This window comes from Phocoena sinus, chromosome 3, assembly GCF_008692025.1.
Source record: "Phocoena sinus isolate mPhoSin1 chromosome 3, mPhoSin1.pri, whole genome shotgun sequence".
Taxonomy (NCBI): Eukaryota; Metazoa; Chordata; class Mammalia; order Artiodactyla; family Phocoenidae; genus Phocoena; species Phocoena sinus.
The window spans coordinates 30669651-30741739 of record NC_045765.1 but is presented as its reverse complement, the minus strand read 5'-3'; positions in this window follow the sequence as shown (position 1 = coordinate 30741739).

Here is a 72089-nt window from a genome sequence, read left to right as displayed (position 1 = left end):
TAAAAGCTTATTATAAATATAAAAACAGTTTAACCAGCCGTTAAATTATATATTCAAACATAAGAAATTTAGAATGGAGTAATTAAAAGTACAGTGTAAGATTCATTTTTATTGCAATTATAACATAGGATCATTATTTCACTAACTAAAATCTACAAGTTTCTGTTTGCACTGCTGTTGATATCAAGAAAAACAATGGATGAGATTGATACGTATGTAGATAGTTAGATATAGGCAGACAGACATCCCCAATATAGGTAAAGTACCTTGAGATTTGCCTGCTCCTTTGTAGATCAAAAAAGAAAGGAACCTAAATACAAAAGCCATGAAGGATATAGATCTTTGCTGTATGTTTTCTTTTTTCTTTTTAACATCTTTATTGGAGTATAATTGCTTTACAATGGTGTGTTAATTTCTGCTTTATAACAAAGTGAATCACTTATACATATACATATGTTCACATATCTCTTCCCTCTTGTGTCTCCCTCCCTCCCACCCTCCCTATCCCATCCCTTTAGGTGGTCACAAAGCACCGAGCTTATCTCCCTGTGCTATGCAGCTGCTTCCCACTAGCTATCTATTTTACGTTTGGTAGTGTATATATGTCCATGCCACTCTCTTACTTCATCCCAGCTTACCCTTCCCCCTCCCCATATCCTCAAGTCCATTCTCTAGTAGGTCTGTGTCTTTATTCCCATCTTGCCCCTAGGTTCTTCATGACGTTTTTTTTTTTTTTTTTTTTTTTTTAGATTCCATATATATGTGTTAGAATACAGTATTTGTTTTTCTCTTTCTGACTTACTTCACTCTGTATGTCAGACTCTAGGTCCATCCACCTCACTACAAATAACTCAATTTTGTTTCTTTTTATGGCTGAGTAATATTCCATTGTATATATGTGCCACATCTTCTTTATCCATTCATCTGCTGATGGACACTTAGGTTGCTTCCATGTCCTGGCTCTTGTAAATAGAGCTGCAATGAACATTTTGGTACATGACTCTTTTTGAATTATGGTTTTCTCAGGGTATATGCCCAGTAGTGGGATTGCTGGGTCATATGGTAGTTCTATTTTTAGTTTTTTAAGGAACCTCCATACTGTTCTCCATAGTGGCTGTACCAATTTACATTCCCACCTGTATGTTTTCTTTAAAAGGCAGCAGAGAGGCTCACATTGCACATCACAAAGAGCCAATACTCACTCTTTCCCTAAATCTTCCCACTCGTTAAAAGAAAAAATAAAAATCCTGCTAAAAGCTTTCCCTTTTCCAAAGAGTAGTCTATCTCTCTATCTCCATCCACATCTTTTTTCTCCCTTGAATCATCTTCATGTAACCATCATCACACAGCTCCATAAGTCTAGTTATTTTCTTGTCCTCATTATAAAAATTAATCCCTTTAAGATTTTGGTGTAGTAAATGCTTAGTTTTGGGTGTGATAGATTGATGTTAAGACAGATTAGTTTGATATTGATGGTCAGATGGATTATTATAAAAAAGTAAGAAGGAAAAGAAAGAAGGAAAGAAGGGATAAAGGAACAGATGAAGGAAAAATAAATGAAACCATAGTCTCTTTCTCTGCTGAAAACCAACAATTGCTTTCCCTCAAATGACAGTGAGATACAGCCTCTTTATTATGGCCCATAATACTGTTTGCAAGATGTGTCTCTGCCCACCTCTCCTACAGAGCCTTCTCTTGCTGCTTCAGCACTAGCCACCCTAGTCTCCATTTGCGAACGTGCCAAGCTCGAGGGCTTTGCATTTAGTATTTCCTCTGTCTAGAGCTGTGTTTTTGAACTGGTGGTGATTTTGCCCACCTTGGCTGTATCTATAGACATTTTCAGTTATCACAACAAGGAAGGTGCTATTAGCATCTAGTGGGTAGAGGTCAGGATTGCTGCTAACCATTGCCTGGAATAGCCCCACACAACAAGGAATTGTCCATTTCCAAACATAAATAGTACTGAGGTTGAGAAATCCTAGTATGTACCGAATCATCCCCCAGATCTCTTCTGCCTCTGTTCTTTTTTTTCCCAGGGCTCTCCTGAACTGGCACCTGCTTAGGGAAGTATTCCCAGATTACCTTATTTAAGATAATAGCTCCCACCACACTGTCTCTACCCCCTTGCATGGTTTTACTTCTTTTTTACGGCACTTATCAACTTAGTATGTTACTGGTGTTAAAATAGATGTAAGAGACAAATAAAATAGTATGCTTACACTAAATGTTCAGTAGTTCTAAGATGAATCCCGCTTCTAATAATGTTTAAATGTGAGAGAAATTTAGGATACAATTTAGGATTGAGGAAATACAAAATTATCCAGATGGAACAGAAAAGAAAACTGAGGCTTCAGGAGGTTAAGGAACTTGCCCAATATCACACAGCTATTAAGTGGTAGAGCTAGACATCTGACTGTTAGATTCCTCTTTGAAGTCTTGAGTGTGTGTTGAGTTGGGGCTGGGAATAGGATGATAGAGAAAGCTGCAGGGGTAGGAAAATAAGAAAAAGAAAAGGAAGGAAATGGAGGGAGAAAGTGTACATTCCAAATAAAATTGTTCTTAACAATTTCCCACACTCTAGGGCATAGTATTTATCTCATCTCTAAGAAGCACAAACGACCAAGATGTTATTATAGCACCACTGTTCAAGATGTAAAGTAGCAAGGTCACTTGTCACTTGACACAGCTATACTAAAGTAATCAGAATACTTTAGCCGTAACACTCTGCTGTAAAACACAGCCAGCATTCGACCACCCAGCTAAGTGTCCTCTCTGGACTAATTATTTTAAAAAGTTAGACAGAAAGCGGTTACAGTTTTAGGCACTCTTGTTGACATAAGCGTGAATAAAGCATGTTTCTGCCAACCAGAGGATGTGAGTTAAGGAGCTTAGCATTCTTTCCTTTTTTTTTTTTTTTTTCCTTAATAATGTTCTCATCATGCTACCAAGCAAGAGCTCTCAGTGCAAAGATATGTAGTGGCACTAAATGGATTATATGTACCATAACGGATGATACTGTAGATATTAAACAATATGTAAATGTCCTCTTATATCAAAAGTCCGCAAAGAAGGGGACAGGTTAAACATTCCCAGACTGAGGCTGAGAAGTAAAATGTGAATCTTAGAAGTAGAAATTGCACTCTTTTATTTATACGACTATAGATATATGTCGTACTAAACAATAGAATTGGCAGAAATTCTGAGAGAATTAGAATTTGAGGGTTACAAGGCTACTAGATAATTTGGGGACGTTAAAATAGTTTTAAAGGAACAAGTACCAGTAGAGTAAGAATAAATAAATCAGTCATGTTGCAGGCTCCATACCGAGGGTCTTAAGCAGTGCTCAGGATTTGGAAGGAGATGACTTCCTTTTGAATTTAGGCTCCACAACTTACAAATTGCAATCTTGGGCTGGTTCCTCAACTTCTTCATGCCTCTGTTTTCTGTAGTAAAGTGGGGTTAGTAGTAATGCTAGCCTCACAGGTTTTGATGAGGATTCAACACATATAAGGCATGTTAGAACAGTGCTGACACTCAATAAACATTCAATAAATGGAAGTGTGATTGATATGGATGGTGTCAGCCTACTCCCTTGCAAGTACCTGAAGTGACAATACAGACCCAAGACTTTTTATAGTCTTTGCCTGTTGATTTTCTTTTCTTTATTTCTTTTTCTAATATTTAAACTTTTATCACTGAGCAAAGCATAAATCATTTAAACTAATATATTTGCACAATTAACCCAGAGTGGCAAACTTGCCCATTTGTTCACAACAGAGCACCTTTCTTCTTTAGACTTTGTTATACAAGTTAAGAATAGGACTCTTTCTTTATAAATTATTATGTTTTTTTTTCGCACCATCACTCCTCTCCCTCCCCTCCCCACATACAAAAGAAAGACCTCAAACATCCAACAGCTCTTTCTTTTCCTCTGTCAGATGTAAGTTTTGAAGACTTCACATTTATTGGTGGTCCGGTGGGAAAACTGAGTTTTCTAAAATGCAAACGTTTCTAAAAAGACCAGTGTCTCCTCTGGCAGCACCGGCTTCAAATGATCTGCCCACTGAGAGCATCTCAGTTTGATACGTTGTTTCATAAAAGCTGATTCAGGCTTTAGACGCCTACAGGGTCTTCATAAAGTGGATATAAAATAATAATAAAAAATAAGGCTATAGCTTAAAAATTTAATCTAAAAAAACATTTCTTTTTGATCTCAACTCTCTCATTTTAGAAGAAACATGTTGATTTTCTTTTTCCAAAATATGTTTTGTTTCCTTCAGTAAAATTTCTTCTGATAGGATCCAGAGAACTGGCTTGTGCTTAATTTGGTATTTATAATTATACGTCTGCTGCAGCAAAGGAAACATTTTAGACTGAACTCTCAGACAAAGGGTCAAGGGTTTTTATTTTGTTTGAACCAACAGATGGCCTTTAGGGCCATCATTCACTCAAAGGCATTCTGATTCTGGTGGCCATAACAATAGTAATGTTCTTGCAATAATGAAGCTATCTTTTTTCATAAAAATGCAAATGGCATCTGTTTATGCCATGTATGTATGAAGCAAGTTAAGTAGAAACTTTTGAAAATGGTCATAATCTGACCTAAAATGCTTTAAATTAGAGAGTTTAAATTTGAATGAATTGAGCAAGTATGCTGGATCTTTCCCAGTTCCTACAGGGGAGGTGTTAAGAATTCAGTGACTCACAAAATTATGCTAATTACAGAAGTTTGCTATAACAGCACATGTCCAAGAAGCCAGAACTTTTGTGGTAGTCCTATGTTGTCTTTACCATAAATATGTTTCTTCTATCCTGTTAGAATTTCAGAATTAGAATTGCAGTTTTAAAGGAAGCAATGTTTTCCCCTAATCTAAAATAAAATACTAATTGCTTCCCTTTGTATTTACATGTAACTTTGTTTTTCAGGATTGTTAATACTGTTTTTCACTCTACACAATTTTCTAATTTTTATATAGTAAAATGTACTCATCTTTCATAGCCTTCCCTGCTCTAGTCTTGTAAGTAAATCTGGACTTACTTTCCTCTGGTGTTTTATGATTTCTTATTTTCATATTTTAATTGCATACCTAAGATGATTTTCATGCAATAAATGAAGTAGGGATCCAGATTGATTATATTCCAAATGTTTAGCATTTGAAGCAATAGCAATTATTTTTTTTAAAAACCACAACATTCTCATCAATTTGAAATGCTATGCTCATTGTTTGCTAAATACTATATATTTAGTTCCAGTATATTTTCTCCTATACTGTGAAATTGATCTCCATTTTTTGTTTTCCCTTCCAATACAAACTTACTGTCTCAAGTATTATAACCACTTAATGCGTTTGATTCTTGGCAGGAATAACTTCCCTTCCTGCTACTTATGTTTCTTTCTATTTTTTTCTTTCATTTTAAAAAATAATATTTCTAGATAATCCTAACTTTTAAAATATAACGTTATTTTTTCATGTTACCACAAATTTGCTTAATATTTTAATTAAGACTTTTATAAGGAAATGTTATTGTCTGCACAATATTAAACCTTTCTATCAAGAAATAAGGTGTATTTTTCCGTTTATCGGTCTTCTATTATGCCCTTCAGTAGAATTTTAGCTCTTTAATGTAAGAAATATATTTTCATATTGTTTTTTGGAAATGTAATTACATGTGATAATTCAGTGGGACTTATTTTTTTTAATCTATAAAAATTTATGAGAATATCTTTTGACCTTGCAATTACACAGCTAGGAATTTACTTTGTAGAAATATTTCCCCAAGTACATCAAGTTATTTGTATAAGTATGTTGACTGAAGCATTGTTCATAATATTAAAAAACTGGAAGCAATTTAAATGTATATCAGTGAGGAGCTATCTAAATACAATGCAGTCAATAATTCCATATAAAAGAATGCTTCCATCTCTGAAAATGATTAAGGTAGATTTCTATGCACTGATATGGAAAGGTTTCCAATATATATCATTAAATGAACAAATATAAAGTACAGAACAATGTGTATAGTAGGTTGACATCTATATAAATTTTGTATAAAATTTAAAAGAATAATTACACTGCAGTATCCATAATCATTTTTCTAGAAGAACATAGAAAAATAATTAACTGGGAGAATTTATAATAATGACATATTTCTTAAGCATTCAGTATAGTTCAGACATTGTTCTAAGTGCTTTTCATGTTTAATCCTCACAATAATCTTATGTGGTAGGTTATATTCCTACCCCTATTTTATAGATGAAAAAAACGGGGAACTGAGAGAATAAAGTGCTCTAGAATATGTATAGGAAATAAGCAAAAGAGCTAAGATTCAAACCCCAAAAGATCAGCTTCATAATGAACATTCTGAACTAATACTTACACTTCCTTTTAGAAGTGCTCATCTTTGGCGGGGGGGAGACCTAAGAAATTGGGGTAGGGATCAATTTATTTTGATTTTGCAACTTTCTGTTCTACTATTTTCCTTGAGATCCTTTTTTAAAAATCTTATATTGTTACCAAGTTTTATCCAAGTAATGGATGTGGGTCTTTCAGTTTTTTTCTTTATAATTTTTGAATTTGTGTAAAACCTAATAAGTGTTATATTGACAAATTTAACAGCAAAAGAATAATGCAGATACTCACATGTGAGGGACACTATCTTAGAGAAAATGCATCTCCCCCTAAGCACGGAGGCAACTGGTAGTAAAAGAGATAAGGAGAGGAAAATCACACCTAAGTGTAGTTGGGAGTAAAAAGGGACAGTCTTTCTAAGTCTGGCCATCACCATGACCTTCTGACTTGAATATATTTTAATCTGCCTTTGAATTGATAAAAGTTATTAGCAACACATGATAAAGATATGCAAAATATTCTAAATCAATCTAAATTAGAGTATTCGACTATTGAATAGGATTACAGTTCATACAGCATGATTCATAGCATTTGTTACTACTTTGGATTCATCATTCCATTCATACAGAAGTGGTGATATAATAATATAGAATTATGTGCAATGTGTGATAGAAATATGACATGATTGATTGGGTCTTTGCATTAAAAGAAATTTTATGAGCTACACAGTGTTTAATAGTTTCCGGCTGGTGTGAAATAATGCTGTAATTGGGACTTATCCAAGCAGGGATGGTATCAGTGGTATGGATTCACTTCCAAAGATTGCTTTCTTCTGCAAGTTATTTATGCATCACCTACTGTTCCAAAAAAAGACTTAAGTTGGATCTCCTGTGTATTCCTTCTAGAGAGTGGTGTTGTGTGTATGTGTCTGTGTGAGAGTGAGTGCGCAGCTGTGTGTATAACGTCAACTGAGAAAAAAAAAAAAACAAAGCACAACGTGAAAGTTTTCCCCAGAGCACAGAGTGCCTCATTCCTGATCTCCACCTTGAACTCTTCAGGGTGTGTTGAAGGTCAGCGACTACAGTGGCCAGTGACTTCTTTCTTGTAGAACCAAATGGCGAGTGACAATTTTTAGTTGGCAATAACTGTGTGGTAATATATGTAACAATATTTGAAATAATAACTAGACTGTTATTGCAAATTGTAGGCTAACCTGGTAAAGTGGAGGAAGAGAAGTAGCTATATCCCCACAGCCTCGCTTTAAGTATAGGTTCTAGATAACTTAGCAGGAATTCCTAAGAAGCGGAGGGGGATATAGCAATATGGGGAAGGGACAGGAAGGTGATTTCTAAAGAATGGAAAATGGAAGAGTGGGAAAGTAGGAAAATAAAAGGACAACTCATCTCCTACTTGTCTCACTTCCTTTCTGTGGTCCCACAAGACACTAGTCAGACTCAAATTAGGGAAAGGAGAATTTGAAATTAAACTTTAAACTGGATTTTTTACTGCCTAAAATTTAGAATGTTTTAGAACTCAAAATGGCTGTAAACTATCAACGGTTGCAAGGAGTAGGAAAGGGGAATGTGATGGTTAATTTGATATGTCAGCTTGGCCGGGCCACGGGTTCCCCAATACGTAGTCAAACATTATTCTAATGTTTCTGTGGGGTTGTTCTTTGGATGAGATTAACATTTAAATCGGGGGACCTTGAGTAAAGTAGATGCCCTCCATAATGTGGGTAGGCCTCACCCAATTAGTTGAAGGCCAGAATAGAACAAAAAGACTGATTTCCCAAGAGCGAGAGTCAGTTCTGCAGCAAATAGCCTTTGGACTTGAACTGCAATATTGGCTTGTCTCTGGGTCTCCAGCCTGCCGGTTTACACTGCAGATTTGGACTCACCAGGCTCCATAGTCATATGAGCTAATTCTATAAGGTAAACTTTTCTTTTTCTCTATATGCACATCCTGTTGGTGTGTTTCTCTGGAGATCCCTGACTAGTACAGGCAGCAAGAGAGCACGTTTGAAGCAGTGGTTTGAGAGAAATCACAGCTGTCTTCTGCTTATGCCTTATGAAGTCTGGCTCATTCAGTAAACTGGTTACAGACTAGACACTCTTTCCTCTTACACTGAAGACTGGAGAGAGACTCACAGAAAATAGCAGAAATAGTGTGAATTTTCTTCTTGTGCTTCTCTCCTGGTTTTGCTCACTCTTCTGTCCTCTCATCCTCCTCCTCTTAGGAAGTCTTGCAACTGATTCGATTGTGTCAAAAGATTGAACCGGTCTCTTTCTGTTATGGAATCTGTGTCCTATCATTATCCAGAAATCTTTTTTTTTTATATCAAATAGAAGTAGCTTTACTGGTATAGAATTATTGACAGATGTGTACCACCTCACAAGTAAGTGAAGCTTCCCCTTTTTTTAACCAAATCTTGCAATTAAATAAATATTTTAAACGGCAAGATTATTGAATCCACTTTAAGGAGAGCTGCAATCCTCCATGGCTCACATTCTGGCACCAATTTACACCCATTTACAATGTCATATAAGCCCTATGAAAATAAATCACCTTGGAATCCAAATACCAAGGTTTCACACCAATGCACCTTATATTTCAATGCCTTTTGTCTAATGACATGAATGCCTTAGACTTGCACATTCACAAGTGTATATACATTTGATGATGCTCTAAAAATAGCTTGGTTCCCTTCCCCCCCCTTTTTTTTTTTTTCTAAATCTTTGTTGCCTGAAGTGAAGCAAAAAAGTATTTAGGTATACTTGAGAGAAATAGATCTCATAGTTTATTTTTTCTTTTAGGCAGTGGTCATTTATATCTATACCCTGCAGAGTGAATCCTAAATCCCTTCCATGATCTGCCTAGAATGTGTTTTTGGTTTCTTCAACTAAATATCTATCCTCTGAATGAATGCACTGTGACCCAGAATGCTGTGCTCATCAGTATCTGAGTTCTACTCTAATCCCCAGCAGACTGACACTCAACACCAGCCAGCCTCTGTGCTGTTGAGTGAAGGAACACATCCGAGTTCAAGCCAAGGGAAGGTGGGTAGAAGTGGTGTGAACTACTTCTGGTCATGACCCCTATAAGTTCTCAGTCAATCATGTATGTAATATTGTATCTGATTATAAGCTAAGCTAGTTGGATGTGGAAAATCCACTGAAAGTTTCCAAGGCTCCTGGGCAATGACAGCTGCGTCACCACATGGAATGTGCCTTGGTCTCTGAAGGCACATGAAGCAGAAATCCTATGGTGACCCACCTTACATTGTGATGTAAAAAAGAAATAAATGTTATTGTGTTCATCCATTTGGATTTTAGGGTTGTTTATTACTGCAACTAACATCACTTACTGTTAATAATATAGTCTAAACTTTAGTCTCAGTAAATTATTTTCACAGTTTTTGCTGTTCCTAATTCTAAAATGCCCTTCCAATCTAATAGCCATCTCTGCCTACCAAATCTTTTTTTCTTTCTTCAAGGAAGGCCCAATTAAAATTCTCCTTTCTCCCTCACACCCATGGTAAAAATTATTATTGCCACAGAATGTATTAATTGTCTTCTATCACTCTATGTCATATTACACTTAGGTTTATGCAGTACCCAATACAGTTTTGTATCTCCTTATGAATTCTTCTGATACCTGGCACATAGAGAGGTGCAGAGCAAATTAGATGTGTCCCATGGGTCCTACTGTTCATATTCCTTCAGAAATCTATTGGTATTTTATAAGCAGTAACTGTATATGAAATAACCATAGTTGTATATCTAGCTGCAAACTATTTTTATTTTAGTATACATTAAATCAAAATAATTAATGGGAAAGTCAATCATTTCAAAAATTGAGGGGTTAAATTTGTTAAAAGAAAAAAAGACATGAGTAACGTCTATTATACAAGTACCCATTGTGACACACTTCGCAGGTGACTCTTTAGTGAGAGGTTATAAATTCCTCACATTTTAGAAACCATTAACATTTTGAAGTTACAAAATCCTGAGGTCAGCAGGAAGCAGACTAGATGGTACCCATGAGGAAGTCAGCACATGTCCCCAAAAGTAAATTTTTTACCCCCTTATCACACAAAGCAGCCCATTAAGTAGTTATGGTGGTAAATTTTAAATCCCCCTGAAGAAAAGTTTGACAAAATTGAATTATGAGGAAGAACAAAGAAGATTAAATTACCAGGAGAAGAGCAAAGTCTTGAGAGTAACTTCATAGCAACCTTCGGGCCCATGAAGTTTTATGAAGTAGAAAGCAGGAAGGGTACAATAAGATAACATTGCTGAATTTGCAAATGTTTGGGCTATCTATGTGTAATGTCTGAAGGGTGTAAACATCGCATGGGAGGATAAAGATAATTTGTGAAAATTTGGTATTAGGGAGTTTTAAGACCAGCATATTTTCATCCTAGAATCATATAGCTTTCAAGCCTATCCCTCTCATTTCTGAGATGAGCAAACAATCTTAGAGATGTTAGTTAAACAGAGTTGGGACATCATTTCAGATTTCAGCAATTTGAAAGTATTTAGTAAGTCCCACACAAACTTGTTATTACAACTCCTCTGATTTTTTAAAATAAAAACCATTTGAACATTCCTGGGATGAACACCATTTTTAAATGACATTTTTCATCAAAACATGGATAATATGTATTGAATAAATTCCATCTTTGCTGCTTATCCTACTTCACATGTAAGGAGATCAGATTGTAGCTGTTTCTGCAAGTTTCTTCCAGTTGAGTTGTAGATGCTTTACAAACATTGGCATTAGTTACTCACTGGCCTTATCCCCAGCCAAGTCTATGCAGCATACCTAAGCAAGGCATAGGATGGCCACTTCTTGTATGTCTCTCCCTCTTTTTCTTGTGTGTGTGTGTGTTTTTTTTTTTTGCAGTACGTGGGCCTCTCACTGCTGTGGCCTCTCCCGTTGTGGAGCACAGGCTCCGGATGCGCAGGCTCAGCGGCCATGGCTCACGGGCCCAGCCGCTCCGCGGCATGTGGGATCTTCCCGGACCAGGGCACGAACCCGTGTCCCCTGCATCGACAGGCGGACTCTCAACCACTGCGCCATCCGGGAAGCCCTGTCTCTCCCTGTTTGATGGGCTCTTTTGCTCAAGATCCTAAAATGTATAAAGTAGACCCAGAGAAGGAAGGTAATCATTATACCCAGAGGCTCATGTCAGTACTTTTCCTTCATACATTATATTTAATTCTGTAAATATTGATTAAACTAGCATGCATATTAAAGTCATCAAAAGGATTGCTATCCTCAAGAACTAACAATTGGACCACTCATTTAGAAATGATTCACAGGCTAACTTTTCCACATTGGGAATTTGGTAGTTCTTGTAGTGAAATATCATTACTGCCATCAGGAAAATGATATATTATAGATTAAAAATATCGTACACATTTTTCATTAACGTGACAGGGGGGAAGAAGGCAATTTTGATATGGTTGATATGGTGATACTCAAACAGTATACTGATTATTTTACATTTATGAGTCCAGTTACTTATGAGTAGACTGAGTCACACCAAGCTGAAAGGGGCCTCATGAAGCTTTGTAGCTTTTATCTCTGAATATAAGAATGAATAAAGCCAATTCACTATATGTATTCATACATACAACAAAAAATGTTGGATAGTATGTGTTGTGGAGAATAATAAAGCAGGGAAAGGAGAAGAATGCCAGACTGTAGGAGGTACAATTTCTCAAAGGACAGAAAAGGAGCGTGACACCTAGAAATCACATTTGAGCAACGAACCAAAGGAGTAGAATGAATGAACCATGCAGGAAATCCAGGGAAGAGTTTTAGCAAAGGAAACTCTGGAAATGCCTTGAACTGAGGAGCAGTAAGGAGGAATTAGTAGAAAATAAAGTCAGAGACATAAAGTAGAAGCAGATCATATAGGACTTTGTGGGTGATTATAAAGATTTCAGTTTTCCACAAAGTTAACTGAGAAGATACTAGAGGGTTTTAAATAAAATAATTGAATGAAATGTCTTCATCTTACAAGGATAGATGTGACTGCTGTCCTGAAACTAGACTATGGAGGAACAGACATAGTAGGGCAAAGGTGGAAGCACAAAGACCAGTGAAAAGACCATTGAATTATCCCAACAAGAGAGGATGGTAGCTTGGAACAGAGTAGTAACAGTGGACAGGCTAAGAAAGCACATATTTTGAAGGTGAAAAACAGTGAGTTTTGCTAAGGGTTAAATGTGAGGTATGAGAAAGATAGGAATCAAGAATGACTCCAAGGCTGTTGACCTGAATAACTAGAAAGTTGGAGTTGTCATTTAATGAGATGGGGAATACTGTGGAAGAAACAAGTTTAGGGGGAAGACCCAGAAGTCGAGTTTTGGATGGTATAATTGAAACGCCGATTACATTTCATAGAATGTATGTCAAGTGGGCAGTTAGGAATGTGATTCTGAAATTCAGAGGAGAGGTTCAGGTTAAAATGATCAGTGTGGAAGACATTATTGCACAGAATACTTTAATCCCTGAGACTGTATGACAAGGGAGTGTGTAGATAGAGAAGAGATGAAGTTCAAGGTCTGAACACTGAGGGTTAGGAAATTTTAGGGGCTGGGGAATAGGAAAGAATGAGAAAATGTACTGGAAAGGAGCCAGTTATGGAATAAATCCAGGAGAAGGTAATGTCCAGGAAGGTAGTATTGTTGTTGGAATTGCTAATACTGTTTTTTTTTCCCTTACTCCACATAGTCTTAAAAATTTAAGCCCAAACTCCCAAATCATTCTCCTCATGCTTTTGTAAAGAATTCCTATTCAAATTAGGACTAGCAAATGTAGTAATGCAAATGACCTGTGAAGTATTTAGTAACATTTCTTTCAATTTAGACTTCAGTAGTAATTTCATTAATTAAATCAGTGAACTTCCCATGTACCTAACAGAGTTATCACTGACTTCTTAAACTTTTACTGGAAAGTTATTCCAGACACAGAAATTCAGGCAAAATCAAAATCACACATGTGGAAGAAACATGAAACTGTAAAAGTTTTAAAAAAGCCAGATCTCATCAGATCTCGCCTAATGAATTAGGGTAATTGAAATATTCGTGTTAATGGTGGGTGTTGAGCCAATTTTAAAAATTGAAAATAAATTACGAGTCCTTGCCTTCACCCCTCTCAGTCACAGTTAATACAAGGTTGTGGAGTGAAGGGTGGCAAGTAGAGGGATGTAACCTCTTCACCCAATCAATCACCCACTTTTACTTAATTCTTCTAGTTCACCCCTAAACCTCTTCTAGGAGATACTACTCTTGTGTAGGTGTCAAAAATCATTTCTCTCCTAGACTTGGAAATAGCTCCCTACTTGCTTTCTCTGACGTTGCTTTCTCTCTATTTTTGTCCATAATAAATATAGCCATTAAAATAATCACATTCAATTATATTGGAGTACTGTTTCTATTTATATTTTTATTCCATTTCATATTTCTCATAGTATTTATTCTTTCTAATTCTCTCTCTTTCTTGCTCAGACACTGTGATAATGTTACTAGTCTTTCAGGAAAATTTTAGTTTTGTTGATCAAGTCTTATTTTCTTTATATTTCAATAAATCATGCTTTCATCTCTGTTGACTCATTTTTCCTCCTAATTTTTCTTTTTTGGTTTTCTTTTTCAACCACTTAAGTCATGAGCCTTAGTTTTCAAATTTTATCAGTTTTATTTTTTTGGTCTGCTTGTTTGTTTCCTAGCATATACATTTTGAGGCCCCAGGTTTATTTTCTGTATGCTGCTTTAGCTGCATCTCATAGTGTACTTTTATTTGTAAGCTTTCCAAAATTTCAGTGATTTTTCTTTTCTGTTGTAATCAGGAGTTAAGTGGATGTTTTCAAGTTGTCAAGTAGATACATTTGTTTTTCACTGTTCAAGGTCATTCTTAATTTCTAATTTTACTGCATTGTCTTCAGATAATGTAGCCTTTCTGATCTCTGCTCTTCGGGATTTTTGAAATGTTTCTTTGTGGTTTAATACATCATCTGCTTGTGTGATTGTTCCATATGCTTAAAACAAAGTAACTTAATGATTTTAAACACAGAGACCTATTTTAGAAAAATCTGGTTGATAAAAGTAACCCAGTCCTCTTTCCAAGAATGAAATATTTATTAGACACCTACAAGGTGCCAAGCACTGTTCAAGGCAATAAAGATATTACAATGAACACAGTAGATAAAATTCCTGTTCTCGTGGAGTCTAGTCAGAAAACAGACGATAAACAAGCAAACAAGCCCATTATGTATCAACACATGATAAATTGAGTGGAGATAATAAAGTAGGGCAAAGTAGATGGAGAGTACGAGGAAGCACAGTCAGCAGACTGTTATTTTATAAGATCAGGCAGGGCTTCCCCGATGAGGTGACGTTTGAGGCAGGACCTAAAAGAAGTGAGGGACTGTGTTCCACAGGAGGAAGGGCAAGTGCAAAGGCTCTAAGGCAAGAACATTCATGGTGTAATCTAGGAATAGCAAGGAGGTCAGAGTGGCTGGAGAACTTTGAGTAAGGGAGAGTATTTGTCATATAAGGATGGTGGGCAGACCATAGATTGAAGAAACATCAGCTTTTACTCTGATAGTGAGAAGGAAAACCTTTGGTGGGCTTTGAACATAGAAGCACTGTGTTCTGACAGATTCCCTCTGTATTGCTGGGTTGAGAATAAGCTTAGATGTAGGGGAGAACTGAGCAAGGACAACTGTGAGGCCAATTAGGGGAGATTTAAAGGTGACTTAGAGCAGGAAGTAACATTTAAAGTTGGGAAAAGTGGTTGAATTCCGGGTGTGTTTTGAAGGTAGAGTCAGAATTTGAAAACAAACTGAGTGTGTGGTATGAAAGGAAGAGAGGACTCAAGAATGATGTCAATGTTTTTTTGGCCTGAGCAATGGAAGGATGGAGTTTCCCACTTACTGAGACAGGAAAACCTGCGGATGGAGCAGGCTTGCATGGAAAAAAATCAGTTTACTGTTAAACATTGTAAATTTGAGTTGGCAATGGCATGTATTAGTGGAGAGGTTAAATAGCAGTTGGATAAAAGAGTCCTTAGATCATGGGACATACCTGGCTCTTTTTTATTTTGAGATTTTTGAAGAATATTAAAAAGCTGTGGGGGGCTTCCCTGGTGGCGCAGTGGTTGAGAGTCCGTCTGCCGATGCAGGGGACACGGGTTCGTGCCCCGGTCCGGGAGGAACCCGCATGCCGCGGAGCGGCTGGGCGCGTGAGCCATGGCCGCTGAGCCTGCGCGTCCGGAGCCTGTGCTCCGCAACGGGAGAGGCCACAACAGTGAGAGGCCCACGTACCGCAAAAAAAAAAAAAAAAAAAAAAAATAGAGGGATCAAGATATTGTGATTTTACGTAAGCCGAGAGTTTCAACAGGCAGGAAGCAATCAGCTCTATCAAATATATTAGGTCAAGGGATATGAAGACTGGAAAGCTCACATTGGATTTAGTAATATGGGGGTCATTGGCACATTGACAAGGGCTAATGTTGTTCATGATGAAAGCCTGATGATGTGGGTTCATGAGAGCCCAGTTCGCAGGGAGCTGCTGTTAACTTGAAATGAGGCAGTATCAAGGATGCGAAAGTTTTGAAAGATAGAATTGCTGGGGTGGTGTCTCTGAGTAAGCCAGAAGGGGTTGGGGTCTGGTCCGCAAGTGGAGAGAGGTATTAAACGAAGACACTGTTATTTGCTTTATGTCTCTGTGTATTTCAGAAGATGCAAGGTACAGATCTTGCAATGGCTGGAGAAGCACACTGCCTGTTTTCAGCCAGCAGTGCACTTTGAGTCCCTATAATTGTTTTGTCTCCTCCCTGTACTGCCACCTCTCACGTGTAGAAGAGGACAGCCCAAAGAGCTTGAAAGTTTGCATCTCCCTTACCTGTTTGGCAAGCCTATTTTGAAGATGTATGCTTGCCACTGAAGTACTATTTTTCTCTTTTTAAAGATTTAAAGCTTCTTAAGTCCCCCTGATTATATCAGTTATACTTAAAACAACATATTTTTGGTATTAATGTTTCCATTTGTATATTGCCATGGTATCTGGAGTAAGAATAATATCCTAATATATCTCTTCAAGTTCAGCGAAGGTAAGACATCAGATGGAGGTTAGAATAATATGTTCCTGCAAAGATATTCTCATCTGGATACCTTTTGTTTTGCCTACCACATATGAGAAGTTTTGCCTTCTCACTTTAATGATTGTACTTCTGTTCCATAGTCAGGTTTGGCTGCTCACAAAGCCAATAATTGAGAGGCAAGTGTCAGTAGAAAAACAAGATTCTTTAATTAGAAAAGCTGGCAATCTGGGGAGAAGGTAAATTCCTATTCCGAGACCAACTCTGAAGATTCTGCTTAGCCATGATAGTTTTTTTTTTTTTTTTTTTTTAAGATGTTACTAGAGCAATGCTGTTTATTTTTTTATTTTCTTTAATTTAAAAAAATATTTTATATATTTTTTTACATCTTTATTGGAGTATAATTGCTTTACAATGGTGTGTTAGTTTCTGCTTTATAACAGAGTGAATCAGTTATACATATGTTCCCATATCTCTTCCCTCTTGCATCTCCCTCCCTCCCACCCTCCCTAACCCACCCCTCTAGGTGGTCACAAAGCACCGAGTTGATCTCCCTGTGCTATGCGGCTTCTTCCCACTAGCTATCTATTTTACGTTTGGTAGTGTACATATGTCCATGCCACTCTCTCGCTTTGTCACAGCTCACCCTTCCCCCTCCCCATATCCTCAAGTCCATTCTCTAGTAGGTCTGTGTCTTTATTCCTGTCTTACCCCTAAGTTCTTCATGATATTTTTTTTTCTTAAATTCCATATTTATGTTTTAGCATACGGTATTAGACTTTCTCTTTCTGACTTACTTCACTCTATATGACAGACTCTAGGTCCATCCACCTCATTACAAATAGCTCAATTTCGTTTCTTTTTATGGCTGAGTAATATTCCATTGTATATATGTGCCACATCTTTTTTTTTTAACATCTTTATTGGAGTATAATTGCTTTACAATGGTGTGTTAGTTTCTGCTTTACAACAAAATGAATCAGTTATATATATACATGTTCCCACATCTCCTCCCTCCTACCCTCCCTATCCCACCCCTCCAGGCGGTCACAAAGCACCAAGCTGATCTCCCTGTGCTTTGCGGCTGCTTCCCACTAGCTATCTACATGATAGTTTTTAAAGGGAAAAAGGTGTTTGTCGGTGGCGGGTGCCGGGGGAGAATCTCAGTGAATTCTCGAGGCAGGAGGTTGGGTTCTGCATCATTCACCATTGCATACAGGCTGGCTGACTCTCTCTTCAGATGTTATCTTGCCTGCATGATCTGCCTGCAGGATTGCTAAGGGGGCTGTTGGGGATAGAGAGCCAGTCATTCTTTAGCTACTTAATTCTTCATTCTTACTTTTTTTTAAAAAATAGATCTTTATATTAATTGCTTCACAATAGTGTGTTAGTTTCTGTTGCACAACAAAGCGAATCAGCCATATGCATACACATGTCCCCACTTAGACAAGGCATGGTGTGCATTCAGGAGAACGTAAGTGAGGAGTTAGTTTAAATTGCCTCATGATCTAATTCCTGTAATTACGTTCTTTCAAGATTAGAGGAGAACAGAAATGGGCAAACAGGAAGGGGGCAAAAGAGCTGATTTCACTTCAAGGGTTTAGAGGAGGGGAGACTTTACTAATTTGTTTTTATTTTCCTCATGAACCCACTGATGAAAGAATAGCTACCCAACCAGGTAAACACCATGAAGATGGAAGCCATATGCTACCTTAAGAGAATTGTTGTTCCATGTTTAGAAAAACTCTCCCCCCCTACCTACATTTACTTACATTTGTGTGTTTATACATGAGGAATACACCACCTGTCTCTGTACAGGGCAAGGCTTAGGTAAAGGGATGCAATAGAACTATTCCTAAGAGTACTGGCCTTGAAGGATTGTCAATATCTTCATTAGATATAAGCCCTGGAAAGTGCATCACTCAGAAAACTGGGCTGCCTCAGAGCACAAAGAAGGTTGAAACCACACACTTACAACTTCATTAATTTTATAGAGTTCATCTAGAAAGGACCAAAAGTTAAAAAAAAAAAAAAAAAAGTATTATGCTACTTTTTGTTGTTATTCTCTTGGTCTACTATAAACAGTTGACAATTCATGAATTTAATTTTTGTTTATGGAAGTATAAACATAGTATATTCAACAATAGGATGCTATATAGCAGTAAAAATAAACTCATATCTATATGTCCTAGCATTATTATATCGAGTGATTGAGCTTTAAAAGGATTATATAGAGCGTGTGCCTTTTTGTAACACTAAAAATGATTAAAAGTAAATAATACACTTTTTAAAGCATACTCTTTATATTAAGGAACTTTGTGTGTGCGCGCACACACACACACACACACACACACACACACACACCACGCCCCCAAGAGAATCATCATTCAGGATAATTGTTATCTCAGGTTGGAGAAACGGGATAGAAGACCAGTGAGTTCACTTAAGTTGTCACAAAGTTCTACTTTTCATAATAAATGCATGTTTACCATGTTATTAAAAATAAACACGTGGCAAATAAGTAAACAGAAGAGAACCATTTGTGTTTTGAAGCAAGCATTGCAGTTAATCTAGGTCTTAGGGAAATAAATATTTTTTTAAATGAAATATAAAAATTTGCAAAAGAACTTGTCATTTGTTTTTTTCCCTATCTCACTGTCCATCAAGAGTCAGTTGAAACACTAAATACATTTCTGCTTCTTCCAATTCCAGGATTCTCTGGCTTTTTACAAATGCCAGCAGTCACACAACTCTAGGAGAATCTTTTGATATTCACATTTATTGTAATATTGAATATAAATGCATTTTGATTCTGCTTCTTGAACTTACAACACCTAGGAAGTGAGGGATCATTATTTTGAATCAACAAACTGAGGTGATTTTATACCAGGAAATATAAGGAGTGTCTGCTGTGAGCAGTGGATGTTGCTGAAGAGAACAGAAGAAAGATGTTAAGGTGGTACGTCAAGGATGGGCCAAAGCAAGGGCAGCTGATTTTATTTAGTTTTTTGTTTTCTTTCTTTCTTTCCACATTCAGGTGCCTTATGTTTAAATGACTGAGTGGTTTAGAAACTCTGCTCTCAGGGACAGAAAAACATATCTTCAAGATTCACCAATACATTTCACTAGTCTTCATACCATTCTGAGTAAATTCCTTTCATTGCAGAAGGATTAGATTGGATGAACAATAGGCTTTCTCTGATTTCATTAATGTTCTTAATAAAAAGAAAAATGCTCATGTTTGAAATCAGACTATAACCTGTTTCAAACCCCCATGACTTACTGCAATGGAAACCTAGCATTACAAAGATTCAGTTGCGTGGGTTACAGCCATTTGCTGCAGACGGCAGGGGTGAGCTACATGTTTTGGCTGAGTTGAAATATTACGTATAAAATTTGGAAATCATTTTAATGTAAAAGGCACATAAACTATTTTGGCTTCCTATAGGAATTGTAAGTATATTAAATATGTTCATTAAGAGTCATTCCTGAGTCTCAATCACCTGGCTGTTTATCATATCCCAGTTGTGCTTTAGCAAAATCCATGACGACATGGAAGCTTGTCAGAATTTAAGTGTCTCTAGGTCTTATGTTTTCAGTTCTAGATAGGTAGAGGAAAGGCATGGAACATAAGGTTTTTGACAGTTTAACTTCATGTTTTATCTTTACTATTTTAAAGTCAGTAAACCAGAGGCAGGCTAGGCCAGCACTGCCTGGCCATCTCAGACTTTCACCTCTGTCACCACTTACAGTTTAGGGGGAAGAACCCATTCAGGCTTTGCACGGCTACATTTCAGGATCTTGTTAGAGTGGGAGGCTTCCCAAACGAGGGTTTCAAGTGACAGATGATTTCGTTGTGCCCCTTCTCCACAGCATTGATATTAACCACACTAAGCACCCTGCAGTCACTGCTTATGAATTGTAAATGTATGACAGTTATGGCCCTTGAGGTACAAAACACATTTTTCATAGTGATTTGTGGGGCCCATTTTTATTGGGAATGAGCTGAAAACTGCTAGATTCATTGAGCTTGAGCTACACTGGTCATATCCTTTGTGTGTTTGTGCATTAGGCTTTCTTAATCAGAGAAAGAAGCTTACATAATTTCTTTTAAATTACAAGTAGTGGGGAAGGAGGCATGCAACATGGGAAGGTTTGTGAGAAAAACTATAAACAGAAATGCCAAGAGTGGATTCACATTGAAAAATGTTTAATGAGCAATAAAATGCTTCTGTAGAGATTCCAAGGGTTGCACAGCATGGTCCGGGGAAGAAGCAGTGCAAGTCAGTAATTCCTCTTAAGAATGGTACAGTTTAGAGCGTCCAATTATTTTCTGCTGCTGCTCAGGTCCCCTTGTCTGATTGTCTACCTTTTTTTTTTTTTTTTCCCTGTTTGGAGTGAACTGATGTTGAGATATTTTCCAGGAAAAATGATTTCAAGGGTTTAGTGTTACCTCATTTCTTCTAAAAAGAACACAAGAAAAATCTCATTGTGTGACAAACTTAAAGATATTTTCCCTATGAATGAAGCACTGTATACATAAAACAGAAAAAACATAAAATATAAGCACTTCCTCAGGACACCCCTCAAGGGTTTTTTTTTTTTTTTCCCTTCCAGAAACTAATAAAGTATATACGTATGTGTATGTTTATATAGATAGACATGTATATATCTTTATATATAATTTATATAATTGTATTTATTACATGTATTATATGTAATATTTGCATATACTTACATACATGAGATCATATTTATGTTAATAACAATGTCACTGGCATTTATTCAATAGATAACCATTGTGCCAAATACTCCGCTAGCTTTGGGGATACAATGATAACAGAATCAGCTCTTCACCTCATGAAACTCACATTCAAATTGGGTTAAGAGAAAGGTGTTTAGTAATGACACATGTTGATACATAATTAATGATTGTTCTATGAAGAGGAGGTACATGTTATTATGGAAGGAATGTTATTATTTGGGACCTTCAATTTCTGTCTGGACTTTTGAACCTGTTAGTGGGTCAGCCTAGTATCTCAGAGGGGCTGAGACACAAGAACAAAACTACATTTTGCTTTATCTTCAGGAGCTCTTAAGACCATCCTATATAGAGAAGAAAACTGAGGCACAGAACAGAGCTATAGATTATTTCAGAGCTCTTGTGGATGGTGTCCTCCAGCTCAGGACTTGTTTGCACCATTCCCATCTTCCCTCCTTCTAATAGTTAATTTCGTGTGTCGACTTGGCTAGGATATGGTGATTAGTTGTTTGGTCAAGCACTAATCTGTGTGTTGCTGCAGTGGTATCTTTTAGATGTGATTGAATATTGACAATCATTTGACTTTAAGCAAAGCAGGTTACATCCCATAATGTGAGTGGGCCTTATACAATCAGGGGAAGGTCTTAAGAGCACAAACTAGGGTTTCTGGAAAAGAAGACATTCTCCCTCATGACTGTAATGTAGAAATCCTGCCTGAGTTTCTAGCCTGTTGGCCTGCCCTATGGATTTCAGACTCAAGACTGCAGCACAAACTCTTACTTGAATTTCTAGCCTGCCAGACTGCTCTGAAAATTGCAGACTTGCCAGGCCTCACAATTGTGGGAGCCAATTCATTTAAAACAAATTCTACTCTCTCTATATTTATATGCACATCCTATTGGTTCTTCTCTGAAGAACTCCATCTGATACACGACTAAGCTACTACAAAATGGGTTAACTAAATTACCTGCAGTTGATTTCCTTAGAAGCAAAAACTGAGATAAAGCTTCGTATATAAATGTTTTAGCAAGGAGATAATTACAGTAAGAAACCAGTAAAGGAGTAGAAGGGGGCAGGACAGTAAAGGGAGGAGTCCTAGCAAGAGTTCAATTTCAGGTAAAGTTCTAGTCTCGTCTAGTTTGCAGCAGCTAGTCATTGGGTAAGGATTATTTGGGCCCTGAAAACTTCCTCTAAGCTGCTGCTGCTACAAGTTGTTGGAAGCAAAGCACACAGACACTACAAAATAGTAAGTTAGTTCTGCAGGTATGTGAGTGAAGCATGGACAGTCACACTATGTAGATGGTTAATAATTTTGGTGAATTTGGCCTATACCATGCCATGTGCCAACCACTTTAATGTACAGTGGCAAATCATACAGTGATAGATTCAACGCAGTGTTTAATATGGTTATATATCTCTTACACAGGAAAGAAATATTTCTCCGTTTCCTGCTGCAAAAGAACAGGAAAAGAATTGTAGGTCACATCCCATCACAGTAAATCAATCAATAGTTGACACACTACTATGTTCCCAGCACTGTACCAGATGCTGAGGAAGAAACCCAGAAGAATAAGACAGGTCTCCTCCTCTCCGGAAGTTGACACATCTAGATGAGAAAATCATATAAGTGAACTTTTGAGCCTCTTTGAGCCTCTTTTCCATTTATGATGTGGGGATGGTAATGGTATCTGTCTTATCTGACTGATATGAGAATTAAATAAATACATGAACAATGGTTAGCACAGAGAAAGCCACATAAATGAAAGTTCTTCCTACTATTTATTCTTTTGCTGAACTGTGAGCCCCATGAAATCATGGATCTTATTTTTCTTACCATTTTTTGCCCAGATCCTAGCATAGTTCCTGACTTGTAGTAGGCATTTCATATATGTTTCAGTGAATAAACAGGAAATGTTAAGTAATATGACACCCAAATTTCCCATTTGCTTTTTTGTCTTGTCTAACATTGTAACTTTTTTTCTTTATTCCTAAAATTCTCAAGGGCAAGGAGTTAATGCTAGTTGTAGGTTATGTATAGCTGGCGCTTAATGTTAAGTAATAATATCTGAGTCAATTATGGATATATATATATCGTTCTTCAGGGATGTACCCATTGTTTATTAGCCTTTAGGGGGAAATATCTTAAGTGTGAGGGAAAATACAAGGCATATGGGTTGCAGGTAGTTGCTGAGCTGTTCAGTGAACCTTGTTGCTAAAATGTTGCCAAACTCTAAAGTTCTATTCAGAATTCTTAATCAGTCGGCGTATTCTTGTCTCATCTGCAAAGTTACTGCTACATACTATCATTTATGTCTTCTTATTGCTCTAATTATAGTCAATTAAATAGCCTTCTTCTACCTGAAATGTGTTCTTTTCTTGACAAACTAAGGCCACACTCCAGAAAAAGGGGCTGCTGCATGTTCATTCATTCATTCACTTATTCAAGGGCTATTCACTTATTCAAGGGCACATTGTGCTGGCCATCATTTTATATTTTGGGAATAAAAAGATTAATTTAAAAAAATCTCTCCTCTCAAGTAAGTAGGGGGACTTATTTATTGTTTTAATTTTGCTCTTATGGCATACAAAAAATAACAATGCATTTGGTGAACAAATCTTAAATTTACTACTTGAACGTTTGCCTATGTATGTATCTAGGTAATCACTACATATATATATTTTTATATATACACACATACACATACATATATGTGTGTGTATGTGTGTGTCTATGTATGTATGTATGTGTATATATATATGTTATTTCAGAAAACCCCTTCATGCCCCTTCCCAGTCAGTAATTCCCTGTCAAGAGAGAACAATTACTCTGACTTCTAGTACCCTGGGTTATATTTACTTTCAAAGAGACATTGAAACTGATCATTTTTATACTCTTTGAAAATACTATACAAAGATGTGTCTAAGGAGTTGTTAGATCATAATGGAGCAAAAAGGAACCTAAGAAGTATAAGACAGTAAACCTTTATAGAGGTGGTGACTTTTCAGTTATATTTAGAAGAAGGGGTGTAAGTCAATGAAAAATTGGAGAAAGAGGAAGTTCCATGCAGAAAAAATAAATAAATAAAAGCATGCACAATGACCATTCTGTCTAGTAGATGGTGAGTAGATAATTTTGCTAGACAGTATGTTTGCTGGTAAGAAACACATGGGGAATAAGCTAGAAAAGTAAATTTGCTTCAGATATAAGATTTTTATAACATGTTAGGAGTTTAAATATTGTATCATGAGTAACAGGAGACCAGGAATGATCTAACTTGGGGATGGAGAAAGGATTTGGAAAGGAGTAACGTGAGGATAACTGACACAGCACATCTTTTACTGAATAAGAAAGTACTCTCAGAACCATGAAGCCCAAATGACAACTCTACTATTTCTTTCTGAGTAGTATTTTCCAAGGTCTTCTTTAAAACTCTAATTACACTTGTGTTATGGGAGGTGCTAGCAACTTTATGGGGGAGAATGCTCACATGTTTAAATGATTTGGGAAGTACAGGGTTAAAGATAGGAGGTTTGTTTCATAAAAAACTTAAGAATGTCTTTCATGTGCGCACAAGGAATATTGGGAGGAGGGAATATATTTTATTTTACGTTTATATTTGGTTTAAAAACCTTTTTTAAAACCTTTTAGTTCATCTTGTAGTATGGATAATATTCTGTAGTACATAGTTAGGGAAATGTTGTTACAAGGTAGAATCATTAAAAATGGTCTATTGGAGAGTTGACTTCTACCATGCAGATTCCTAAACTGAGCAGGTTAAGCTGTATCCATGCCATTCTAAAATGTATGATTATTGCCATAAATTTAATCAAATCATCTGTTAACTCAGAGGTTTCCATCTTGGGACCTGAATTCCCAGAAATCTTCAAAGGCAGTAACTGAGGATGCTTAGTGGTAGAAGACAGGGAACCCCTGGCCCAATGAAAATATTTGGGGGTGTGTGAATAACATGCTTCTTCAAATCTGAAGTGCTGCTTCTGAAAGTAAGATGTCGAAAGGAGACAGGGCTCTGTGAAGGAGAACCCCTCTTGTATAACAAGAAAGGCTCAGATGCTAACTCTGGAACAAGACTGAGAGCTTAGCAGCACTGAGGTTGAAACAATGAGCATTCTATGCTGTGAGGATGGATTTGCGGCAAGTTTTTCCTCTGATTGGGTGGGTTCACAGCCACAACTCTGGGATTGGATTCAAGGGTGAACTGTGTTTGAGTCTGACTGGCTGTATGTATTGACTAAAGCAAATGACGAGCTCTCCACATGAAAAACAATGAAGTGAATATCTGTAAAGGCTCTTCCTTCTGCAGGCCCTTTAGAAATCGCTATAAATTAAGATTTTAAGAAAGAGTATCCATACTGTGCCTAGTTCAGTTTTATTTTTCTATTCTTAATTGAGCATTTGCCTCCTTATGTTCAAAGATGATAGATACCCAGAAGAAGGGAGAATATGTATTTAGTACATACTTAGAATTTTGAGATATAAAATGTCCAATTTCTTATATCTTGATCACAGCAATAGTTCAGGAAGAATGTATGGCCCATTGTTGCCTATAATTCTTAGTATGTGAGTACTAAAATGCAGAAAGAAAATATTCTCAACAGCAGTACACAAAGCATTGATTCTGTTGTGCATTTAAGGTAACAATAACAGATCATAGTAAATTTTCAATGTTTCCACACTTCACTACAGCCATAGTTTAGAAATAAAATTACAAAATTTTTGCTAAAGTTACACTTTAGCTAAAGTGTAATTTACTAAAATTACAATACTCTTTTTAAAATTTATTTTGTAGTATTACTATTTTGCCTACAAGATTTATAGAATCAGCTTGCTTCCAACAGTAGAACTCCCAAATCATACTATTTCTAAGAATCTATCTTTATGGCAAAGGAAAACGTCTTGCCACAAATTTTTAATTTATGTCATACTGAAAATAAAAGTAACTCAAAATTAGGAGAATCAGACTAACTGCATTTCTCCTACATAGTTCTCTTTTAAATAAAATGAGGTTTTAAAAATCTGTTATCAGCTTAATATTGCTATGGCCATTTATTAATAATCAACTTAATTGGTAATGATTGGTTTACTATCATTTATAGAGCCTTATAAATGAAAAAGTACATTCACATTCCTTAATTCACATGCTCTCCACAACACACCCATGTGAGTAGTAGGCACCAGTATATTCCTTTTACAGGAAAAGAAATAAAAAATCAGAAAAGATGTCCTGTTCAATGTCATTTAATAATCAGAATTCTCACCTGATATCATGAAGAAACTTTATATAGAATCTAATCATTTAGAGAAATAATTAAATGTGTATATTTAATACTAGAAGTGAGTCCAAATATCATGTGCTCTGATCAGATGTTAATGTGACAGTAAAAGCTCAGAGACGTCTAGTCATTTGCTAAGTGTCACCTGCCCCCATCCCCACCATCTTAACTCCTTAGGGGCAAAATGAACACTCTAGTTCCAGATTTTTGACACTTGGTTTCTGAGCTCTTTTTACTCTCTTACGAGGATTTACCTCCTTTATTTTTGAAATTTTATTTATTTTTTCTTGTTTACCAGTCATTTTAATTTCATAGAGTCTTACATTATTTAGAACAGTAAAGAATGATACTGGCCAGCAAATTCAATCCAACCTCTTCAGTTTCTGGATGAGAGAATAAAACCCATTGTGGTTCTATAATTTTCCCAGTACAGCCCAGCCATATCCTAAGAGGCATGGCAAATTCTCTTTGTGATGACATAGTTGCCTAATTTATTTGTAAATCTGAACTGAAACTTTATGATTGACAATTCAAGCAGCTCTCTTGCTACATTCCAATTGTACTGGGATGATCACTAGTAAATACTGTTTGTGGTAGGTATTCTCAGAAGCCGAAGAGATACAAATGTTAGGGAATGATAAAATTAAGATTCATTATTGTAATAGATCATGAAACTGTTGACTATGACTGATATGACTGACTATGACTGCACAAAATAGTAGTTTCCTTATAAATATTTACCACGGTCCCTTGGAAGAGGTAGAATAGAAAATGGATTTCATCATGAACACCAGTCCTATAATAAATATTTCCATGTTAAATATATTGAACATTTTTATGTACCATGTAATACATGCAAAATGGAATCTGTGAAAATGTACAGTTTCATGTATATAGTTACACACACGTATATCGGGTATGTGTGTGGCATTTAATTCCTATCTGTATACAATAGCATGGTTCAAAAGTACTTTTTCTGTTAAAACTACTGAAGCTTGATTCCCAACACCTTGCTATCTTATCTTCCTTCCCTTCAATCTCTCAGTTAATAGGATTTCTATAAACCAGCACGACAGTGGGCTTGGTAGCTCAGCAGATTAGTCTGTGGGCTTTCATCCTTGGAACCTGGTTCAAATTCAGTCTTGACCAAGATGTTCAATAATCCTCTATGGGCAGATTGCACTCAAAAGGGCATGAAGCCTAGTTTATCTTTGAGCTTGATTTGGAGCTGTTTTTGCAGGCTTCTTAAAACTTGAGGCTTCATTCATGCAACTGAGAAAAAGTATGATATATAGGCATTTGGTTTTTGGCCAGGGGCTAGTTTCCCTTCTAAAGAACACTTAATAAGATGTCTTAAGAAGAAAAAAAAAAAAAGGACTTTTCTTATTTTTCTCCTTAATCACCAATATATTAGAAATAGTAAAAAGTAAAGCACTATTACTTTTTTTATTTTTGAACATCTTTACCACCCCTTTATTACAAGGGTCTGATAGTAGTTTTCATTGTCTCCTAATACCATATTGTATCAATTTTATTGCACCTGGGCAGACTAAGTATAGAGTGATTTTATCATGTGACTCTTTTAATTAAAAGCCTGTGATGATGCTTCTTCCTTTGTTCTGCATCACATCCAAACATGCCTGAATTGAAAGTTCCAACCTAACAAACTTTTCTACTTTCTTGTCTGCGGTCAACAACTTTTTAGTTAGGTAGGAAAACAGCATCTCTATACACTACGCTTCTTTCATCTCTGAGCATTTAATTGTTACCTCTCGCAATCCTACCCCTTGTCACCTGCTGGGATGCCTTCAGTCCTCTTCTTTTTAAGTCCCACCTATCCTTTATGGACCAACAGACTTCCTCTCCTCTCAAGCTTTGCTTCTGCTGTATCTCTCCATAAAATCTCCAACTCGTATAAGCTAGATCAGAAAAAGCACTAATTTAGGAGTTAGGTAACCAGCTCTCTATTGATTTCTATTTCAGTAATTATCTGGTGATCTAGAACAAGACATTGATGAGGATGAGGATGATGGCAGTAAAAGAATAAAAACAGTTATAGTCATTTTTGGTCACCTGCTAGATCCTAGGCCCTGTGCTGGGTGATTTTTTCTAAAATTTATTTCAACATGTTACCATGAATATATAAGCCTAGTATTCAACCCTAAAAATGACCTATATGTTAGAGACACTAACACCTTTTATAGATAAGGGCACGGAGAACTTTAAGCAACTTGCCAGGTAGTAATAAAGCCCAAAATTCAACCCAGTTCTGTTTGATTGCTTTGCTGGATTTCTAACGTTGACCCTACCAATTCTCTCTTCTTAATCTCTCTGAGTTTCACCTGTCAAATAAGGGGATCTCGACAGATGATCATGAAGTCTTTCCAACTTAAGAACTGCAATGGTTTTACAAATTCTTGTTTATACTGCACAGTATAATATTTTTCTTTGAATGTTTGTTGCAGGTTAGTTCTCTCCTCTTTAATAGAATATATGTATCTACATAGAGAGATATAGATATAGATATAGTGCATATTTATAATGCAGTCAATGCTGGGTATTCAGTTGAGATTTTTTTGGTAGGCAAAACAAAAATTTAAAAAATACATAGACTATAGTATTTTACTTGCACTAAAAGCAGAAATAAAACACTCCAGAATCCACTCAATTGAAAGATTTACTTTACAAGGTTTCGAATCCTCTCAACTTTGAAGAAAGTTTTATTTTAAGGAACTAGGACACCGTAGTGAGCAAAATTTCTATAAACTAAAACTTAAGAGGTATTTGAATATTCTTAATGTCTTTGTTATGCACAATCCCAATACTATGAACTTTCAAACCTTTTAAAATAGGAAAGTATTGAGTGACATATAATTTTGAAAGACACTATTGTCTATTATTACTAATTATAAGCAGATGTATTCAGAATGAATAATATTTGGAAAATGGTCATGACCTTTTATTCCTCAAAATTGTGGAGGAGCTAGAATGGCTAGCAAATTCTCCATTAGCAGTTAATGAAGTCTGAAAATCTACTCTCACAAATATTTATAAAAATAAGAACTAAATGGTGAGAAAACAATTAATGTTCAAATAAATCTTTTTCCTCTCAAGGCTTTTGTGCAGGTACCCTACGTTAATAGGTATTAAGTTGGAATGATTATAATATCCATTTTCACTGAAAGATTCTAATAATGAAATTTGTCCTTCCATATTGCTCTTTACTTGATCCACTCATTACTTGCATAATTGAGAGCAGTAGTTAAATTTTTAGAAATTGCCCAGTTACTTATGCTTACACTTTATTGGTGCCAAATCAGTTGATTGATCTGCTGGAGTTGTGATTAGTGTACCAGATAAGAAAACATTTGGTAATTGGTCAGTCCACCTAGAAAGAGTCTTTTAAGTCCCCACTTTAGCATCAAGAAAAGTAGGACATTTTCTTGCTTACAAAAAATACTTCTCTGGTTCAAGATCATCATATTCAGTATTTATTTAATCAAAAATTTAAATGAAACCCTATGAAATAATAATCATTTTGGAATAACTTAGATTCAAATCTTGGCTTCGCTGTTTACTGGACATTGGAATAATCCCTTTATATCTATAAATCTCCATTTCCTTATTTTGAAACGTAAGCAGTAAAATGTCCTTTCTGTGGGGTTTCTGTAAGGGTTAAATGAGAGACTGCATGTGAATTTATCAGAGTGCCTCACACATAACACATATTTAATATATGTATATGTTCAATTAATGAATGGAAAATTAGGCATAGTCATGTGATCCCAGTGGCATGGTTGAGGAAAATTTCAAGAAGAAATAATTAGTTGGATGGGGGAAAATAAACCATGTAAGAGCATTTTAGTCTCACACATTCTTCCTGCATGTGCTTCAGTAATCTATATTAAAAGATTTAGTCTGGGACTGAATATACTCTAGGATTAAGAGTATTTTATCCTATTTTTTCTATCCTATTCTATACAGTTCACACATTTATCCACCTATATTTCATGCTAAAAGGATTATAGGTGAATATAAAGATGCATCTAGACACAAAACCCACCCATAGCCTGGGGGCCTGGGATCTGGGATTAGGAGATACTCTAAACAGCTTCCATACTTCAAACACCATGATCTTGCAGTGATTGTTCTTAGCATACTTCATTTATCCATTCATTCTTTTCAGCAAGCTTTGATTACCGTGTGCCTGGCACTCTGATTAGTGAAAGGTATATCGTCATAAATAAAAAAAATGCTGCTTACCTCTGTGGATCTGATAATCTAGAGCAGTCGTGGGCAGACTATAGCCCACAGGCCAAATCTGTCTAACCCATTACTTGTTTTTGTAGATAAAGTTGTTTTGGACACAGACACACTAATTCATTTACATATTGTGACAGCTTTCACACTAGATCGAGAGAGTTCAATAGTTACCACAGAGACCTTAGGCCCACAAAATCTAAAATATTTATTATCTGTCACTCTGCCAAAACTATTTGCTAACCTCTGGTCTAGAGGAGAAAGCAGACATTTAATAAGAAAATGCATACATATTTAATTTTAACAAAATTGTTGGCAGGTGCTATAAGAAAAAATAATATGGCTCATCTAACTGGTATGCTCTGCTCAGACCACAGTAACGACATAGCTAGTAACCTCAAATCTCAGTGGCCTAACAACACAAGAAAAGTTTATTTTTTGTCCACACAAAACTAGCTGTGATACAGCCAACCCCCTAAGACAACTGTTCTTGTGATGTCTTGGTGATCTACCTAGGTCCTCGGGCTCCACCATCTCAACAGTTCACTGTTAAAAGGGAAGACAGTCTGAAGAATCATGCTGAAGGTTTTCACTGCCCCAGCCTGGAAGTGACACTTGCCATTTCTGTTCACATGTCATTGGCCAGAGCTAGTCACATGACCCTGCCTAACTGCACAAAGGCTGGGGAGGAAGGAACTGAAGTCCAGGCATTGCTGAGCACTAACAGGGAAGTCTTCTTGAGAAAGTTACATTTAATCTGAAACCTGAATACAGAGAATGAGTAAGACAGGTAAAGAGTGAGCCATACTATAGTTGAACAGAGGAAACAGGATTTGAGGAGATGGAAAAACAAACAAATAAAAGTGAGGTCTTGGTGTGTTCTAAGAACCAAAGAGACCAATGAACTGTAGGGAAAGTGGACTAAGATGCTATTGGGGCAGAATTCAGAAAAAAAGATCAAGCGGGGCCTTGTAATTCTGTGTAAGTTTGGATATTATTCTCTGGGCAGTCAGTGAAAGCTTTAAACACAGGCTGAACATCAACTCATTTATATTATAAAAGAGCCACGCTACCTTCTGAGCAGAAAATGGATTGGAGAATTTGTCTATGTCATGCAAACCCAGATGAATTTTTTTCTTTTATTGTGAATTCCTTTTGTTGAGCATCTCAGTCTATTAAAGAAATTAAATTAGTTTTTTTGCCACTGAAGGTCATAAAACAGTTATAAGAATTAATTTAGAAATATTCTATTACAGAGATTAAGACATACATAGATACCAAAAAATTATTTCCTTGAGAAATTCAACCTCATACATGCCAGAAATCCCCCTAACCCACCCCTGTTCATATAGATCATGTGCCAGCAAGGAGACAGACATTAATGGTGGAGAACCATATCAGGAGCCTCTTGTTTTCCTTGCTATAAAATGTAGCTTGTGGAACTACTCCATCCTGAAAAAAAAAAACCATGTTTATCCTCTCATTTCATTTCCTTTCTCTCTTCAGGTGCCAAACAGTCTTTATATGTTAAAGAGATGGATTTTTATGAAACAGAAACATAGCATTTTTTGGTTGATTCTTAGGTATAAAGTTTATAAATACTAGATAATAAATTATGGAGCATCAAATAATATATGTGCTATTATAAATTTAATTTTGATGTTTTCACGACTAGCTCAACAACATAACTGATCCACAGCGTAATCACACCTTTTATAACAATCCTTCTATATCAGGTTAATTACAGTCTACGTGTCTGACAAGAGTTTTATGACAGCTGAAAACAGTTTTCATTTCTCTTTTTAAGTGGGTGATATCTTTTCTTCTTTGGGGCTCGTTTTATCAGTTGTATTCAACATGAACTAAGAAAGAATGCTCTAAATTCCACAGTTCACATTTTTGGAAATTACTAAGATTCTAAATGCAGTTCTGCGGGTTCTTTTCCCATTCTAAGTAAACCCTGAATTTTACACCACGTATCATCTTCTTCCAAACACTTTCTGAAAGGAGCCAAGTAAGAACCAGCTTCTTTTATGACTATTGACTCTAAGACAATCTGCCAGGAATGAGAAATAGTTTGCATCTTCTCTCTTCATGATAGATTCTTCTAAGCACTCATGACTCTGACATGCCCTAAAATTGAAGGAGTAAACCTCCTTTGGAGGAATGGTGATTTTCAAAACAGTAAAGTGCTCTGAATTTAGAAATATCTTTATGTATCAGAGAACTATTGGACAGATTCTCAAGAAATGATATTTACCTTCTAAATATTATTTAGAGATAGGAAATGGAATGAACACAAGTCCATATTTTAAAAATATAAGCTATGGTTCTACTTATTCTGTGGCAGCATGAAAATCACATATATAATCAAGAAGGGAAATAAAACATAAACTATGTCTTTCCATGTAGAATACTGTCACATCAAAGTTATTCGTTTGCCAATTGCCCCCCCATTATTGTTTTTCATGCTCTATTTATGAGAATTAGAATAGTTTTATTTTGATAACATAAAAAATGTTATATGGTGAATTAAGGCAGATGATACCAAAGAAGTTGATGAAGTTAAAAAATAATTTACAGCTTATAACAGTTAATTTTGGATGTTTAATATGTGTCAGGCACTGTACTAAACACTTTTCAGGTATTCTCTGTTTTAATCTTTATGAAAACTGTGAGGTGGAGATGGTATTATTCCCTTTTTACAGGATACAAAATTAAATCTTAAGCATTTGCTTGATGTTGTAGGGGAAAATGCATAGCAGATCAGAAATATAAATCTAGTCATTTTCTTCAACCCGATTTTAAATCTTAATTTCACCTAACTTGCACTATTCCTTTCATAAACAAGAAAATTAAAGAGATATTTCCATATTCCAAAAAGACACCGGGTCTTGAAAGCAGTTTGTCATAGGGATTAAGTAGATTAATAATAGTTCAGTGATCATAAGCACAGGACAGTCCTTTATGTTATACTGCTAGTCTCTGAGTCAGTGGACAGTTTTTTTTAAGTGATGTAGTTAAGTGTTTACCTAGCTGTTTACAAAAAAAAAAAAAGTATCTATGTGTAGATGATTATGAGGAGATAACAAAACACCAAGGATGACCAATGACACAGTGTTAAAACAGTAACCACTCTCTAGCTGATTGTATTTTATTTAAAAGAAGTTTTAAATTTGGGTCAAGAAAGAATTATAATAATAGTTAGCTGTTCAAAATAAAATAAGAAATGCTCTCGTTGAGTATGATGGCACTGTGGTAGGTACTTGGCCTAAATTAAGTAATTTGAGCTCTGTAACCGATCATTATCCACTTCTCTTAAAACAGATGAGGCTTTAAAAAGTTAAGTAACTCATCAGGGTCACAGAGCTAGTAAACAGAGAAGGGATTCAAGAATAGATCTTTTTGTCAGTATACAAATATGTGTGTGTTTACCTTTGAAACATTGCTTTCTATCAGATACATTGTAAATAATATGTGAAAAAACAGGTTTTTGTTTAAAAACTCAATTAGCAAGAGTTAACAAATTGACATAGCTAAAAACCAAATGCAGTTTTCCCTTGTATTAATTAAAATATGGTTTCCAGAGTAAGGAAGGGGCTAGTCTAGCTGTCCTTACTCTGAAGGGTTCATACCACACCTGGAAACCTGGCTTCCAGCTGGAGCCACAGACTTGAAAAACATTGACAAATGGCAGAAAGCAATAGACACCAGATTGAGTGACCATCTCTCCCAAGGAATAGTTAAAAGAACAGAAGATGTTTAAAGTTGGAGAATTTTTTTTTTAAAAAGTGTAACAGTTGGGTTGAACAAGATAATTGTTTTTATATTTTTAAAGGATTTCTTTGTATGAAAAAGTTAAATATTTTAGTGTGACTATAAAAGACAGAAGGACAAATGATAAATTCTAGTACAAAGCAGTTTTAAACTCAGTATTAAGGTAATTAATATATAACTCTAAAATCCAATATGAGTTAACTTGAGGAGAATTTTCTTTGGGACTAGAGCTTTACAGCTTTAAATACGTATGCCTGCTGTATCTGTGACTTTCCAATTTGTACTGAGAGTCTAGATAATTCTACTGATTGTTTTCAGGCTTGACAACATATTTTATTTAAAAACTTCTATTAAAAAATATTTTCTCGGGCTTCCCTGGTGGTGCAGTGGTTGGGAGTCCGCCTGCCGATGCAGGGGATGCGGGTTTGTGCCCCGGTCCGGGAAGATCCCACATGCTGCGGAGCGGCTGGGCCCATGAGCCATGGCCGCTGAGCCTGCGCGTCCGGAGCCTGTGCTCCGCAACGGGAGAGGCCGCAACAGTGAGAGGCCCGTATACCGCAAAAAAAAAAAAAAAAAAAAAAAATATATATATATATATATATGTATATATATATATTTTTTTTTTTTCTCTATTATTTGTATGTATTTGGAGATGATGGGAGGGTTGGGAATGATTTTACATTGGATAGCCATTTCAAAGGAAAGTTCCAAAACTTCTTCATTTTGATTGTTATTCGATGATTTTGAAAAGGTTGGGCAGCAACTTGGCAACTGTCCTAAGACTAGAAATCTGGTCTTATGGTGGTCTCACTATTTTTAACCATTAGACCACATTGTTCTGAGTTTATAAATAGTTTCATCTTCCCCATGATCTGGACTATTCTTAAATTGTCCACAAAGACACCCACAGTGAAAATACAAAGCTTGAAAGAAAAGCTTCCATAATCTCTCAGCATTCCCTTTCATGGACCCTGACCCTTATTCAGCAAGTTATGTTTGGGATCCAACCTAAATTTCTTCTAGCTGTGGTCTCAACTTATTGCCTCTGCCCTTTTGCATTGCAGTTAAAAAGAATTCTGTCTGAAACAGAATTCTTTTCTGTAGTTCAGGTCTTTGTATTTGCCCATACAATTGGGTCCTTGTTTTAGTAGATACTGCAAATTAAGACTGTTTACAGGTGGTTTATTTGTGTTATGGGTTTTTATTAAAAACTAGCCAAATGAAATTCTTTCAAATTATTTTATTGATTATCTGGCTTATACATTATGTATTTTAATGTATATATGTACATATGTATAAATATATATGTATATTATATACATATATATATATGTATATATAATTTAAACCTATGAACATGTACATGGTAGGACCAAGTTGTGTGCTTATATGTGAGAAGGTTTTTTGTGTGTGCTTTGTCTTTTACAAATTGATTTCTGCAGTGCCCGTTTAAGCCCTATTTCTCTCTGTTCTAAGAGAGACTTAAACATTTTCTAGTTCAAAATCCTGTTGTTCCTAAAACTTTGTAGCTTGCTAATTCTGGCAGTTATTTCTAATAATTTATTACTCTAAATTAAAGCTATTAAATTAATGCCATACAGTTCAACTTTGTGAGGTTTATTAATATTTTCTCTCCACAGTTCTCTGGTAGATGAGGGCATAGACTAGGAGTCATGGGGTTTTTAAGTTGCCATATGATTAATAGTGTGGCACCTGGAATTTGACATCTGGCAAGTATATGATAATCCCCTACCTATAAAAGATAAATGAAGCACTCCTAAGGCTGTATATTTTATTAAATTTTTTTTAAAAAAAACAGGCTCTCTGGGCTTCCCTGGTGGCGCAGTGGTTGAGCGTCCGCCTGCCAATGCAGGGGACACGGGTTCGTGCCCCGGTCTGGGAGGATCCCACATGCCGTGGAGCGGCTGGGCCTGTGAGCCATGGCCGCTGAGCCTGTGCGTCCGGAGCCTGTGCAACGGGAGAGGCCCCAGCAGTGAGAGGCCCGCGTACCACAAAAAAAAAAAAAAACAGGCTCTGGATAAATTCTAATCTAAATAAGTATAGCGACTGGTGTTTTGTTTGAAGTCAGTTAGTGCATCTATCTTTATTTAAGCAAATATTTATCAAAATGCTTTAGTATGTATTGGGCCCTTGTCCTAAGTGATGTGGATGTGGATACTGTAGTGAACAAAACAGAAACATATTCCTTCTTTCATAACATTTACCTTCTGGAGGGGGAGAGATAAAAAGTAAAGAGAGTAAATAGGTAAAAATATGTCGTGTGATAGATAGCACTACATGCCATAGAGTAAAGGAGGAAGGGTGACAACTGCCTGAAGGGATGAAGGGAGGGTTTCGTTTTTAAACAAGGTGGCCAGGGAGGCCACACTGAGGAAGAGTGCATTTGAGTAAATACCCAGGTAGCTGAGGGAGCCAGCCCTGCCCTTATGCAGAGAAAGAATGTGCCAAGAGAACTAGCTGACAAGGCCCTGAAGCGGGAGATTACCTGAGATGTGCCAAGCACAGAAAAGAGCCTGTGTAATGGCCACCTCTCCTCAAAACCAGCCAAGGACATCCAATCTCATACAGGATGAAAACCAAAGTGTTTGCAGTGGATTCTATGGAAGGCCCTGCAAGATTTGCGTTAGACTGAGAATAGATTCAAGTGGAAACAGGGTGAAAAGAAAAGGGTAAGCATTTAGAGAGCTATTATAATTACCAGAGGACCAATGACAGTTGGTTGGACCAGGATGAAAACAGTGGAAGTTGCCATGTGTTCAAATTGCACATGTATTCTGAAGGTAGCAGCAACAGAATTTGTTAATGAATCTCGTGCGGGTGTGAGAGAGAGAAGCAAGCGTAATGCAAGTTTTTGACTTGAGTAAATGAAAAAATAAATTTGGTATCTACAGTTCAACTCCAAAGGAGGAAAACATGATGAGGAAAAGAAAAAGGAACGATTTTTGCTTTCCAGATGCTAGATACTTAACTTGCGCCATGATGAGTTATATTAAGTAATGAAAGCACAGAAGGAGTCTGTGAAACACCTATACTAAGACTTTCTCCTTAAAACCACCTTACCTGCCAAAGACACGTCAGTCGTTTTCTCAATAACTTACTTGAAAACTTCCCAATTTGACAACAGGGAACGTAGACTTTGGAGTCAGAAAAAACCTGCATATATATCAGATCTGTGCCACTCATTGTTATGGTTAATTTTCTGATCTCCACAAAGTATTTTTTGCTTTAAATTAAGTAATTAATAACACACAAATAAATTGGTTTCTAGCACACAGTAGCTGCTTAATAAATGGAAGCTGCTCTCATTGTTGCTACTCTAACTATTATAAACCTTGTCACTTGGCTAAGATTAAAGACTGTACCTATTGCTTATCTGTCAAGCCCTTTTAAAGAATATTAGAATAGCACAGTCTGATGAGTTTATATAATTAATATGTGGCTGGTGATGACTTCATCAGCTTACTTGTTTTTTAAATGAAGAGAAAACTAGAAGAAATAAGCAATCACAAGATAATTTTCCTGGCCTTATGGGTGAAATCTAACCCAACTGGGAACAATCTTGTTTATCATGAAGGCCTGGATATTATACATGAGTCATAAACACTGCATCCCTCTCTCAGCAGTAATTATATAAATCAGTAGATGCTTTAGAGCATGCATCTTATCAACCAAATCCAGACAAACTATGCTATCATTAAGTAATTTTATGAAACTAATTGCCTGTGTTAAAAATCTATCTTCTGTTTTTTCTTCAATTGAAGACTTTGTCTTTTACTAGGGATGTGGGAGTGTTTTCCTGTCATCCAAGGAAAGCTAGCCCAAAGGCTTGGAAAAATGGCCTGACAAGGTCTCCTGATGCAAATCAATAGCTAAGCAATATTCATAATAAAATATATGATTTTTTAGTATTATTAAAATTATTATTATTATTCATAGTATTCATATATACTCATATATCACCTTTTCTTAGCCCCACCACCTGTTTTATATTTGTCCTTGACTCTAGGAAAAGAGAACATAATTTATCAACTCTTTCAACGGTTATCCATTCAACCTTTTTATATTCATTCCCTACACTGGGCTGGGTGTGAATTATAAGGCAAGAAATAAAAAAAAATAGTCCCCTGCCTTCAAGAAGAATACTCTCTAGAGCAGTGCTTTCTAAACTGAAGTCAAGAGGATATTGTTTTGGAAGATGAAAATTAGTGTGCTGAGGAAATAAAGTGGATTGTTGAAGCGTTAACAATGCTTCCTTGCTGTAAGATGTTTTGGTGGCTTTATAAGCTACAGAATATTTGGACTTTGCAAAGGATTGCTTAGTATAAAGCATTTTTAAGCTTATTTAATCAAGAAACATTTCTTCAGTTAAGACCTTTAGAATATTATTTGTCACTAAGAAATGCCAGTCTGATGCTATTCAAACATATACCCAGTAATTTACAACTTCAGTATCATGCTGACAATCATTTAGCCAATGAACAAGTTAATGTAATGAAATTTTTTGAATTACAGTGTTGGTACTTGAAGGTCACTTGAAGATCATTTAATCACTATGCCCTTCTCCCAGCCTTTGTTTCTACTTGATACACACAACTTATGAGCCAATTGAAAAAGCTAAGTCTTCACAGTTGACTCCAATCCAAGTTGGGCTACTAGTTCTACGCGTGGTCATTGGATCTGAAGCTATGCTATAGTGGGTATTTTACCATCCATCAGAATCTCCTGAGATTTTATTTATATATATATATATATATATATATATATATATATATATATATATAATTTCAACCACTTGTATTATGAAGGCAAGGGCTATGTCTCTGCTTTCTTTGTATGCAATGTTGAATTAATTAAGAGGCTCCCAAGAACTGAGCATATCCATGCTCCATGTGCTTTCAGACAACATACATTTACTGTGCTCATCTTTTTTTTTTTTTTTTTTTTTTTTTTGGGGTACGCGGGCCTCCCACTGTTTTGGCCTTTCCTGTCGCGGAGTACAGGCTCCGGACGCGCAGGCTCAGCGGCTGTGGCTCATGGGCCCAGCCACACCGCGGCATGCGGGATCTTCCCGGACCGGGGCACGAACCCGTGTCCCCTGTATCGGCAGGCGGACTCTCAACCACTGCGCCACCAGGGAAGCCCCGTACTGTGCTCATCTTAAGAGCAAAGCACTGTTCTAGGCACTGGGGCTATAGCAATGAATAAAACAGACAAAGCATCTACTATCATGGAACTTAGATTACAGTAGTCATGTCAGACAATAAGGAAATCAGTAAATAAATATACAGTATAATGGCAGAGAATGATAACTCTATAAAGAAAAATAAGGCAGAATAAAAAAAAATGATTAAGGTATTTTAGGAAGGCCTCTCTAAGACTTAAGAATATTCTATTGAAGGAAACAGTGAGTATAGAGGCTCTGACATGAGAGAATGCATAGTGGGCTCAAAGAGCAGCAAAGAATTAAGTCCAAGAAAAGGGATTAAGATGAAGAGTGCCATGAAAAAAATCAGAAAAAAAATTGATAGGAACCATTTGTTAAATAAGATTTGAAAACAAAGAATTACACATAATTAGAAGCATGATAAAGTTAAAATAATCTCTTTAGTGTTTTGTTTTTAATTTTTAATATTCTTGTCATACAATACAGAAGTTGGTTGAAGGTACTTTCCTCTCAGTGTCAGTTGTGGAGCTGAACAATCAGGTGAAACGGAAGCAATTATTTTTTTTCCTTTCTTTTTAAAATGTTGAGGTAAAATTCATATAACATAAATTTTACCATTATAAATGAATAATTCATGGTCATTTTGGACATTTACAATGCTGTACAACTGCCACCTCTGTCTAGTTCCAAGATATTCTCTTACACAAAAGGAAGCCCCATATCCATTAAGAAGTTGCTATTCCCCCTACCCACCAACCCCTGGAGGCCACCCATCTGCTTTCTGTCTCAACCAATTTTTTTTAAAGCTTTGATGGCAGATACTTGACTAATAAAATTTTAAGAGATTTAAAGTGTGCAATGTGATGATTTGATCTACAGGCATACCTCAGAGATATTGCAGGTTATGTTCCAGGCCACTGCAAGAAAGCAAATATGGCAATGAAGTGAGTCACACAAATTTTTTTGGTTTTCCAATGCATATAAAAATGTAAACAGTATAGTGTAAACAGTTATGTTTACACTATACTGTAGTCTATTGAGTGTCTGTAGTGTTATATCTAAAAAAACAGTGTACATACCTTAATTTAAAAATACCTTATTGCTCAAAAATGCTAACCGTCATCATCTGATTGTTTAGTGAGTCATGATCTTTTTTCTAGTGGAAGGTCTTGCCTCCATGTTGATGGCTGCTGGCTGATCAGGGTTGTGGTTGCTAAAGGTTGGAGCAGCTGTGGCAGTTTCTTACATAAGACAACAATGAAGTTAGCCACTTGGATTGACTCTTCCTTTCACAAATGATTTCCCAGTAGCATGCAGTGCTGTTTGATAGCATTTTACCCACAGAACTTCTTTCAAAATTGGAGTCAATCTTCTCAAACCTGCCAGGGCTTTATCAACTAAGTTGATGTAATATTCCAAATCCTTTGTTGTCATTTCAGCAGTCTTCAGAGCCTTTTCACCAGGAGTAGATTGAATCTAAAGAAACCGCTTTATTTTCCTCATGCACATGAAGCCACTCCTCATTTGTTAAAGTTTTATCACAAGATTATAGCAAACCAGTCACATCTTCAGGCTCCACTTATAATTCTAGTTCTCTTGGTATTTCCACCACATCTACCATTACTTCCTCCACTGAAGTCTTGAACCCCTAAAAGTTTTCCATGAGAGTTGGTGTCTAATGCTTCCAAAGTACTCTAATGTTGAGATTTTGACTCTTCTCATGAATCAAAAATACTTTAATGGAATCTAGAATGGTGAATGATTTCCAGGAGGTTTCAATTTACTTTGCCCAGATCCATCAGAGGAATCACTAACTATGGCAACTACAGCCTTATGAAATTTATTTCTTAAAGAATGACTTGAAAGTCAAAATTACACCTTGATCCATGGTCTGCAGAATGAATGCTGTGTTAGCAGGCATGAATACAACATTAATCTTCGTTGTACATCTCCATCAGAGCTCTTAGGTGACCAGGAGTATTGTCCATGAGCAGTAATACTTCGAAAGGAATCTTTTTTTTTCTGAGCAGTAAAGCAGTGGGCTTAAAAATATTCAGTAAGTTATGCTATAAACAGAGGTGCTGTCATTCAGGCTTTTTTCTTCCATTTATAGAGCACAGGCAGAGTAGATTTAGCACAATTCTTAAGGGCCCTAGGATTTTTGGAATTGTCAATGAACACTGGCTTTGACTTGCAATCACCAGCTACATTAGCCCCTAAAAAGAGAGTCAGCCTGTCCTTTGAAGTCAGGCATTGACTTCTCTTCTCTAGCTATGAAAGTCCTATACATCTTTTTCCAACGTAAGTCTGTTTTGTCTACATTAAAAATTAGTTGTTTAATGTAGCCACCTTCATGAATTACCTTTGTTAGATCTTCTGGACAACTTGCTGCAGCTTCTACATCAGCACTTGATGCTTCACCTTGCATTTTTAATTTTCTTTTTGACTGAGGTATAGTTGATTTACAATATTATATAAGTTTTCAAGTATTTCACCTTGCATTTTTATGTTATGGAGATGGCTTCTTTCCTTAAGCCTTATGAACCAACCTCTGCTAGCTTCTGACCTTTATTCTGCAGCTTCCTCACCTCTCTTAGCCTTTATTGACTTAAAGAGAGTTAGGGTCTTGCTCTGAATTAGGTTTGGCTTAAAGAAAAGTTGTGGCTGGTTTGATCTTCTACCCAGACCACTAAATCTTTCTCTCTATCAGCAATAAGGCTGTTTCACTTTCTTATCATTCATGTGCTTATCAGAGTAGCACTTTTAATTTCCTTCAAGAAATTTTCTTTGCATTCACGGGTTGACTAACTTGTGCAAGAGGCCTAGCTTTTGGCCTGTCTCAGCTTTCAACATGCTTTCTCACTAAGCTTAATCATTTCTAGCTTTTGATTTAAAGTGAGAGACATGAGTCTCTTCCTTTCACTTGAACACTAAGAGGTCATTGTAGGGTTATTAACTGGCCTAATTTCAACATTGTATCTCAGGGAATAGGGAGGCCTGAGGAGAGGGAGAGAGATGGAGGAATGGATGGTCAGTGGAGCATTCAGAAGATGCACAATATTTATTGATTAAGCTCATTGTCTTATATGGGTGTGGTTCACGGAGCTCCAAAACAATTACGATCATAACATCAAAGATCACTGGTCAGAGATCTCCATAACAAATATAATAGTACTGAAAATTTTGATATATTGTGAGAATTACCAAAATGACAAAGATAAAGAAACTGAGCAGCTACTGCTAGAAAAATGGTGCCAACAGACTTGCTCAAGGTGGAGTTGCCACAACCTTCTATTTGTAAAAAATACAATATCTGTGAAGCACGATAAGGCAAGGCGCAATAAAACGAGGTATGACTGCACATATACATTGTGAAAAGCTTCTCTCTTACTTGTTTCTACTTATAGAATTCTAGACAAATTCATTGAGATCTATTGATTCTAATCTGTATTGTGCCCATACTTCACCAGAACTCTAAGTGCATAACCTCTCTCTCCTCCAAACACCTGACCAAAGTAACTTCTCAATATAGTTTGCTTAAATGTTCTCTTAATTTATATTCCCCTCCACACACACACACACCTTAGTTTTATGGAGAAGGACTTTAGGAAATTAGTGGTTAAATAATTCACTCAAGATTACATAGCTGTTTATCACAAATCTAGGACCAATACTTAGGTCTTATAGTAAATCTCAGTTTTTGTAGTTTATGTAGGACCTCAGTAGAATTCAGTAGAATTTGGCAATGAATTTGGAGAAAGTTTGTGGCTTCTTTATGTCACCTCATAGCACCTAGTAAAGCACCTTTCCATGCATCCTGGAAGTATTTGATGAGTATGTTGAAAGAACATAAATCTTCGCTGGAATATCAGCCTACATACACAGAACTATTCTAAAGATCTGTATTAAGACTGATCTTACTAACAATTAAGTGTCTGAGAAAGCAATGAGAAGTATTAAGAGAAAAAGAATAGCTGGAGATGAATGCAAATGCATGTGTTGCTTTCCTCTAGGGATCTAAATCAAATCCTCATTGTATAATTTGATTTGGTTACTCATTGTTTCTAATTAGAAATAATCACATTTACATGATTTCCCCCTCCTTTTTAGTTTTTCACCAAAATTGCTTTGCTCAATTATGCCACTTTATGGTTTCATATAATTTATATCTCTTGACTCAACAGTTCCCCACATCATTTGGAATGTGTTTTATTTTTTTTTAAGAAATTAAAGTTTGAGAGCTATTTTCAAACTTAGCCTGAGACTTAAGTAGCTCCAGTAAGTGCAGAAGCATACTAAAAGCAAACTGAGGAATACTTGAAAGTTCAAAACTAGGATGATGCTTATTACTAACTATATGTGAAATTAATTAAAGATTTAATTATTTGAGAAGAAATAAATAGGCAGTTTCTACTTTTTGAGTCATTAAATATGTGTCTGTTGCTCTAAGGGCTTTGAGGACATGTGCAAAAAATAGACTATATGTGCTTTGATGTTGCAAGATTTTTTTAACACAATTTCAACTTAAATATATGCTACAGTCTTAGCTTTTTATCCCAAATATGCCAACCTATTTTCTTTTTTAAAAAAGTATATGTGTGTGTGTGTGTGTGTGTGTGTGTGTGTGTGTGTGTGTATTCACCAAGGTGCTTAAATGCTATGAGATGATTTTCGCTTTTTTAAAAAAAATACCATTTTTATAAAATGGCATGTAGAATTATAGAGGACTTTCAGGCTCATTTATAAATACACTGCAACTGGTGAGTATGTTACAGCTAAACATAGAACATAGCTAAACACAGAACTAGTAAGGACATGGAAGCTCCATACAATAGTGCTCCTATGGCTTGCTGTCTACTATGTGATTCAGTAGATAGCAGTAATGGGGGGACAAGAGGGAAGTGATAGAAATGGACATATTAAAAATTTCTTTTCTTTTATCCTATATATTTGTGTGTGTAATTATAACTTAATTGTGATATATCAGAACACTTTTTTCCTTCTGTCCCAGTTTTCTTTTTAGTAGTCCATGCTTTCGTCATTAAAACCTTAAAAATACATCAATGCAACAAAAACCCACTATACATCTATTTTTACATCTATTCCAAGTCCTAGGGCTACAGTGAAGTACAAGATAAAACATTTACATCTTTAGTGGAAAATAAGAATATTAAACAAGTAGGGATATAAACAATATAAGTTTGTGGATGAGTGATGAAGAAACTAGATCAATGAGTGGGGTCATTTGGTGGTTTTTAAGTTGATAGGGTGTTCAGGGTGCTATCTCTGAAGAAATAACCTTTTTTGTGGAAATCTGCCTGAAGAGATCAGGAACCAACCATCGGAAGACTTTGGAGACCAATGTTTCAAGAAGAAAATGTAGCAAATATATGCTAACGCTTTGAGATGAGAATGAACTTGCTGTTCTGAGGTCCTTATGGCTCCATATGGTTCAGTACAGCTAGAATGAAGGTGTGAAAAGGGTTCCAAGATAAAGGCATAGCAGCAGGGAGTGAGATAATGTAGGGCCCTGAAGGCCACGAAAATGCATCTGGACATTGCACATAAGTTTAAAAGCCGTTGGCCTTAATTTTATTTGTTTATATACACCATAGAATTCAAAGTTAATTGTCCACAATTCAGTCATGTCACCCCCAACCAAGAGATCATTTGTTTTAGGGGGGGAAAGATGTAGAGGCACTATTCCCCATAAAAATACACTGAAAGTATTGTTAGTTAGTAGAGATCCATGTCTAAGATCCAGTTAACTACATTTGCTTCCTTTCAAATTTAAAATAATATTGCAAGTAAGGTACAGTAAATTATCCTTATGCATTCTAACAAAGTGAAGACTGAGAGTTTTCTCCTTGTTTTTTTGCAATAATTTTATTTTCAAAATTTATTTTTTATTTTCATTTAGAGAATGAACATCCATAGACAATGCAAACTTCTAAAAATGGAGATAATTAGGATGAACAGTTCTGCAAAATGATAATCTATATTATATGAACACCAATAATGGAATTTTCCATGGAACAATTTGAGTTATTTCTTACCTATACTTTTTAGAATAATTTGGTTTCTCCTGAACCATGGGTAAAATGTGATCTGTGCGTAAAAAGAAAAGATTAGTAGCAGTAACATAATGTTATCTTACTTTTGGTATTTCCAAATTTTAAATTAATTCAGATACTATAAGTGTAAAATATGACAGCTAACTGATTTTTTTAAATATCTTTATTGGAGTATAATTGCTTTACAATGGTGTGTTAGTTTCTGCTTTATAACAAAGTGAATCAGTTATACATATACATATGTTCCCATATCTCTTCCCTCTTGCATCTCCCTCCCTCCCACCCTCTCTATCCCACCCCTCTAGGTGGTCACAAAGCACCGAGCTGATCTCCCTGTGCTATGTGGCTGCTTCCCACTAGCTATCTATTTTACTTTTGGTAGTGTATATATGTCCATGCCACTCTCTCACTTTGTCACAGCTTACCCTTCCCCCTCTCCATATCCTCAAGTCCATTCTCTAGTAGGTCTGTGTCTTTATTCCCATCTTGCCCCTAGGTTCTTCATGACCTTTTTTTTTTTTTTTTCTTAGATTCCATGTATATGTGTTAGCATACAGTATTTGTTTTTCTCTTTCTGACTTACTTCACTCTGTATGTCAGACTCTAGGTCCATCCACCTCACTACAAATAACTCAATTTTGTTTCTTTTTATGGCTGAGTAATATTCCATTGTATATATGTGCCACATCTTCTTTATCCATTCATCTGTTGATGGACACTTAGGTTGCTTCCATATCCTGGCTATTGTAAATAGATGACAGCTAACTGATTTTAATTGAAATTTTATATCCACTTGTATACAGCATTGTTATTTCCTTTGAACCCCTTTCAATTCATCAATCTGCTTGACTGCCTTGTGAGTTACAGGATAAGTATAAATGTTTATGTGGTGCGGTGCATAGGAGAGCAAAGTAATTAAGGGTGCTTTTAATACCTTGAATGAAGGGAAAACAATAATAAACTTAGGACCAAATAGTAATTTAAATACTCCTCAGCCAAATTAGATCTGGCTATTCCAATTTTGAAATCAAACAGCCTTGATTTGAATCTCAGCTCCAGTCCCATTGACCTCAGATAAGTTCCTTAGCATCTTGAGACCATGTTTTCTCAGTTGCCAAATGGGGCTAATAATGCCCACCTCACATGGTTACTGTGAAGTTTAGATGATATAAAGTTCTTGGTAGAGTAACTGGGATATAATATTTGTATTATACACTCATCCTGTATAACATCAAAATACCACTGTATCATTCATTTCCACATTCGGGATGGAAAACTGTATCAGGACATGTGCATCTGGTTTTCCTTTGAACATTTTTTTTTTAGTTGCTGTCCAGTGATCTTCTTTACCTGCTGCACACAAGCACCAGGTATCTGTCACTTGACAGTTGAGATGTTTAGAGGATTAGTGCATTGAATGGCAGTTTGACTTAACATTACAGTTCTGCTCCCGTGTATCTTGCCTTCATGTTCTTAAAACACAATATATCACAAACAAGATTGATGATGACAAAAAGGAAGAAAACAGTTCTCTTACTGTCAAGCTGAACACACTAACATAACTTCAAAATAAAATTTGGACCGGGATCTCAATTCCTTTGTCTTTTCAAAGAGAGAGATGTTTTCTTTCTGGACTGAAAAAAGCAAAAGCACATTAATCTCCCCAAAGAGGAAAAAATATGAAGTACTTTTAATAATGCTGTGTTCTAGCCAGTTCATATTTATCTACACCTGAGGTAGCCAAATCTCAGTTGGCTGTTAACTCTTCAAATTAGTATTTGGTTCTAGGTTTTGTATTGTTTTTCCTACATTCAAGATGTTAAAAGCATCATCTAATTCTTTGATTAGAGAAAGTGAGCTCTATAGGGAAACTGAGTACTAGATGAGAGGTGGGGAAAAAATAGCATTTGAGCTTTTTTCTTTGTTTTCATTCAGTGCTTGAATAAAATTACATTCATATTATTGAAAAAAAATGGAATAATTATAAAATGATATATAATGAGAAAACTAAAATGTTTTCTTCCCATTCTCAGCTCCCCTACATCCATTTTTCTCAGTCCATTGAGAGGCACTATTTTTTATTTATATCCTTCCTGAGCAATTTTATGCCACACAAGAAAATATGAATATAGATTCTTCATTTAGCCTTCTTTTCTATTCCAAAGATAGGAGATCATACACGTTTTACTTCACCTTGTCTTTTTTACACAGATCATTTGACACACCTGCAAGTGTATCTGCAGGATACGTTCATAACAGTGGAATTGCTAGGTCAAAAGTTACATATGTTTATAGTATTAGTAACTATTGCTCAATTGCCTTATACAGATAATTGAATTAACATTCTACTTTCTGACCAGGTGTATATGAAAATCCCTGTTTCCCCTATAGCATTTCCAACAGAATATGTTATTCCGCTTGTACTTTTCACTAATATAATAGGTAAAAAATAATTCAGTGTAGTGGTAATTTTTGTTTTATTAATATTATGAAGGTTGAGCATCTTATGTTTAAAACTGTTTTTACATTCTTTCTGTGAATTGAGTGTGCACATTTCTCACTCAGTTTTTTGTTTGGTTATTGATGCTTAGCTTTTCATTTTTCTAGTTATATACTTATATATATTAGAGATATTATTCCTTTTTATTATGCCCACACCATTAATTAATACTCTATCTTTTCCTCACTGATTGAGTTACCCCTTTATCCTGCACTAATTTCTAGAATGTATTTTTTCATATTTTTGGATCCTCTCATAATTTATCTATTAATGATCTAATAATACAGTAACTTAATTATTGATGCTTTAAAATTCAGTGTCTATTTCCTCTCACTGCAATTATTTTTTACTCTTTATGATTTAAAATTTTTCTGGCTGTAGTTACTAATTCATTTGTTCACACATACTTAGATTAAGATCATCTTGTTTAGTTTTATGAAATATTTTGATGTCTTTATTGAGATCAAGCTAAACTAATGAAGTAAGAAATGGAGAATTAGCAAGTTGATGAGTTGTACTTTGCTATCTAACTCAGCATCTCTTTTTATTTGTTCAAGTTTTCCCTGTAACTTTTAGTAGTGGTTTATAATATACTTCAAATAAGCCTTGCATATTTATTTCCATTTATTCTTATGCACTTGTCTTTGGACATTATTGTAAATGATTTGTTTCTTCATTTCTACATTCTATTTTATGGTTGTATTTATTATTTTATATCATCTGTCTTGAGGTTTACTTATAAAAATATGTCTTTTTTTACATATAAAATGGATATGGTATTTCCTTGTTTGTAGCTTTTTCAGTTACTTTGAGGGATTTTTAGGTATACAATTATATTATCTATAAATATTGAATGTTTTACCTCATCCTTTCTCTTTCTATGCTTCTATTTTTTATCTTGTATAATCATCTAGCATCTGTAGGACAATATTATGTTTTGAAGTCTCATCTTAATAGCTTTGAGTTCCTCATTAAACATGGCTCTGGCTTTGATTTGAATTAGATGACTTTTTTTGTATTGTGGAAGTACAGATAAATCTTACTTTATTAAATATTTTTAAAATTGGTTTTGAATACTGTCAGTTGCCTTTCAGTATATATGGACATAATCAAATGCTTTTTTCCTCCTAAGACATATTAATATGAAGACATATTAATGTATTTAATCCCTTGGAACATTATACTCAGTAGAAAGAGTTTGAAAGATGTCAATTTCTTAATTCTCTAAAAATGTTATAATTTTGTAATTACTTACTATTTAATCATTGGGTAGAATTCCCTCAGAAAACTGATGGGTCTGATGCTTTTCTTAGGGAGGTATATTTTAACAAAGGTCTCTTCATCAGTGGAAATTGTTCTGTTTACTTTTTTTTTTTCTTCCTCTGAGCTCTAGTCTGGTTACTTACATTTCATAGAGAATATACAGATTCTTCTTAAAGTTAAACACAGTGATTTCTTGTGATTCTTATAGCATGCTCTCTTTCTGTTTACTTCTCCTTAATCATTTATTAATATATTTAATGTATTTTATGTTCTTTCGCCTTTTAAATTTTCTTGTTTTCTCCTTTTTTATCTTTTATGATATTCTTTGATCCTTTATATTATTATTAATAACATTATATTATTTCTTATAATATAAACTTTGCTATTTTGTATATTCCCCTCTTGAACAAGCTTTTGAATTTGTATATTTTTCCCTCTTTTGTTGTTTTTAACTCACTTTTTGCTTTATATTATTATTTTTTAAAGTTTCAATCTGATATATAGTTGATTTATTTTCATCTTTTTTATGTTTCTATTGCTATAAAATCAGAGCATTTTCCTCATAGCACTTCATTAGATAAATAGTGTTTACCTTATCATTATTTTCTAGAAATTGTGAAGTATTACTGAGTTTCCTTTTTGATACAGGAATGTTTTAAAAGGGAGTCTTTTTCATTTACAAGGAGAGTGATCTTTTGTTTCTATTTTTGTCTTTAAACTATTAGTTTATTATATTGAGATCAGACAAAATTTTCTGCACTCTTTCTGTGTTTCGGAAGTAATTTAAAATTTGTTTTGTAACATACAGACTTTTTTAGGTGAATGTTCTATGAGCACTACTGTAGAAATTCATTAGTGGGTTCTGTATTATCGTTATTTTCTCCCATTACTAGTATTTCTCCTTATATTGTCTATATTTATGACTTATAAATGTTAGGGCTGGTATAAGTCATATGCTTTATCATATGAAACATCACTGTTTGTTTTACATAATATTCCGTTCATTTGTTTTCATTTTACTGATATTAAGACTATATTCCATATTTTCTCATTTTGTTTTCCTGATATGATTTTGCCTATTTATTTTTAAATTCCCTGAATAGCTTCGTTTAGGTTTGTCTATTGTACACAGTATAGAGTTGGGTTTTGCTTAGTGATCCAATATGAAAATCTTTTTCCTTACAATTGATGATTTAGACTCTGAAGTTTTTTTATTTCTATATATATTCATAGTCTCCTGTAATTAAGCACAATATTTCTGAGTCAGGACAGACTATTATTACTTAACAGCAATAAAAACACAAGTTCCCCTTGCAACAATCTTTCTCCCTATTTAAAATTTCCATTTTCTTTTTCTCGTTTACTCTCAATGTTTTTTGTTAGTCATATAGTTTCTTCCTTGTCAGGGCATATCATTTAAATTCTGTTCCATCACGTCAATTCGTACATCTATTTTCATTTTAATTCTGCACTTAAAAGTATTCAGTACTTACCAATCCTCTTTGCTGTGATTTCCCCAAAAATCTCTTATTTGGCTAAAGTCCATATACTAGTTTTCTTTATTTTTCTATATAAGGTCTCAGAGGAAAATATATTTTCTATATATTTTCTATATATATATTTTTTTTCTATATATTTTCTATATATTCTATATTAAAAAACATGTATAATATATTAAAATGCTATATAAATATTTGCTTGTTGACTTTTTAACATAGGGGACAGCATGGTTAAATTAAAAATTCCTTAGATCATATATTTTTTTTTTTTTTTAAGTTCTAATAGACATTACTCTGCTTTCCATTTCATTTCATCTTTTCTGTGGTCCTCTGTTTTTGAATTTTACTATGTATAATTTAATGTCAATCTGAATATTTAGTGAAGGATTTGGTCTTTTTATGGCTCTGTTCAAAGGATTTGATCTTTATCATTAAAATCTACAACTTCAGTAGACTATAGCCCAGGTTGACTTTGGGTCAACTTTTTCTGTCATATGGTGTATCCTTTAACTATGTAGATTCATATGTTAATTTATTCAGGAATATGTCATTGAATTGTATCTTCATTTTTTCTATTCCGGTATTGGGTTTATTTCTGTGGTGGAATCCATTAAGAATATTCTATATCTCTTTTGCCTTATATGTGCAACTATATGATTTTTGTCTCTAAATGTTTTTACCTCTTTCTTTTTATTCATTGTCTGCTCTTTGATGTTTCTTCCACTTTTTTTTTTTTTTGCTGTTGTTGTTGGTAAAGGTTGTGTTTTTCTTTTCTTCCCCCCCCCCTTAATTTATTCCTTAGCTTCTGCCAGTTCAATTTTTATTTTCTTCTACTTTTTTTTTTTTTTTTCCCCGTGTATATCTGTTGTGTGGTTTTCTTTGATAGAGGAAATTTCCTCATACATATTCTTCTAATTCTCAGAGAAATGTTTGGTCAGAATTTTCATCTGTTATGTGGGAGTCTTTTTCATACCAAAACTTTAACAAGTTTTCTTGATTTTCCCACCTTTTTATTTGTATAATATTTTTGTGTTTATGCTGTGCTAGCTTTCTATTGCTTCATGGAATTAGTTGAATTTTCCCAGCCCAGCTCCTTACAGAATCTTCCACCCCTGAAAGTATTTTTAGATCTGTTCTCTAAGCACCTTTTTTGGTGTTGCCCATATGACTTCTATTCCATGGATTACGCAATCAGTCAATCCAAATCTCACAGCTTTTGTTTGATGCAAGAGATATAGGATTATATAATTTCAGGATGAGCCTATGACATCTAGAAAGTACATTTTGGCTTGCATTTTTGGAAATCTACTGATACTGAGTTGCCTCGTTTTCACTTCCCTCACTATAGTTGCTGCTATATTTCATTCTACATGATGTCTATGCAGATTTTAACTGATTTTGTAGTTCTTATTTATTTTTAATTCACATTTTTGGTTTTGTATCTGTCCAATTACATAACTAACTATACTGCCAAAATATCAGTGCCTTAATAAAAGTTTATTTTTTCTCAAATAATCCAATGCTGGCATTTCTGTTTGGGAGGCCCTACTGGGCCACCTTCCTCCAATCAGGGACTTGGGAACACAGGCTTTTTCCATATTATGGCTCCATTCTCTTAAATGTGACTCCCAGTGTCACTTTGTGGGTAAGTCCCCATTCCAGCCAGCTGAAAAGTAAACAGATGAAAAGATCTTAAAGGATAAGGCATAGGAAGCATGTATACAAGTCTCACATTTTATTGACTAGAATAGATTCATGTAGTTTTACTCTCATGCAAAGGAGACTGGCATATTGTCCAGCCATATGCCCAGTACGACGAGAACATAAGTTTGATGATCAAATAATTCCCTCTACCAGAGTAGGATACTGGGAGAGAAGTCACTGGGTGTCCCATGCTACCATTCACATATTAAAAATTGTTTCTGAGGCTCTTCCTTACTTTGATATTCCAATACCGAACCTAAGAAATAGTGGGTGTTTAATAAATCTTTGATGAATGAGTGACTGGCTGAAAGACTGAATAGAGAGATAGGTGGTTGTTTCTCTTATTGCAGGAGCAAAGAATGAAAAGTTTAAGTGAATGGATCAGAAATGACAGGTAGTGAAGGTAAGCAAGTTGTCAGAAGTATTCTTTTATGCCATAGCTTATTCTTTTCTTAGTTTTTTCTTTCTTGTTGTCTAGTTCTAAAGGATGAATGTGAGACTTCAGGTATAGAGAAATACAAAAAAGAAAAGTTAAACTCCATGGATTCTATTCCAACTTTAGTTTCACTATTGCTCTTATTTTTTTTTTCTTCTTTTTCCTATTATATTTACATTTGTTTCTTACTCTGATTGAGACAGATTTCCACATACAATATGATAAAGTTAATAGAAAACAGCTTCCAAATGCACTATTTGGTTGGATTTAGGCATAGAATCGTCAAAGTATCATCATGAAATTGTCCATAAAATTGGTGTTGAAATTGTAAAAGTTGATAAAAAGTTCAAAGTGTTTATTCTGCTTTTATCTGGCTTGTAATGAGGAAATAAATAGGAATGTGAACCAGAAGCAACTTGAGGAAGGTTCCTAAAATGCTCCAAAGTTAAACATCCATCCAGACTTTTGATAGATATGCTTCAAAGTTTGTGCAGTTTGTACTAAGGTTTTTGAGTATTACTCAGTGTGGTAGGCAGAATAATGGCCTTTCATGTCCTAATTGCCAGAATCCTGTGTATGTTACCTGACATGACAAAGTAAAATTAAGGTTGCAGACAATATTAAGGTTTCTGATCAGCTCAGCTTAATTTAAAATGGAGATTTTATCCTGGCTTATCCAAATGGACCTGATGTAATCAAAAGGGTCCTTAAGTGTGAAGGGGGAGGAAGGAATGTCAGTGCCAGTGATATGATGAGAGAAAGACTCAACTGGTCATTGTTGGCTTTGAATATGGAGAAGAGAAGTTATGAGCCAAGGAAAATGTATAACCTCTAGAAGCTGGAAAGGACAAGAAAACAGACTCTTCCTTAAAACCTCCAGGAAGGAATGCAGCCATGCAGACACTTTGACTTTAGCCCATAAGACCCATTTTGAACTTTTGACCTCCATGACTGTAGGATAATAATTTTGTGTTTTTTTTCAGGCTATTGAGTTTGCAGTAATTTGTTGCAGCAGCAATAGGTAACCATGACACTAAGTAAACCAACATGCTTCTAGGCTATGAACTCCACATTTTTCCCAACTCATACAGAAGAGTATAGTTGATCAACATGAGGCTGGTAGTTTGGAAGTCTAAAAATATATAGTTGGGTTATGTGATCTGATTTGTTGTTCTATTTGGCTTGTTGCTCCTGACCAAATTATATTACATTTCTGCCATAACTGGCAGCAGGTATTTTATGGAACTCTTGAAAAAATCAGTTCATGTGAGATGTCAAGATAAATATTGGCTAATAGCAAACCTGAGAGGTCACATTGATTAGGTAAAAGAGAACTTATGTTTTGAGATTCATTTTACCTCCCATCTTTTAAAAATAATTTGGTATTTGTGTAAAATTCAAATTCACATGTATTAGTTTGTTTTCCTCTCAATTTTTAAAAAAACTCATTCTCTTCCCTGAACACATACATTGCATTTTTATTAGGATAAGAAAGGCAAATAAACTTGACTAGTAGAAAATAAAAAAGTAGGTAGGGAAAATTTTATTTGTGAATATTTTCAACAAATGTATGCAAAGAAAATACTCAGAATAAAGTTATCTTCTGCACCAGGCATACATTAAAATGACTGAGTTTTAGGTATCTCTTTAAAGAAGTGAACTATTTTGCTCGGTAACTTAATGATGATCTAGATTTTCATACCTGAGTAGCCAACTGGGGGTCTGTTGGTTGGAAATATAAAGTGAGCTGAAACATCACAATGATATGAAGTATCGTTTTGATAATTTTGCTAATTAAATTGTTACAGAAAAGTTGCATAGCAGTGTATGCCCCTTGGGAAGGTTTACTGCTTTTCTGAAGTATTGCAACAAGAAACCAAAATGAGCACTTAGGAAACAACATAATGTGTAAGGCCCAAATTTAGATTAGCCGAATTGTTTTGAAGAGGCATCAAATAATTGATCAGGAAGTAAAACTGTGATTATAGAATAAAATCACAGTTGAATTGTAGCAAATAATTGCAAAAGTAATTAAAGTCACAAATCTTTCCAGTAACAGTGTGAAACAATTCTCTTTAGTGCCCCACAGGGATGGAACTTGCTAGCTTTGATTGGGATTAAACCTGGAGGTAAAAGAAAAGGAAAAGTGTGATCTGGAAACAGTCATATTGAGAACATATCATCCATAAGAAAAAAAAAGTTCCTGAAAAGTGAATTTGTAAGTTATGTGATTTCCATTTCAAAGGATGCAATTTACTGTAGTTCCTTTAATGATTTTTAAAAGAGTCAGTGTAAGCTTGAGCTTTCATATATAGATAGATTTTCAGTTCTCAGTTTATTTCTTTTTCTGCTTTGGTAAAATAGAGCCAACTTATTTCACATCTCTCACTGAAAGAAGAGGAACTTAATTAAGGGGCAAATTTTGCATCCAGAAGAATTATGGTTATAATTCTTGTAAGCAAATGTTGACTCTGGAGGAGTAAAATAACTGTTCTTTTGCTTTTAGTGTTTATATCTCTCACATATAATGCATTGTAATATTTGCCACTGCTAGCATGACACGCTAGCAGTAGAATGAATGATTTCTGAAACTGTGTCTTCTATCCTTTAAGAAAAATCTAGTAATAATGCAACCTGGAACACACCAACAGTTTGCTTATATTCCGGTTGGCCTTCATGGTAGCTACTCAGTCTTTCTTTTGATGTATATGTTATGATCCAAGTGTAAATATCTACCCAGTCTGTGATCTTTTAGTTTTCTTTGAGACTTACTAAATAGGATTGCCCAAGCTAAAGATACACCATAAAGAAAGCCTTCAAAGGAAAGATTGTGATATAAAACCCACTCTTGAATTTAAAGCACCTAGTTATAAACAACAAGTTCAATCTCAATTTTTAAAAGCTCCAATATTTTAAATCATATTATTTTATTAATTCTGAATTGTTTACTGAGCCTGACTATATCTTTTACACTGTGGGGATATTGAATAACTTAAGCGATTTGTAATTATATAGTAAGAACAAAGCCTCCACACGATAACACACTGGAATAATAAGATGAGTTGGTATATAGTTACAGAAATTAATGCAACAGATAAATTACTGGATTTAGTGGGTTTTTAAGCTCCATATGAATACTACCTTTTCAACTGAGTACACTATTCTAATACATAGTCATTTCATGTTGTGGCTAGACAATCATGATCTCTCTGTATTTAATAAATAAATACCAATTCAGCATACAGTTTGTTCAAACAGTGTGTCATGAGATCAGACTAAACTGATGAACAAGTGGGGAAAAAAAAAGACATAATTTTAGCTCTTTCAGAGCTTATGCAGTGGTGGGAGATACACAGAAGAAAATAGGTAATTGTAATACAGTGTGATAAATAATGTGAAGGAGTAAATCAGTGGCCACAAAATGCTGAGAAGGAAGCCAGTAACTCCAGCTTGGATGGTCAGGACTGAAAGATGAATAGGAATTCACCAGATAAAGAGGGGAGGCTAGGAATGTTCTGGTAGAGAAAGTAACATACAACAAATGTCCAACGGTGGAGAAATAGAGAGGAAGGGAAAGAGGAGGGGAGGAGAGGGGAAAATTATCAGTGGCTTATTAAATAAATGAAAGAAATCAATGATGGTTATGATGGAGTCAGAGAAGAAGTGTAAAAAGAAATGAGAGTGAAAGAAAAGGCAAGAAATATACCAAGCAACACACACACACACACACACACACAATGTTTAATCAGTACAAAAGCATTTCCAAATGGCTGACAACCTATCTGATATTTATGTTCACCAAAACCAACAGAGCATCCTATGCTTTTTTTTTTTTTTTTTTTGAGTCAGTCTATTCTTTAGAAGAATGCTGTAGGGACAGTGAAGGGGCATAAAGGCAATGGGAATTCCTTCTGGTCACATCTACTCAAAAATAAGAGCCCTCTGTGGGGTAGTCTACAGAATGGCTGCATCATACCTTCCCCACACCTTACTTTTGTTTCTACAACATGAGTTACAAACCTGACACTATGAACTACTCAGTTCATATGTTGCTAATAGATGCGTTTTGTTTTAACCACACAGTGATTTCTATTTTTCTTTTCCAGTGAGCATTTAAAAGTTTTGAAATTGTCATGAAAAAAAAATCCATATTCCCAGTGTCTTGTAAGAAACCTGAAGCTCTGGCAACACTGGGCTTTCATTTCTTGGTGACAGAAATTGCCTGGAGCCATATAAAAGCATCCCCTGTAGGTAGGACAGGCAAGCATTAATTTTTACCTAGCCTCTGTACATCTTTGAAATGTTAACCCAGAGTGTAACTTTCATGGCTATTAACCTTTCTACTGGCTTCCTTTGGGCCTTACTATGTCTCCTGGGATGCTAGCTTAGTATCCTTTTTCACTCTGCTTGGAACCACATTTTACTTTTTGGCTATGTTTCTATCAGTCTTTTTTGGATTTGAATCCGTAGGCCTTCTTTTCCCATATATTGCCCCAGTGGACAGGTCCTCACATAGTCTGTTACCATTTGTAGAATGTCAAATAATAAAACTCTTCTCCAAAATCTCCAAGAACTGGCCATTTCACTGAGAATGAAAGCCAAATCCCCCACTGTCCCACAAGGATCGACGGTAACATTTCTGAACAGATCACCAAACTGTGGCCCCTCACCTAACTGTGCTCCAGCCCATTCAGTGGTTTAACAAATGTCAAAATTACAGTATCTAGATTGAAACAAAGGGAGTGAGGCAACAAATAATAGAAAAAAAGGGAAAGACTGTTTTTGGAAATTGAACATGTATCACTTCATCTAGAGCACCTCTTCCAAGCCGACCCCATGGAATGCCAGTCCACTTTACATCAAACATTCTCATTCCGTACTTACATATCTCAGTGGAAAAAAAGCGAACGAGAGATTGTCATCTACCCCAGATTCTTGGCATTTGCATGACTTCCTACAACTAGCAGTGAGCTAGAATTGCTGTTCCCTCCACTCAGTTGCATAGTTATGTGCTAAAACAAAAAGAGGAAAGCAAAAAAAAAAAAAATGCAATTTGGGCAGTAGTAGTCCTCCAACCCAGCATTTTAGCCTATATTTCCCAAATGATATTCAAACAATCACAGTCATTTAACATGTTACGTTCTTGATTCTGGTGGGCAGAGAGTGATTATGAAAGAAAATAAGTTTTGTTGTGCTGTTGGATATTGCATTTCAGCAAAGAAGCACCACCAACTGACAGTAGTCAGGCAGGGGAGAGCAATTAGGCAGAAATTGCCCAGAATGGGCCTGAGCTTAATGAAGGTAGAAAGGTGAAAATCACTTGTGGTTTGATCAGCACAATGGAAGTTCAGAGTACAGAATGTACAGTTTAGAAAGTAGAAAGTGTTGGTGAGCCTTGCATATTAAATGATCACTTTTAAATCTAAAGAGAGATTGCTTGCGACATGGGAGAGGAGGAGACCAGTTCAAGTACTGGGGACTCTCTTCTGTGGCAAACCACACACACTGAGTGGATTGAGTGACATACAGTGAAGAAACAGGTTATGATCTGTAAGATGATGGCTTCCTTCTTAGGAAATCGTATAGAACAGGTTTAGAAGAATATGATTACTCTATATAAAGTGAAATAACTCAGGAAGCAAGGCCAGGGAATGGGAACATGTCTTGAGTGAGAAAGTGACTCCATAAGATGGAAGTTTTTTTTATAAAAGGTTAAAACTGTACAAGAAAATAAGGGCTAGAAAGGTAGGTGACAACAGTAGTACCTCACTTTGTATGGCACTCTGCTGCTTGAGCAGGACTTACGGATAATGAATAAACCATCTCAGTTGTTTAATGAGGTTACATGGTGGATTGGAAGGAGAATTTGAACTCATCGGCATAGATTTTCATTAGACTTGACACTTACTAACGATGACACTTCAGTCCTACTGTTTAAAATCTCTGGCTCTTGGTTTTCTTATCTTTACGATGGGGATAATACACCAAACATATGGCTCATTGAAGTGAGAAATAAATGAGATGATGTTTGAACCATGTAAACTACCTAAGGCTGTGCCTAGTATATAGTAAGTCGTCATTAAGTATTGGCTCTCTTCTTTGCTCTCTTGGCTCATAAAATAATAAATGGTCTGCTGCTAACAGATTAATTCATTTCAAGTCGAGGGAATAAACGTCAAACTGGAGGAAATAGAGATGTTGTAAAGACATAAAGCAAAAACTTATAATATTCTGACTGTTTATTATAGAGCATTTAACTTTTTAACGTCTTCAAATAACTTCCACTTAATTTTCACATTTTTTTATTTATAAAAAGTTTTTGTTAATATTTATTTTTATTTATTTATTTGGTTGCATGGGGTCTTAGTTGCAGCACGTGGCCTCCTTAGTTGCGGCATGCAAACTCTTAGTTGTGGCATGCACGTGGGGTCCAGTTCCCTAACCAGGGATCAAACCCAGGCCCCCTGCATTGGGAGCACGGAGTCTTAACCATTGTGCCACCAGGGAAGTCCCTAAAAAAGTATTTTTAGAGTTAAGTATTTTACACACTATACATTTTAAAGACTGTCCAGTAATAAAATAAAATCACATTGCTTCAATTAGCATTTAAATTAATTTCTTATAAACCCATTGTATTCAAATCATTTTTTCCTTACCTCTTGTTTTTTCTTACCTATTCCATTTTCTTCCTTTCTATAGTACATTTAATTATTCTGTGATATTGTGATTTTATAATAAGAAATAAATATTTGGTCTTTGTCACATTGGTTGCATAGAGCTCCTAAAACCCTTGGAATTTCCTAAGAGATAAAGGTGTCTTCATATTCATAATAAACCCCTTTTAACCACACCTGAGTTTTTGTTAATTAGATCACTTTTGGAAAGACCCTAAGGATGAAGGCTGGTTGTCATGGAACCAAACATATGATTGAGGGTTAGAACTTTCAATCCCACCTCTGTGACCTCTGGGGAGGGGAGAGGGGCTGGAGGTCGAATCAGTTGCTAATGGCCAATGATTTAAGTAATCATGCCTGTGTCATGAAGCTTCCATAAAAACCCAGAAGGACAGGGTTTGGTAGAGGTTCAGGGAGAGAGGCAAGTGGAGAGAATGGGAGATCTAGGGCCCTTCCCCATACCTTGTCCTATGCACTTCTTCCATCTGGCTTTTCCTGAGTTATATCCTTTTATAATAAATCAGTATCTAGTAAGCAACATGTTTCTCTGAGTTCTGTGAGTTGTTCTAGCAAATTAACTGAACCCAAGGAGAGGGTCATTGGAACCTCTAATCTGTAGCCAGTGGGTCAGCAGCACAGGTGACCACCTGGACTTGTGATGGATGTCTGTAGTGGGGGGTGGAAGGGGCCTTGTGGGACTGAGCCCTTAACCAGTAGGGTCTGATGCCATCTCCAGTTAAATAATGTCAGAATCGAGTCAATTGTAGGATACCCAGATAGTATCACAGAATCACTTGGAGTGGGGGAAATACCTTCACATAGGAACTGGTCAGAATCAGACCTTCTCATCCTCTTTTCCCTTTACTCTTATATCATTATTGGTTTCTAAATTAGCTGTAGCATTTTTATTCACATTATCTCAGTAATTTTAATGTATTATTTCTATTTTCCTTAGTATGGCGAATATGACAATAGAAATTAAGACATATTAACTCCTATTATTGTCATCATGTTTTTGCTTTTATTTTTCAATACCTCTCTGTATTAGTTAGTAATCTACTGCTGTACAACAAATTACCCTAGTTTGGCTTGAAACACCAATCATGTATTAGATTACAGTTTCTGTGGGTAAAGAATCCTGGCATGTCATAGCTTGATGCCTCTGGCTCAAGGTTTCTCATCAGGTTGCAATTACTCTGCCATGTCAGCTTGGACTTTGGTCTCATCTGAAGGTTCAACTAGGGGTAGGAGAACCTGAGTCTAATCTCACTTTTGTGACTATTGGTAGATCATGTTCCTTTCTCACATGGGCCTCTCCCCAGGACTGGCTCACAGCATGGCAGTTGCCTTCTCTCAGGGCAAGAGTCCAAGAGAGAGCCAGAGAGGGCACACAAGACAGAATTTATCCTCCTTCCATAATCTAATCTTGAAAGTGTTATCCAGTCACATCTGCCATATTTTATGTATAGAAAGAAGCCAATAAATTCAGCCTACACTTAAGGGGACAGGATTACACAAGGCCATGGATATCCAAAGGCAGTGGTCACTGGGAGCCATCTTAGAGATTGACTCTTATTTAAAATTTCCTTTTGATATTTACAGACTGCCTTAATTCAGGTCCTCAGTGTCATTGTAAACTCACCACTCATTAGGACTGCACTCTAATTTTCTTTGAGCCACCTTCTTCACTGCAAAAAATATATATTTTAAAAGTTAAGTCTGTTTGAGTATTTCTAAATTGGGGGAGGGAGGGGTTTCTATTATCTTCAGAATCAGATCATCGTAGAGCGCTGGGGCAGAATTCAAGTTCTTTGAAAATCCATCCCGGTCTTCCTTTCCAGCTTCATGTCACTGTCAATGTCTCTACTCCCTGCCTCAGAAACTGTCCCGGGGAGCTAGATGAGCTCAGGAAGTGATGCTGGCTCATAAAATTGCTTTATATATTCCTGTGCTCAAATTGGACCATTGGAAATGTATAGTATAAAAATCCTGATATTCTTCAGATGATAGTTTACTAGACGATCCCTCAAATCTTGGCAAGTGAGTTTACTTCAAACATGTAGGGAAGTCAGTAACCCGGGCATAGCTGTTATTTTACATACAAACTTGTCAAAACTTCAAAACAATGCATGCTGCTTTCAAATGTCCTCAGTATTTTCCCAAATTTCCTCCATATCTTCTTTTACACAAAATAGTCTCTCTTTAATGTAACACTGGAACATTTATCATACAGTTATTTCCTAGTATCACTGCTTTTGACTGATTATAAAATGAAACATTGAGAGACTGGCCTCACATCACACAAGTGAGTGAAAGACACAGAACCGCAAAGCAAATGATCTCTTCATATCTCAAATCCTTTCCACCACATAGCACTCTCTTATGTTGCTATAAGCTGCACCTTCTATAAAACATGCTAGGATTTGGATAAATGTTTGATTTTCCTCCAACAGTTGTTTTTTTTTTTTTTTTAATAAATCAGAGTACAAACACCCAAGATCATAAGTATTCCATTCGTTTCTATAAAGATAATAAGATGTCCCAGTTGTGAAATATGCTAAAGTAAAGAGGGATGTTCGAAATTATAAGGCTGAAATTAACTATCAATTTAACTTAGAGCATACTAAATTTAACTATTAATTTAGCATATAATACATTTTTAATAAGAACAAAAACAGTTTTTAAGAGGCAAAATTCTGATTATGTACATACATGGAAAAAAAGCAGCTCAGATAATGAATATATTTATACTATATATTTTAAAATCTCTGGTGATTAATCCCTGTAAAATAATTTATCTCTTGTGAAATAGTGACACAGTATCACAGATGTTTTCAGTGGATGAAGGTGTGCTGGAAGGTTGTCTACTTTTTTTTTTTTTCAATTTGTTATTATTTTCATTCTCCATAGGTATTTTTGGATAATTCTATTGGAAAGAAATGTTATTTGCTTGGGCCAACTTATAACTACCTTGCCAAATAGAACTAGATAATTTTTTTTAAATTATCTATACTGGTCCTTCCTGTTGCAAATTTTGTCCTTTTGACAGTTTTTAGTAATGTGTAGGTGTGCTTGTGAGCTTTCATCTGAATGAATAGAAGCAAAACTGTAGGTAAGTCAGCATGTGCAAATGCTGTTTTAACAAAAGGACACATTTTATTTTTCTACTGGATAGGCCAGAGAAGAACTGCTATCAACATAAAGATGGTAAAAATGTAATGACATGCAGAGTTATCTCAGAGGGAGTACATACAGTTTTATCTCTCTGTCTCCAGGGGAGTATATGTAAACTAAGCATAAATATTTTTATGTGTGACAGATTTTTAAAGCTAATTGTTAGTAACCCATGGCTCCACAAAAAACCTCTAAGGGGCAATAAACTGCTCCAGTATTAAGAGCATTGTAAAATAAAATTTGGCTACTGTATGTAATGGATTCAAAGGGACTTGATGGGAAGTGTAGCACCAATAGCATGTAATATTTGGTTTGGCATGAAAATATTTTAAATATTCATTAGAGGACTAAAAACTTGGAACAAAAGATGTTCAACTAAAAATAAGAGTTGTGGGCTTCCCTGGTAGTGCAGTGGTTGAGAGTCTGCCTGCCGATGCAGGGGACACGGGTTCGTGCCCCGGTCCGGGAGGATCCCACATGCTGCGGAGAAGCTGGGCCCGTGAGCCATGGCCACTGAGCCTGCGCGTCCGGAGCCTGTGCTCCGCAATGGGAGAGGCCACAATAGTGAGAGGCCCGCGTACCGCAAAAAAAAAAAAAAAAAAAAAAAAAAAGTTGTATGGTGGTCATCTTTATTAGAGGGAAAAATGAAGCGTTCCTTCATTTTGCCAGTTGATAACATATAAATATATGTGCATGCTTTTAGGGATAATGAGGACAAGATCTCAATTAGCTGAACTGGATTAAGATTAATTTTAAATGTATTGGGAAAAGAGTTTTAAAATACCCAGATAACATAATGGCCCGCCTCATAAATCACCAAAAAGAATAAACCTACATTTTCTTGGACTGTGAGTCTTTTGGCTGGTAAATAGCTACTCTGAAAGAGAAAATATAAGTGTAAACCACATTTCAATTATTTTTTATTAAAAATTTTGAAAATTAAGCATTGTTAAATGTCACATAAAGAAAAATGTATTGTAACCACAGCATTTATTGGATGATACACAGAGGCCTCAATGATGTATTTTCAAAATTATTGGACAATATAGTTCATTACATAGAGCACATCATAGATTCATGGGAAATCATGTCAGTCATTACTATTAAAATTTCCTGAATTTAGATAGCAAGGACATTCCCATTTTTGCCTCCCTGTTTTTTATAAATTTGAATTCTATGCAATATTCTGTACTTCTAAAATATAGGCAATTCATTGTCATTTGAAGACTCTAATTGAATTTTTATCTGCGCATAAAACAAAAAAGCCTCCCGCAGTTGAGGACTGAAGTTCAAGTGACTAGTATTTGTAATAGTTACAATTAATATTTTATTTAAATAGATGTTGTCAAGTTTACAGTTAGAAAGAAAGTAAACGGAGTGACTACAACAAAAAAAATTCTAGTTGTTTTGTAGAAAGTTCTTTGCTACAGGGTTCAGGGGTGGAATATGAAATTTAATGAGTGTAAATGTCAAGTCATGTGTGTGCAGGGAAAGCACAGAGCTAAGTTCAGTTTAAATGGCAGTGAATTAGTTAACGGGGGTGAAGAGATAAGGATAAATAACTAGATCCGACGTTTGAATTCTCAGTGCATTATACAGGAACCAAGAAAGCTAATAAGAGGCTGACTTTTACCAAGACCAATATATTATCCCAAGGATATTGTACTCTCTTGTTTCATGGGAATTAGACCAAATCTGGGATGTATAGTGAAGCTTTACTGCTTCATTTTTTTAAGAAATATATAGTGGAGTTAAAAAGTTTTGTGTAGGCACATCAGCTAATTGGGTTTTACATATAACAAAATAATCATTTCTCAGAAATATGCAAATAATTGATTTGGTAAGTATTTAAGTTGTTTTTGAAACTGAGCTAGGATAAAAAATATACTGTAAATACATTTTATTAAAAGAGAGATTTCTAAAAACATGAAGCTATATATCCTGGTGATAACAGTTGAGATGTGCTTAATTTCGGTTTCATACAAGCTGTTTTGGAATGTTGCATGCCTAACTTTTGGCCAAATAAAAGCTGGCCTCTTTGAATGTGCCTGTAATATTGATAATTCATTTGAAATCACCCTTCATATGTACTATGCTAATTAACATAGTACCAAAATTTGAAAATTTTTTTTGGTGATTGTCTTCCTTATTTTGTGTCTTCTCTAATATGACATATGCTACAAAATGTCAGAATCTTGTTTTTATCTTATTCACTGCTCTTTCTCAGACTTCTAGAACAGTACCTGGTGCCAAGCAGCTGTACAGTAACTGTTTGTTGAATGAATGAGTGAATGATTGAATAAATGAATAGAGTCCTGCTTCCATATTGCCCAAGTGTTGATCAATGGTCTAGATTTTCTTTCTCTTTTTAAATTTTAACAGGACAGGTTTAATATAAAAATATTAATGATTTATAGGAAATTAACAAAGATAGGGTATAAGAAAACACTGAACAAAATGCTAGGGTTGAGGGAGAGTAGTCAAGGAAAGGACAACCTTTGGGAGAGTGAATCCTAAAAGTTAGGATTCAGACTCATTGGAGACAACGTGGTTGCAGCCCATTGTTTGGTGAAGAATTTGACTGGGTTGTCCCACATCGGAGCTGGTCCACAGTCCCTGCGTAGATGTTGGCTGGGGTGCTGGAGAAATGCTCTGGGAAGTGTCTGCTGAGGGAACTGCTGAGCTAACTGGGAAGCAGTAAACTAGAGGTCACCAAGGAGCAAGCTAGGGAGCCACAGGATGTAGATTTTCCTGGTGACAAATTTCCACTGGTAGCACCGTGTGCAGTTATACAAAGCACGCGAGAAAGCGTGTTGCAGTCACTGTGTCCATCTAGGGAATTAGAAATTAAACTTGGGTTGCAATTTAGGTACCAGCATTTAGATAACCTCAGTTATCTAATCTCAGTTTTCTTGTCTGTACATAGAGCTCTTTTGAGGATTAAATGAAATAACATATACAATGCCTAGTATAATATCTGACCATATAGTGGGCCCTCAACTTGATTATTTCTCCCTAGTCCCCTTACATGACCTATTCACAGTTTCAACCAGTAATCAGGAAGTTAATTCATGCCCCCATACCATGCTATCTATACCCAATAGCAAAAAAATCAAAGCAACCATTCTAATTCTAAAATAATCCCATTCCTTCTCCATCATCTATGGGAAACACTAGTTTCTTTGACTAAGCAGACAGCAAGAAGCTGCCTGGGGTTACTATTGGGGTTACACCTACTGCTGTTTGCCACCTCTTAATTTTCCAAAACAATCACCTCTAGCTCTGGTCTAATTTGATCTGCAAATCCATCCTTACAGGAATCAAGTAATAAGCTATATTTCTTGTTCTCATTCAGAACATGAAGAAACTGACCCCCAGAACAGTGAATGTTGGATCAAAAAAAGTAACAATGGAGAAAAAGTCAGTGTCATCTGAGGGCTGGCTCCATCACTTTGCAAAAAGAATCACCATATACTGGAATGATTTTTCAACTAGATTTTAAATTTTTCTGTTTTTCCAGATATCTGCTTATTTGTTTTATTTTGGTACTATGAATTTTTTTAATGAAATATTACAGAGAAGTCCAACCTTTGAAACAGAGTCAGACTGAGTTGTTGTGGTCAAGGTAGGAACGTGGATAGAGAGTCCAATCCACTGGACTTTCCCTTCTCGTCTCCTAAAATGGGTCCACTAGGTGAGAGGAAGCAGCTTGCACCTTTAAATAATCCAATTTCCTTTTAAATAATAAAGCTTACTAAAATGCTATAAAATAGATGGAACAAAAAGAACACATGGTCCAACTTCTAGGGCTCCTTGCCTTATTGGGGTTTCCTCTCTTTGAAATCTGCCTCTGTGATAAGTCATACTATCCACTGACTTCAGTGTATTGTTAAAGATTGCTAATTTTTTATATTACCTGGGTAGGCTAGACTGAGATCTACTGTCTTGTTACTGGAGATGCCAAATGCACACTATGAGTACAGCCATGTCTCATAATTCAAACCTCTTTTAAGAACAGATTTGCCCTATAACTGCTTTTGGCCTAAGATGGTATTAATTTTAAATTATTATCTTCTTTAACTTCTTTTGCTCTCCCTCTTCCTGACTGTGTCTGCCTTCTAACTCCCCAAATCAAATCTTAATCCTCTGAATGGAATGCATTACTTAAAACGAGTCTTAGCCCTTAAGTGGTTAAGTTGTACCTTTGGGATCTTACAGCACAATATGTCATCTTATGTCAAGAAAAAAATAACGTCTAATCTTTGACAGAAATGAATTACTTCATATAGGACAGCTACATTCGGTCTGATACTTGTTGTCAGCTTTCACTGGGAGACGAGGAACTAAGAAATAGATTTCATCAAATTCTGAGATGGGAGGAAATGAAATCTTAGCAAAGAAAACAAGTTATGCCTCTGAAATGAATTGTATGAGCAGGAAGATATATCAGGTGAAAAGTGAATGTTAAAATCATTTGCCAACAGATGACATAAAACATTTTGGACAGATATTTAAGGGCAGAAAGCCCTGCTATTACCAATTTATAAAATATTCATGTATTCAAGAAAACATGTATTCATGTATTTAGATCCTAGAGATCTAAATGATCTCTAGATTGGGGAATTGCTTGTAAACATTCTCTGGTTTTAGCAGTAACTTGTTTTTTTGTTCATGATACTCCTATTTCTTTCCATGAGCTGCCTATTTGATAGGGGTTGAGGAAAAAAAAAAAAGTTTGCAGTGTTTTTTGCAAAGTTTTCAAGCTAATCCTTTAGCTTGAATGTATCTAAAGGAACTTCTCAACACTTCCTTACCTAGATCACTGCAGATTTAAAAAAAGGGACCACAGGGACTGTCTTGCATCAGTAGAGAATGAAACATCACATTTGTCAAAAGAAAAAGGGGAGAGGGCCAGATAGCTTAGGGATTAAGGGCAGGCAATGGAACCTTTCAACTCTAAGTCACTTCTCGCCATCTGTTTGTGGTATGTTGACTGTGACAGAAATCATTACTATCTAAAGGCTGTTCAGTTGTCTCCTAGTTGTCAACGACATGGCAGTCTTCATCTGGCTCTTGTTAGACAGATGTCCATATCACACAAAACCTGTCCTGATTAGCAGCCAGTGAATTTATCCCCTCAGGGCAATGTGAAACTTTCCTACCTCTGCCAACATGGGAGAGAAAATGCTGTTTCAGGTGCTGTCTACAGGCAAAATGTCTTTGATGCTGTATCTTTGTCTTATGCAGGAAGATAATCCCCAGAAGTATCCTGCAACTGTGTTCCATTACTGTTGGTTTGGGGGGATTCACTAATGTAACTTAGCTCTTGATGAATTATTCTATTATAACTAGCAAAATAAAGATATGTGATATGCACATTTGAAGACGAGATTTATAACCTTGAGATTTGGATTACCTCTAGCCAAAGTTTATTATGATTTATACATTTATTTTTAATGGTTTCATCTCATATTTGTCTGTAGATGAAGGTACAAAAAGGCAGGAGGGATTAAATGCAAGGCCTCAGACCACAAGGAATAAGTTATGCAGAAACTTGCTGAAAGAAAGGTGAAGTAGAATTAGCTCTACATCAAAGGTAGTATTTTATTTCTACCACTTAATTGCATTATAACTTTAGGAGGAATATTTAACTCTTTTGGGTTTCAGTTGCTTCAAATATAAATGGTAATACTAATAACAACTTTCTAAAGTCACTTTGTACTAAGACCTGTGATTCTAGGAAGATGGTCTGCAAACCATTTTTCCCCACTTTATACTCTCTTATCACCAACTCTGCTACATAGTCGGAGGATTGGGCTCTTTAGATCGTTACATAAGTGAAGGTGGTAGATGGAGACTTCTCATGATACCTGTTTCAAGCTGGGGAATAGAAGATGTAGGAAAGAATCCTTCTGTATGCCAAAGACATAGACAAAATGTCTGTTTTAACCTACCTCAAGCCATGAGGCTACACTAACTTTTTTCATTCCCAGTAGGGTACACACCTAATCTTTCAGGTTATACAGATAAGAAGTGAAATCCCTGAGCGCTCAAGTGATTTATGAAGCAGCAGGTAAAAGTTAGAAGAGGGAAAAAAAAAAAAAATTTGGTCTCTTGTCTCTCCTTTCAGGATTCTTTTCAAGGATTTACTGTTGCTCCTGGACCACATACATACACACTTTTGGTAGTCGCTAGTATGAATATTGGAGAGACTGTATTCTGCTGAAGGTAGAATGTGAAAAATACAAAAGGGCCCTTTTTTTATTTAGCCCTTGATCTCTGGTGTTCCGTTTTCCCAATATTAAGTGCATGAGCAAACTACTTAATGGCAGAAATGTCACTGCCAGAACTTTAAAGAAGTTAATCAATACTGAGCCTCAATCAAAATTTTACCATTATGTTTCCAAACACTGGAGTCCTCATGGAGACTTTTACATATTCACTGAAATGCTTCTAGAGCATAGAGGTCGGGCTCTTTAAATTGTTCAAGTGTTGCCAACCATCAGCGGGTCCCTGTAGATTATAAACAAGGAACAGAGCCACTGTCCTCCTGTCTGATACTTGTTTTCCCAGAAGAGGGCTGGAGCTGCTGGCTGAAATGTCAGAATAAAACAAGACTTGCCTATTTTTAGATTCAGCTCATACAGTTTCCCTCCTCTTTAATCATACATCAAGATTTTAAACCAGCCACCTTTTGAGAGGCCCCAAGTTTAAGGAGAGCTGTAGTCAATAAGTATGGAAGACCCTTTAATGGAAATATTGTAATATATTGTAACATAATTTGTTGTTTGTTTATTATAGAAACATGCAATTTTGTTGTTCTTTTGGGTTTTGTTTTTGGCTGTCCTAACCAGTGTGTGTGATTAGATCCTTGGTCATAAAAGTGAGCATAATGCCAAGGATTCCACAAGGAATTAAAACAAATAAAAATCTAATAGAAAGAAAACTGTAAGATGTCGGTGTCCTAACCAGAAACTTCATCTCAAAAAATATCCATGCCTCCTCCATCCTATCACACAATCAGAGAAAATGTAAGGAAAGGAAGTACTACCAATTTCTAGCTCCAAAGACAAGCGTGTTGAATAGTGGAGAATAAGAATTGGGATAGTTTCAATGCATTGAGGAAATAATTAAATCATAGTAATATCTCTTATGTTGGGTAGATAATGATTTGGTGAAAATTTAAGCAGAGGTGAGAGTTTGAGCTAGAGGCATAGATAAAGTAGGTTCTCTGTCCATTCATTCAGCAAATATTTATTGATGCCTTCTATGTGCTAAGATCTGCTCTACGTCCTGGGGATGAAGTAGTGAGCAAATGTTTATGGAGATTGCCTTCTAGTGGGCGAAAAATAGATAATAACCCCAAAAATGTATACGTCAGACAGTGTTAACTTCTATGAGGGTTAAGGGCTGATGGTAGTAGTTGTAGCTCAGAAAACATAATTACAGAAGTGCTGTCGTGTATGCAATATCTAGCAGAGACCTAAACAAAGCCAGAGAGTGAACCATGTAGATATATCTGGGAAAGTGTTGAAGGCAGTGGAATAGCACATGCAAAGGCACTGAAGTGGGGATATACTTGATGTATTTCAGGAAGAATACAGAGAGCGGTAGGCACAGTGAGTCAAAAGGGAAATGGCAGGACATGATGTCAGAGGTGGGAGGGGAGGCAGAACCTGCAATACTTTTGAGGTTATAACAAGTATTTCGGGTTTTACTAAGAGTAGGGTGGGAGACTTTTATACCATTTTAAAGTTTTAAGCAAGGAGATTCGTAATCAGATTTGTCTTTCAAGAGGATCATTCTATCTGTTCTGTGAGACTAGATTGCTGGGTTTCTAGGACAGAAAGCAGGGAGACCAGTATAGAAATACACTAATCTCAGCGAAAATTGTAGGTGGTTTTGACTAGGTGGTAGTAGTGAGAGTGGGTAGATGAAGCTTGATTCTGGGTATTTTTAAAAGGCGATCTGACCGGCTTGGTGATGGATTGAATGTGAGGTGTGAGAAGAAAGAATCAAGGATGATACCAAGGCTTTTGGCACAAGGAAGTGGTAAGATGGACTTGCCATTTACCAAGTTAGAGATGATTGCAAAAGAAATCAGTTTGGAGATAGGTTTAGGTGAACCAAGATTTCAAGTTCAGACAACTTAAATTTGAGATCCTATTAGACATCCCAGTAGAGATATCAAATCAGTGCCAGATATATGAATTGAGTTCAAAGATCAAGGCAAGCTTGTCTTGTAAATTGGTGAGCCATCAACCGATAGGTGAATTTAAAGCTGTGAATCTGAGTGAGTTCACCTAAGCAGTAAGCAAGATGGTAGACTGAATGAAGTTATTTAATAAAAAATTCAAAAATAATAGGTTACCTTAAGGTCCTTTTATGCCCTTTGATTCTTTAAAATCTAATACAAATTAGTTTTTATCATCAGTTTGAGATCTATTTATAATACATTCTAGGCTTAAGGTCTTGAGAATCAAACTTGGTTTATGGTTTATCAAACTTCAGACAGTGAGTTATAGCACTGTTATCTGGACTTTACAGGAGACCTGGTTAGGACATTTTTCACTTAGTCTTGTGTACACAAATAGAACATTGTCTTCTGTTCATTGTTCTTAACCCCCCTTTCAATTGTGTGACATTCTTTCATCCATTCTCATAAGATTGCTTATCAGATAGTACACTGCCTTTACAGTGAAATACTGATTAGTTTGTGGGAGTATTTTCTAAAGTTGATAAATCAATGTACAAAAAATACAGCATCTCATTTCAAAAGAAAGTTAGCTGTCTAAACCAGTGTTTTTCAAAGTACCTTCCAAATAACATTCATTCTCAAGGACTTAATTCTAGAAAACATTATGTTAAACAGGTTTCTATACTGCAGGACTTCTCAGGGCCTTTAATAAATGAATGAGCCTTGAGACTGCAGAATGTCAGAGAAGCTATATGTATTTTTGTTGTGTCTAATTTGTTTTTGAATCTTTTTTAAAATACTGGTCATAGGTCTAGTGTCATGAGGAATA